The sequence below is a fragment of the Thalassophryne amazonica genome, chromosome 13, assembly GCF_902500255.1.
Source record: "Thalassophryne amazonica chromosome 13, fThaAma1.1, whole genome shotgun sequence".
Lineage (NCBI taxonomy): Eukaryota > Metazoa > Chordata > Actinopteri > Batrachoidiformes > Batrachoididae > Thalassophryne > Thalassophryne amazonica.
In genome coordinates, this window is record NC_047115.1 from 59,588,801 (window position 1) to 59,643,999 (window position 55,199).

The window sequence follows — 55,199 nt, forward strand, 5'->3', positions numbered from 1 at the left end:
ATCTGCAGTTTTTCCTTAATCCTGTTGACTTCCCTTTTCCATGGTTTACTATTGTTGTTGATTATTCTTTTCATTAGGTCTGATCCTACTGTATTTATCCTTTTTTGGAAGTTGACCTTGTTTTTTGTATTATATGGTCTATATCCCAGAGCCCTGTTTCCGCATACATGATTTCTCTCGGTGTTGTTGTTGGTAATATTAGGAGCCGTTTTAATATATTGTCCAAGATTTGGTTCCTCATTTTCCCCTCCTTTTTTGTTGTTACCACTGACTCTCCTGCATACACAATTATTGGGATTATGCATGATTCCACTAGTTGCCAGATAACTCTCATGTCTATTCCTATTAGGTCCGGGCTTCCTGCTATTTGTAGGATGGTTTGTAAGGCTCCTTCTGCTTTCTTTTTTGCTTCTTCTATTTGGTCAGCTTGGCTTGTTGTTATTGTTGATTATTTTCCCTAGGTATTTGTAATTTACACATTTTTCCAGTTTTTTGGGTCCTATGTAGAAATTTGTATCATCTTTTGGTTTCCCTATCGTCATAACTTTACTTTTTTCTTCCCCAAATTCTATGTGGTACCTATTTGCCAGATCATTTGTTATATGTAGCATTATTTGCATTTCCTTGGCCGTCTCTGCTATGAGGGCTATGTCGTCCATCCATAGTAGGCATCCTATTTTTTTTCCTGTACATGTCTCTACTCCAAGGTTGCTATTCAGGATCTCTTTGCCTATTTCGTCTATTAGTAGTGCGTACATTATGACTGACAGGACTCCTCCTTGTCTAATGCTGTCTTTGATCTGTATTTGTCTTGTAAGTCCATATCTGGTCATTATTGAGGCTTTCAGGTTTTCGTTGAGCTCCTTTATTTTTAGCCATATTTTATCTCTTAGTCCATTTTTGTAGAGCGTGTACATCAGAGCATCTGCCCAGGCTTTATCCTATGCGTTCTGCATGGTCTTGGTAACCGCAGCCGCAGAGCTCCGTGGCCATGACTTTGATGATGATTCTTTGCGGGTCCCGCATCCGTACCCCCGGAGGCAGTGAGCGAAGGGAGAGCACACACAGTGTTCTGTGTGCATTTATCATTTATAGGTATATGATAAAATCATTATCAAGTTGTTTTACCAATGAATATAACTTTTTACACCCTTCAGAAAACCATACACCCTGAGGCCGAATGCCGAAGGGTGTATGGTTTTCTTCAGGGTGTATAAAGCCATACTCATTGGTGAACAACTTGATAACTGATAATATCAATACCAACACTGGTATTGATATTATTGATATTTGGATCACCAATAGAGCACAGAGGAGCACGACTGAGAGAGAAATCAGACACAGATTTTTAAACAGCAAGGAATGAAAAACTGATAACGAGAACAAACCAGACCAAGTCAAAACATTTTTACATCATTTTGGGGAAAGCTGGACATATTTTGTTAAAGCTGAATGAGGATTTGTTGAGCCAAAATGATATGTTTTTCATTTGTTTGTCATTCCACTGTGTTGTTGAACAACTATTTCTTGGTGCAGAAACTCAGTTATCATGTTGTAAGCAAATTTATAATTGTTATTTTGTTCATGTCGTTGCGTAAAATGATTTAGTGAGTTAGGAGGAGCAGGGTTACATAAGGCTCTTAGGCCTTGTGGCAGAACATGAGTGTCGTCATCATTACGGTGCACTCTCTCTTAATATTGCTGCCATTACGGTGTGCGTCCTCACTTTAAGTGGAAACTGACCTGTATGTTGGTCCTTTACATGAAAACTAAATATCTGCACACTGCATTGTTGTATAACAGACCAGGTTTTATTTTGGGATGAAGTTCATGGTGTCTGCACATCCGAGCTTGCACTGGATCCCGCTTGTGAGCCACCCGTTGGAGCTTCACCACTGAAGAACTGTTTCTGTGAGGTCTTCCATACCAACGATCTAGGACAAGAACACTGTTTCCATTGTTCTGAACTGTGGTAGGATTAAAAAAAAAAATCTCTGATAATGTTTTGCTGCAATACACAGGAATCTCATGGATTTTTCCTTTTCATTCAAGGACCTGTAACCTTGGACTGGTGATACTTTGAGTGTGAAAGGAGTTGTCCTTTTATTTAATGAGGATACGGAACTGTTTTGACCTTTTTGAATTTGGGAGGTGATGGTCTAGTGGTTAAAGCATTCAAACCCCAGCCTGACCGGAAAAACACTATGGGCCCTTGGGCAAGGTCCGTAATCCACTAGTTGCTCCTTGTGTGTAGTGGGCGCCTTGCATGGCAGTAGCCTCACATTGGGGTGAATGTGAGGCATTGATGTGTAAAGCGCTTTGAGCGTCCAATGCAGATGGAAACGCACTATATAAATGCAGTCCATTTGCCTTGATTAACTGCGACTTTTATTATGTTGGTGTCGGCTGGGTAATCAAATCAAATCAAATCAGTTTTATTTATATAGCGCGAAATCACAACAAACAGTTGCCCCAAGGCGCTTTATATTGCAAGGCAAAGCCATACAAATAATTACGGAAAAACACCAACGGTCAAAACGACCCCCTGTGAGCAAGCACTTGGCGACAGTGGGAAGGAAAAACTCCCTTTTAACAGGAAGAAACCTCCAGCAGAACCAGGCTCAGGGAGGGGCAGTCTTCTGCTGGGACTGGTTGGGGCTGAGGGAGAGAACCAGGAAAAAGACATGCTGTGGAGGTAATGAAAACCCAAGTGTACTACTGATCACGGATCAAGGACTTCCTGTCTGATTGTTCTCAGAGGGTAAGAGTAGGCCCCAGCATCTCCTCAGCCCTAGCCTCAGCAATGTTCCCCTCACGACTTCACACCCGTTCACTCCAGCAACAGCATCATCAAGTTTGCTAATGACACTACTGCGGTGGGGCTAATCTCGGGAAGGGGAGAAAAGGTCTGCATACCAGGGCTAGGTGGAACATCTGTCTGGGCGGTGTACAGAAACCAACTTGCTTCTCAACACAACTAGGACCAAGGAGCTGGCCATCGACTCCAGGAGGTAAAAGACAGACATTCAGCCTCTTCTCATCAGCAGGGACTTGGTGGAGAGGGTCCTGGACATCCAATTTCTGGGCATCCACATTGAGGAGGACTTGATCTGGAGCACCAAGACCATTGCTCTCATTATGAAGGCAGAGCAAAGACTGCACCCCCTGAGAATATTCAGGAAGATCCGTCTCACAGTGAAAATGCTAGTGTCCTTTTACTGTTGCATCCTGACATGCTGCATCTGTGTATGGGTGCCAGCTGTACAGTTGCTGAGAGGAAGGCACCCCAGAGGATCATTAACACCACCTAGAAAATTATTGGTTGCCCTCTCCCCTCTTTGGAAGAGCTATACTTCTTGATGCATTTGAAGAGCCCACAACATTCTCCAAGATCCAACTCATCCTGGACACTCACCTTTTGAACTGTTGCCTTCGGGAAAATGGTTCAGGACAATAAAAACATGGACAAATGGATTAAAAATTAGTTTCTATTCAATTTATTTCATTTATGTTGCAACAAATCACAACAAAGTTGCCTCAAGGCACTTCACACAAGTAAGGTCTAACCTTACCAACCCCTAGAGCAAGCACACGGGTGACAGTGGTAAGGAAAAACTCCCTCTGATGATTTGAGGAAGAAACCTCAAGCAGACCAGATTGAAAGGGGTGACCCTCTGCTTGGGCCATGCTACCGACACACTTGACAGTACATGTATACAGGAAATTTTGGGAGTCTGTGCTGATGTCCAGGATGGGAGGCTGGCTGGGGAGGGGAAAGGGGCAGGGGGAGTTAGGTCCACAGATCCTGTCTATTTCATGACCATTACAGAAGTAGACACCCACTCCCACTTCTGGATGGAGCTGCACCTTGGACAGAGAGAAAAAAACAATATCAGGCAGCAGAAAGACTACAAATAAGGTATAATTTGTCAGTTTCTATCCCAAAGTATCTCAGAATATATTTGTTTTACTCTTTTACCATTTCACAGGGAATGCAAACTTTTGTACTCAACTATATAGTTTGCTTCAGGATTTTCCTGTATTTTCCTTGAGAAAGACTGATGTCCTGTCTGAATGGTAAATGTTATTTGGCTTCTTGTGTACAACAGCTTCATGTGGAAACAGCAGATTAAGGAGAGCTGGAGAGAATCACTGTAAACATGGTGAACTGTGTAGAGGCGAAGTGAAAGAACACTGGCACCTGGCGTGTGTCACGTACATAGTCTGTGGGATCCTCTGGGAGGGGTTACTAGAGAAAAATTAGTCATCTGTTCAAGAAAGGTTGGACAAAACAAACTAGAATAGCAGTGAATCATGTGCCCTAAACTGCAGACAAACTGGTTACGCAATAATGCTTTTGACTGGAAACAGATAGGGTGTGTACATGCAGACTAAACACTATAAGAAATGGCTTACCTGAAGGTGCATATGGTCGATTGCAGGGGTTCTCTGATTTACCTACTAGCAGTCAGGGTTGCTGTTGGTCCCTGACTGCCTGCTTCAGTGTTACATGCCTTAATTACACTGGGCAGTGTAGAAAACAGTTATTTGCACTCTCGCAACCCAACAACGAAGACTAGGGTAGAACTTAATGCAGAGGTCCACTTTGAAATCAGAAAAGTCTTCTTGGGCCCACTAAGAAGTCAGATAAATGAAGAATAACCTATGTCATAAAGACCCATGTCAACGAAAATGACTGGAAAATCACTAAGGGCCCTTGGGCAAGGTCTTTAATCCCCTATTGCTCCTGGTGTGTAGTGAGCGCTTTGTATGGCAGCACCCTCACACCAGGGTGAATGTGAGGCATTATTTGTAAATCGCTTTGAGCATCTGATGCAGATGGAAAAGTGCTATATAAATGCAGTCCATTTAGCTTTTGGCTTCTCCTGGGGGCTCAGGATCATGACTGCAGACCGAGTACAGATATGCATTAGCATTTGGCACAAGTTTTACATCAGCTGGCTTTCCTGATACAAATCCAGTGTTACATGGTGAAACACACACAGCCCTTGGTCTTTGCCTCATTGAATGGAACATTCCATCTTTCACCTCATGAAATATTCATGCCATTGCACTCATAAACATTCATTATTTGTATATCATAATGGCATAGCATCACATTCAAAATTGTACAAATTCAAATGAATAAAAGACAGTTAATATTTCAAAGTACTGGAGTGGTCTACCATTCTCCAGACCTGAACTCAATAGAAAGTCTTTGGAAGGAGCTGAGACTCAAAACCTGAAAGATCTGGAGAAGATCTGTATGGAGGAGTGGACCAAAATCCCTGCTACAGTGTGTGCAAAGTTGGTCCAGAACTACAGGAAATGTCTGATCTCTGTAATTGCAAACAAAGGATTCTGTACGAAATATGTGTTTTGCTGTTGTGCAAAAATGCAAATTAATTATTTAAAAATCATAGTGTGATTTTCTGAATTCTTATTTAGACTCTGTCCCTCACAGTTGAAGTGTGCCTACGATAAAAATTACAGACCTATCGATTCTTTGTAGGTGAGAAAACTTGCAAAATCGATAGTGGATCAAATACTTATTTGCCTCACTGTATGCGTGAATAATAAGCAAATGATCTGAACACTTCAATGACTACATCCTATCTAACAATAACTGATTAAAACAGATGTTAGGAGTGTGCTTATCTTGATGTAATAAACAGATGCACGACCGAGTCAATAAGCGAGCTCAGCATTACCAGTACACATGCGCAGTGCGCGCTTCCAGTCGGCGGCTATCGGTACAAAGTCATGTGCACAGCAGTGATGTACTGGGAAACATTTATTATGCTTACTTTTGATGAGAAATTCCATTTACTGCACACAGCAGTGAGCGATATTACGCGGCCACCGTCAAGCACGTGCATTTGTTTGTCTTCAAAAATAAGAAACGCCTCATTCTACCTTGTTACTACATCTCCCAAGATGCACTTTTCTTTCGCTTGTCACTTCTGCGCCAAAGCCCCTCGCTGAATAGGGTTCACGTGGAATGCCTGTTGGTAAAAGCCGTAGAAAGCCTTTTTCCTCCATGATACAGTATTTTGATTTTTTTTTCTTTAAGTTGCTACGAATTACAGCTAGTCATTTTTTTTAAGCGTGAGACACAGGTGTTTTCCTCATTGATGTCGATAATTCCTGGTGTTTATTTCAGGCGCCTTTTGGTTTTCGTGTCTGAATCTGTCTCTGAACAACCGCCTTAAAATAGTTAATTTTGTAAAAATAATAATAAACTGAATCGCGGAAGGCATGAGTAAGCGAGAAGGTGAGTCCAGCGTGTTTGGACTAATTTAGAAATAAGAGTTCTGGTGGCGCTGATGGCGGTCCGTCCGTCTTCTTCGGGTTTTCACTCAACCAGCTCATTTCACTGATTTGCACTTTTTCCGTACAGAAAGAAATCAATCAGTGCCATCGCCATCATGCTCGTAGCTTAAACATGTTTAGTTTTTTTTTTTTTAGATAATTCATACTTTATATTATTAGTAAGAAACAAATATGTGGCATGAATGAGTGAAAATCTACAGGCGCGGTGATATCAGCATGTATATTGCATAATACAGTCAGCAGGTGATTTAAATTGTCAGTTATACTAAACTTTTAGACCAAAAGGTTTATTATAATGTAATTTCCTTAACGGCTCCCATAGTTGTAATGCAGCACTTTTGCTTTTTGCTCCCATTATTCATGAGTTGATGCAAAAGATGTAATTTTTCTATGTGCACAAAAGGCTAAAATGTATTTGCATATTTGTTATGTGTGTTGGTGAGCACCTTAGTGTTGCCAACATAATTCATCCACCAGGCTAGTGTGGCACCATGATTAAACAGCATGATTATTGCACTGTGTCTTAAAAGGCCACGCTAACGTGGGGTTGTGCTTATATATATATATATATATATATATATATATATATATATATATATATATATATATATATATTATTCATTTATTTTCCATAACCGTTTAGTCCAGTCAAGGGTCACACTGATGACGGTTGGAGCCTATCCCAGCAATCATAGGGGGTAAAGCGTGGTACACTATGGATAGGATTATTTACGTGTGTGTGTGTGTGTGTGTGTAAAAGGTAGATGTGGTAGTCCTGGGCCTGTGTGGTTACACATGACCTGTGGTTGTGAGGTTGGATGGATGTCTTGCCAAATTATCAAAAATGATGTTGGATTTGGCTTATGGTTGTGAAATGATCATTCACTTCACATGCAACATTTCTGGAGGACATTCCTGCAGTCATTATGCCCATTGCACACTTCCTCAAATATTGACATTTCTGGCCTTATGTTGTTAGAAAACTGCAGATTTTACAGCAGGCTTAAGTTGTGACCAGTCCAGGGTATATCTGTGCAATTATCATGCATCTTGATATGACACACCAGCCAGGTGGATGGATTATTTTAGCTAAGGTGAAGTGCTCACAAACACAGATTGAACAAATTTGTGAACAATATTCGCTTAATTTGGCAGGGTGATTTCGCTGTCGTGAGTCTCATCTAGTGTTAACCCTGGTTCACACAGAAAGATTTTAAAATGATCTTTAGGTTTCCAAAACCTGAGAGACCACACGCATGGAGATACAAAATCATAGCTCTAACAGTTTTGGCCGTACAATGTGTGGTGTGCAGCCACATGGCAAGGACAACACCACCACATGAACAGGACACACACACGAACATTCTCAGGTCAGACAGGAAATCTCGCAAAATTTCTCGAGATTAAACGTGACTTCAGAGGAAACAAACGGAGATAGTTTGTGGTCTATTTACAACAGAGGGAAAAACGATACAAAATGAAAAAGAAAATGCATTCTTTAAAGGAGTGGAGACACCGTGACCACCAGACTTTGTGGTAAGTCAGAACAGCTGTTTTGATTTTATTTTCTGCTCCGTGTGTTTGTCATCTCAATTTCTGATTGGCTGCACGTCCCATTCAGCAGGCTGCATACTCATTTCTGGTCAGGGGACGCCACACACGCTGGGATATCGGGCCGAGACCATCCAACGTGTTGAATATCCCCGATTTGCAAGCGGAGCACTCCTTATGTCCTTCCGAGCAGATCAGAGCACTCTTAACACACCACACACGGCAGGAATATCTGATCCGGTTATCTTGAGTGTCAACACTCGGGCGTCCTTAAGATTGTCAGATGGGGAAGATCGGGTCCGATATTAGCCTAATTGTCTTGCTGTGTGAACCAGGCAGTACGTTTGAATGTGATTTTGAACACAAACCTTTGCTTGCTGCTCTGTTGGTCTGCATCATCAGCTGTTGCTCTTTTCTGCCTCAGCAGCTGAAGGATGCCCACAGAAAAATGTGATTGACCACGATGTGAGAGATCACCTGTCCTCACCTGTCATCAAAGCTTTCAAAGGTACCATTAGACCTAGCTTTTAAAAATACTTGTGTACTTTATATTTTGCTTTTTTGTGGAATGATAGCAAGTGTAACTTGTTGATCTCTTTCAAGTTTTCCAACAGGAACTTGACACCAAACACGACAAATATGAGCGTCTTGTCAAGATCAGCCGAGACATTACCATTGAAAGCAAGAGGACCATTTTTCTTTTACACAGAGTGACCAGGTAAGCCATATTCGAAGGAACAAGCACACAGTCTCCATTAACCCACAGCACCCTGGGCAAACGTTGATAAGAGCACCAATGAAAGTGATGCTTTTCTACAGAAGGCTTCTACAAAGTACATTTCACTCAATAGGCTTTTTGGGGTCACCATACCTAACACACACACACACACACACACAGTTCAGTGCCAATGGTGGAGGAAAAAAAAAGTTATTGCATTCACAAGATTTTTACACCCCAGTGACCTTAACTTTTGACTTTTTGACTCCAAAATCAATAGATAACAGGGGTAACTGTGTAATGCATATACCACGTTAGGTGACAGGGCAGTAACTGAAGTAATCTCCTTCACAAGTGAAATGTTGCATGGCTGAGTGACTCCCCTGCATATTAGTGACATCGAGCACATTGTGCTGCATTGTCCTTTTAATCAGTACAATGCATGAACATAGAAGCCTAACGCACTAGATTTAGCAGAGGAAGCACATTTTCATCTGAAGAGTCAGACAACTAAATACTAGTTAAATATGCCAAAAATATAAATTAACAACACAAAATGACAGGATGTTGTTATCTCACCACAGCAAAACTGTTTCAGAGAGGATTTTCACTTTAAGTTAGCAGTCATTGTGAAGTGGTTAATTAACGTGCATCACTAACTTAGACTGTGTCTGTTTTCTCTGGATCTAAGTGTTCCCGATGTAGAAGACGTTCTGAAGGAGGCAGATGGAAAACTAGACGGAGTCAGGCAGAAGATTGGTCAGATTGCTAATGAGCTGAGAGGAGAAGACCTCTACCAGTTTCACAGAGCGTTCACACCAGGTGGGGCTTTTTTTTATATAATACACCCATGTTGATAATCCGTTCAGCAATAATGAAGGTGAATTTCTCATGCAGATACAAATCCAGTGTTTGCCTGCGTTCACTGGCTTCCAGTAAATATCGCATCACATTTTAAGGATTTGCTAATACAGTAGTGTTCAGAATAATAGTAGTGCTATGTGACTAAAAAGATTAATCCAGGTTTTGAGTATATTTCTTATTGTTACATGGGAAACAAGGTACCAGTAGATTCAGTAGATTCTCACAAATCCAACAAGACCAAGCATTCATGATATGCACACTTCTAAGGCTATGAAATTGGGCTATTAGTAAAAAAAAAAAAAGTAGAAAAGGGGGTGTTCACAATAATAGTAGTGTGGCATTCAGTCAGTGAGTTCGTCAAATTTGTGGAACAAACAGGTGTGAATCAGGTGTCCCCTATTTAAGGATGAAGCCAGCACCTGTTGAACATGCTTTTCTCTTTGAAAGCCTGAGGAAAATGGGACGTTCAAGACATTGTTCAGAAGAACAGCGTAGTTTGATTAAAAAGTTGATTGGAGAGGGGAAAACTTATATGCAGGTGCAAAAAATTATAGGCTGTTCATCTACAATGATCTCCAATGCTTTAAAATGGACAAAAAAAAACCCAGAGACGCATGGAAGAAAACGGAAAACAACCATCAAAATGGATAGAAGAATAACCAGAATGACAAAGGCTCACCCATTGATCAGCTCCGGGATGATCAAAGACAGTCTGGAGTTACCTGTAAGTGCTGTGACAGTTAGAAGACGCCTGTGTGAAGCTAATTTATTTGCAAGAATCCCCCGCAAAGTCCCTCTGTTAAATAAAAGACATGTGCAGAAGAGGTTACAATTTGCCAAAGAACACATCAACTGGCCTAAATTATTACTATTAAATTAAATTATTATTATTAATTAATTCATTCATTCATTAATAATAATACTAATTATTATTATTATTATTATTATTATTTTAATACAATTATTAAATTATTAGTTATAAGTAATAATATTGTTCTCCTGGGGGATTTCAATGCCCACGTGGGCGACGACAGTGAGACCTGGAGGGGGGTGATCGGGAAGCACGGCCTCCCCGATCTGAACCCGAGTGGTGTTCAGTTGTTGGACTTCTGTGCTAGTCACAGTTTGTCCATCACGAACACCATGTTCGAGCACAAGGGTGTCTATAAGTGCATGTGGCACCAGGACACCCTGAGCTGGAGGTCGAGGATCGAGTTTGTAGTCGTATCATCTGACCTTTGGCCACGTGTCTTGGACACTCGAGTGAAGAGAGGGGCTGACCTGTTGACCGATCACCACCTGGTGGTGAGTTGGATCTGCTGAGAGGGGAGGAAGCCGGTCAGACCTGGCAGGCCCAAACGTATCGTGAGGGTCTGCTGGGAACGACTGGTGGAACCCTCTGTCAGCGAGGTCTTCAACTCCCACTTCCAGGAGAGCTTCTCCCAGATCCCGGGGGAGGTTGGAGACATGGAGTCCAAGTGGACCATGTTCTCCACCTCCATTGTTGATGCGGCCACTCGTAGCTGTGGTCACAAGGTCTCTGATGCCTGTCGTGGCGGCAATCCCCAAACCCGGTGGTGGATGCCGGAAGTAAGGGATGCCGTCAAGCTGAAGAAGGAGTCCTACTTATCTTTGTTGGTAGGTGGGACCCCGGAGGCAGCTGACAGGCAAACCGTCCGACGCCTCAGAAGGCGGAAGCAGCTCTCCACCAGCACTTTCTACGGTGCTGGTGGGGAGCTGTTCACCCTGACTGGGGATGTTCTCAGGCGGTGGAAGGAATACTTTGAGGATCTCCTCAATCCCATCATCACGTCTTCTGAAGAGGAAGCAGAGACGGGGGACTCAGAGGCAGACTCATCCATTACCCAGGCCGAAGTCACCAAGGTGGTTAGAAAGCCCCTCAGTGGCAAGGCTCCTGGGGTGGATGAAATCCGTCCTGAGTAACTTAAGTCTCTGGATGTTGTGGGACTGTCTTGGCTGACACGCCTCTGCAACATCGCGTGGCGGTCGGGGACAGTACCTCTGGATTGGCAGACCGGGGTGGTGGTCCCTCTGTTTAAGAAGGGGGACCGGAGGGTGTGTTCCAACTACAGGGGGATCACACTTCTCAGCCTCCCCGGTAAGGTCTACTCCAGAGTACTGGAGAGGAGAATTCGACCGATAGTTGAACCTCGGATTCAGGAGGAGCAGTGTGGTTTTCGTCCTGGTCGTGGCACACTGGACCAGCTCTACACATTCCATCGGGTGCTCGAGGGTTCATGGGAGTTTGCCCAACCCAGTCCACATGTGCTTTGTGGATCTGGAGAAGGCGTTCGACCGTGTCCCTCAGGGCACCCTGTGGGGGGTGCTCCGGGAGTACGGGGTTCGGGGTCCTTTGCTAAGGGCTATCCGGTCCCTGTACCACCGCAGCAGGAGCTTGGTTCACATTGCCGGTAGTAAGTTAAACCTGTTTCCAGTGCACATTGGCCTCCGCCAGGGCTGCCCTTTGTCACCGGTTCTGTTCATTATCTTTATGGACAGAATTTCTAGCCGCAGCCAGGGTGTAGAGGGGGTCTGGTTTGGGGACCACAGAATCTCGTCTCTGCTGTTTGCGGACGATGTGGTTCTGTTGGCTTCGTCAAATCAGGACCTTCAGCGTACACTGGGGCGGTTTGCAGCCGAGTGTGAAGCATCCGGGATGAAAATCAGCACTTCCAAATCCGAGGCCATGGTTCTCGACCGGAAAAAGGTGCTTTGCCCTCTTCAGGTCAGTGGAGTGTCCTTGCCTCAAGTGGAGGAGTTTAAGTATCTCGGGGTCTTGTTCACGAGTGAGGGACGGATGGAGCGTGAGATCGATAGACGGATCGGCGCAGCATCTGCAGTGATGCGGTCGCTGTGTCGGACCGTTGTGGTGAAGAGAGAGCTGAGTAGGGGGGCAAAGCTCTCGATTTACCGATTGATCTACATTCCGATCCTCACCTATGGTCATGAGATTTGGCTCATGACCGATAGAACGAGATCGCGAGTACAAGCGGCCGAGATGAGTTTCCTTCGCAGGGTGGCTGGGCCCTCCCTTAGAGATAGGGTGAGGAGCTCGGTCACTCGGGAGGAGCTCGGAGTCGAGCCTCTGCTCCTCCATGTCAAAAGGAGCCAGTTGAGGTGGCTCGGGCATCTTTTCCAGATGCCCCCTGGACGCCTCGCTGGAGACGTGTTCCGGGCACGTCCCATCGGGAGGAGGCCCCGGGGAAGACCCAGGACATGCTGGAGGGACTATGTCTCTTGGCTGGCTTGGGAACGCCTTGGGGTTGTGTGGATCGGAAGGTCTGGGCGGCTTTGCTTGAGCTGCTGCCCCCGCGACCCGACTCCGGATAAAGCAGAAGAAAATGGATGGATGGATGGATACAGTAATGTAACTAAGGTATATGTCACATATATTTTGTAGTACATTTTATATACAAATGAGGACAAATTTATTTGCCCCCCCATGAAATTTAACATGTTCAAATTTTTCCCAAGTACTTTTTAAACAGAGCAAGGAATTTTCAATATAGCATTTCTAAACATCCTAGTTTTATTTTGGATGCTTACATATTTTTGTTTCTGTGTGCAAAGTAAAATAATTTCACAAAAAATACAAGAACCACCAGTGTCAAAATTATTAACCACCCCGATGGTAATAGTTAACTGTGTGTCTTTTTGCTGGATAACAGCCTGCAGTCATTTGTTGTAGTTTTCAACAAGTCTCAGACATGTTCTCCTGAGAAATCCCAGCCTATCCTTCTCTGGTGACTCTCTCAAGCGCCACCAGATTTGATGGTCTTCTGGCATGGACCTTGGTCTTCAGTTCACTCTACAGATTTTCAATGGGATTCAAGTCAGGGCTTTGTTCAGGCCAGTCAGTAATGTTCAGTTTGGTTTTCTGGAGGTCGCTCTTCAACAGGAGTGACGTGTGTTTTGAGTCGTTGTCATGTTTTTTAATTTAACCTTTATTTAACCAGGTTAGTCCCATTGACATTGAGATCTCTTTTGCAAGGGAGACTTGGACAATTATAAACTTTCCAGTTCACCGAATCTGCATGTCTGTAAAATGTGGCTGGAAGCCAGAGTAAACCCACACATGGGGAGAACATGCAAACTCTACACAGAAAGGCTACAGGTGGGAAATGATCCCATGACCTTGCTGTGAGGCAACAGTGCTAACCACGAAGCCACCGTGCTGCCCGTGTGCAACACTGTGTGTTGGAAGACAAAGTAACTGCTTGAGGTTTTCTTTCAAAATCTTCACATATCTTCCTTTTTTCATGAAGACTTCATCCACCTTGAGGAGATTCCCGGTTTCAGACACGCTGTAGCATCCCCACAGCATAATACTCCCACCACTGGGTTTCGCTGTGGGGACGGTGTTCACCTCTAACTTCTTTCTCCCAACGAAAAGCAACGTCTCTGTGGCCAAAGAGCTACGTATAGATTTGTCTCCTCTGACCAAAGAACACGCTTCCAGTGTGCATAATCGTTCTCCAGGTTGTTTTTAGTATACTTCAGTCTGGCTTAAAGGTGTCTCCTGCAGAAGTGGAGTTTTTCTTGTCCAATTTTCCATTGGCAGGTTTTTTTAAACCATGACAACAAGGTGGTTTTAATAAGATCTTTTCTTTTTTTTTTTTTCTTTTTTTTTAAGATGCATTACCGAAAAACAAGGCCTTAAATTTTACTGAAATTTTTCAAGTTGTTGTGTCACATATTAAGTGTAGATGATTTGACTGGAAATTACACATATTCTTGGGACAATTTTGCATTTTTGTAGTATGAGTAAATACAGGTCAGTTTTTCTATAAATTTCAGAATACTACCTCAGAGAAACTGTCCTTTGAAAAGTGGACACAAATGTGACATATTTACTAAAAAAGTTTAGATATAACAATTTAGGCATATTACATGTGCTCATGTGATGATCAAAAAAATGACAGTTGGAGATGTGATCTCACAAGGACTTTTAGTTAAACGCTTAATAGCACACAGACTTTCTCCTAAATGTTATGCTGCACAGACACATAGTAGTTTGAGCTTTAAATGTATTGCAGAGTCACTGTATGAGACCTCTATGCTTGCCTGGCTGTAGTAGACCCGCCTTCTGATAAAGCTGGTTTCCTGCCACAAGTATCAGATTTGATTAACGTTGCCACATTGTCTGCCACGTTTGAGGGGAAACTTGACTGGGATTTGGGGTAAGCTGTTATCTGGCAGCTGGGGGAAGTTGTTTTTAGATTGTGGTCACTCGTGACGTGTGTGACGTGACTCGTAGCAGTTCCTACCACTTAGAAGTTTCATTTATTTTTTTATTTTTCTCATCTTTATTAGATTAGGGAACTTTCTCATTGCAGACTCTGTTTCCCCTGCAGATAATCTCGGCTGGACTCAAAGTCTCCGGGCATGTTTAATGGGTTTGCTTTTGATATAAGGACCATTAAGATATTGTGGGCTAAATCTGAACATAATTGTTGCTGATAACAGGGCAGTGCAGCCCCTTGATAAGATGTTTAGCGTGACCCAGCTAGCAAGTTTCAGACCATAGAAGCACAAGTGCAGGAGTGAATCACTCTCCAGACTTTACCTGTGACTGTGAGAACCGCTCTTTGCAGTGAGCTTTATTAATGTTTAAATCATGTATGGGCTCTCACACATGCTTGCAGAGTAGATGCAGTCTGTTTCACATGTATTGTTCTTTGTCCCAGTGCCTAACTGTGTTGGGATCATTACATAAACCTCCTACATAGCAACTAGCTAAACAAGCTCAGGTTTTCCAAGCACCATACCAATAAAATCTAATTTCTAGATTAGTCATTGTGTTGACTTTGTTTTTTTCTTTCTAGGAATTCAGGGACCAAAGGTTTTGCTGCTGCATCATTAATAGCTGCAACATTAATAGCTGTTGGCAGCTTGAATCAAAACCTGTGTGTGTCATACTCAGTCCACCTCTGAATGTGCTGTGTTTTTAAACAGCCACTAGCAGTATTTGGATATTTAGATGAATTTATGTTGATAAAGGTTGGGAACAATTTGCCAATATAACAGTGGTGGCTGCTTTACATTAAACTTTGGGAAAATAATGTGGAGCAGACGGTGGTGCAACTTAAAAACAATGAGTTTAATGATTTATGACAAACTAAAGGGCAAACAGTTAAAAGTCACAAGGACTGAACAGTTTGGATAAGCGAAGTTTGCACTTACATGGTCAACAAGTCAATTAAAGTCCCGTGAGTGTAGTTGTGATTCTCTTGTCTTGATGTTTTTTTTTCTTTCTAAAAATACTGCACAGTGGAGCAAAAGACCTCAAGAAAGGACATTTAAAAAGCTGTTTTATTTCAGTCTGAACATTAAATTTGGCAGCTTGTTTCCTTCCTCAGTTGTGTTAAATATAGCTGCTTGGTCTGTGGCATGGCTTTCAAAGTCAGAATACTTGCTGATACATAAAAATACAAAGTGGTGGCAGCAAAATGTGCAGATACGTCTATGCCACATACCTTGAGAGTAAACCCAAGTGCTTTAAACCACAGGGAAATGCGGTATGAAATTTGATGGTTTGCAAGAGTGAGAAATAACAATGTAACAAAAGAGGTGCACCTGCCTTTGCTCATTTGTTTTAGGCACAGAAAGGGACATTTTCAGGCACTGGAGCACTCATGATTTAATGAGTGACACGCTACACGCGTCACTCATTAGTCTGATGTTACTAATACCAAATTTAAACAAAAAGGCAATTGATTGACATTAATTTTGCAGTTTCTCTTGAACCTGCAATAGTAATTTCAAAATATGTATGAAAAAATGATGAACATTTAATCTATATTATAAAACCCAAGTGACCTCTGTGTGTGTATATGGGTGTGTGCATGTGTATTTTGGGTCAAGGATGAATGCTGTGAAAACAGAAAGTTGATAGGACTAATATTTTTGGAGAAATTAGCAACAGTGAACAATGGACATTGTGCTGCAATGCACCAAGGGAGTTTGGGGTTTTAAATGTTGTTATTGTGGTTTGTGTTAGTTTAACAGTATTGTTAGTGTTATTGATTTATTGTGTTTTGTAGTTCAATTGGTTTAGTCAGTTTAGTTAAGTGTCCTATTGCCATTACCATGAGTTTAAACGGTACTGCATTTAATGTCGTCCGCCACCGTCTCTGTTTGTGCCTGTGTAAAAATAGAAGCACCTGCTTGCAGTAGAATGCAGAAAAAACAAAAAGCTCTGCATGTGTGCTTGCAACTTCAATCACGGACAAACTGTGGAGAGCTGACATTTACTGTCTGGTATCCTTATGTATTTTGGGCCAAGGATGAATGCCGCCAAAACGGAACGTTGATAGGACTAATATTTTTGGAGAGACTGCAGATATTAGCTAGCAACACTGAACAATGGACATTACTAATTACATTCTGGACTCACACGCCATTCCAGCAGGGAGTGGTAAATCATCTTTATATTAAAAGCGTGAATGTGTAAGTGTGTGCATGATTTTATTTAATAAGTTCAATGTAAGGACATAATATAATTGTAAATATGTTAAAAATACATGGATGACACAAGAAAGTGAAAATGCTTATTTCCATTGTGGTCCATTTAAAAATCAAATAACTAATAATAATAATAGTGTGTATATGATAACAAGAATATAAACAATTTATAAATACATTAAGACAGTAAATTAACATAAAACAATATGTAATTAACAGGAAATAAAAGGGTTGAGTTCCTCTTCTAAAAATTGGTGAGGTCAAAGGTTCTAAAAACATTCTGGACTCACATACCATTCCAACTCATTATAGAAACATTGCATAATCTATTGCCACTCTTGAAAAATGTTAACTACCTATTTTATGAACGCTACCCAATTTCAAGCCCGTGGATCCCCACGGGCAATGTGCTAATAAATTGTAACTTTACAATTTCATGGACAGCTTTATATTATGAAGTTGTGTTGTGTGATAGATTTACCTCTAAGGCTTGACAGCCTTGGGGTAATTAACAGTACTGGCGGGAATTGACTGAAACACAGTGAAAGATAAAAGCTGGAGAAATAGCGATGAACCACAATCTGCTTTCATTTTTGCTCATACTGTGTTTAGCAACAGGGGAGATAGAAGGCCTTTTGAAGTTCAATTGCTGCGCCAAAAGTAAACTTCAGACACAAAGTCTTCCGTCCTGTGATTATATGATTGTTGTTTACACAGCAGCAGAAAACAAATGAGGGGTCATCTTAGCCTTCCACAAAAACTGGCCATTTGTTCAGTAAAAAGACTGCAACAGGAAACACGTTTTATTTGAATCCTTATCTACATCTCTAATCTACACCATGCAGATACCATGTAGTGTTTGTACACACTGTTGTTAGCTGTGCTTGTTTGAAACATGTTTGACCTTCTCTTTCATTGACCAACATGTTTTGTGGGTCATATGTTGAGAAACTGAGGGTGTCTACATCCTCTATGTCTATACTGTAAAGAGTCAACCAGTGAACAGTGAAACAGTTGGCTGTTCTAACCAGTGTCTTATGATAGTTTTTTTTTTCTTTTTTCTCACCTTGCATTAGGCATGCAGGAGTATGTGGAGGCCGTCTCTTTCCAACACTATATCCGCCATCGCAGCCTTATCAGCCTGGAGGAGATCAATGCCAGACTGGTGTTTATGAAAATGGAGAAGGCAGACTCAAAGGTAAATGGACAGAAAGAATGCAGTCTACTTAAGCATAACCACCCCACAGTTAGTTTATGCCAAAATTCTAATATATATGGAGCCCTGGAGTAATAGCAAGGAAAGAAAAAAAAAAATCAATTCTGTGTCTTGAGGCCTGCCCTGTGATAGACTGGTGGCCTGTCCAGGGTGCACCCTGTTGGAAAAGGGTCCAAAATCATAATACATGTGCATGAGATACAATTCGTTTTCATGTTGTGATTAATTTGTCCACCCAAGATAACTATATACAAAGAGCCAACAGATTAGCCTTTCTCCCCAAAGCATCAAGTGCCAGTAAGGTGAGTTGACTATTAACTAGTAAGTCCCTTCAGCATCTCCCTTGTTTTCACTTGGGGTCCTCACAGCAGATCAGAGGTATATCTGCATCTTGATTTGGCATGTTTTACCTGGTTGGGCAGTGGTGGGTTTGAAACGGGGACCTTCTGCACTGGAAACAAGTGCACTTAACCACTCGGCCACTATCCTTGGCCTAAGTTGACTATTAACTAACAAGGCAAAATTAGTAATTAATTAGTAAGTATAATTACACTAAATACCGGTCAGGTCTATAGGAGTAGGTGCTGATAGGTTCCGGTACTGCACCTTGCTTTGTTTCCCACACTATGGAACTGCCCTGGGTCCTGGTTTGCACTCAGCCAGGCAAACAACCAGTCCAGCTCCAACTCTCAAAAGTAGTCACCCAGCTGTAGCAGCCAGGTGATACATGAGTGTCCCCTTGGACTTCTCTTGTTGCAAGTGGACACCTCACCTGAGTCTCCCTTAGTAACTGTTCATTTGACAGAGTTATTCATTTGTTACCCAAGGATTTACTGCACAGGTTGCATACCAATGATATTTTGTCATCAGCGTAAGTCACTGGTTAACATCAAATTCTTACAATCAATCAATCAATCAATTTTTTTATATAGCGCCAAATCACAACAAACAGTTGCCCCAAGGCGCTTTATATTGTAAGGCAAGGCCATACAATAATTATGTAAAACCCCAACGGTCAAAACGACCCCCTGTGAGCAAGCACTTGGCTACAGTGGGAAGGAAAAACTCCCTTTAACAGGAAGAAACCTCCAGCAGAACCAGGCTCAGGGAGGGGCAGTCTTCTGCTGGGACTGGTTGGGGCTGAGGGAGAGAACCAGGAAAAAGACATGCTGTGGAGGGGAGCAGAGATCGATCACTAATGATTAAATGCAGAGTGGTGCATACAGAGCAAAAAGAGAAAGAAACAGTGCATCATGGGAACCCCCCAGCAGTCTACGTCTATAGCAGCATAACTAAGGGATGGTTCAGGGTCACCTGATCCAGCCCTAACTATAAGCTTTAGCAAAAAGGAAAGTTTTAAGCCTAATCTTAAAAGTAGAGAGGGTGTCTGTCTCCCTGATCTGAATTGGGAGCTGGTTCCACAGGAGAGGAGCCTGAAAGCTGAAGGCTCTGCCTCCCATTCTACTCTTACAAACCCTAGGAACTACAAGTAAGCCTGCAGTCTGAGAGCGAAGCGCTCTATTGGGGTGATATGGTACTACGAGGTCCCTAAGATAAGATGGGACCTGATTATTCAAAACCTTATAAGTAAGAAGAAGAATTTTAAATGCTATTCTAGAATTAACAGGAAGCCAATGAAGAGAGGCCAATATGGGTGAGATATGCTCTCTCCTTCTAGTCCCCGTCAGTACTCTAGCTGCAGCATTTTGAATTAACTGAAGGCTTTTTAGGGAACTTTTAGGACAACCTGATAATAATGAATTACAATAGTCCAGCCTAGAGGAAATAAATGCATGAATTAGTTTTTCAGCATCACTCTGAGACAAGACCTTTCTGATTTTAGAGATATTGCGTAAATGCAAAAAAGCAGTCCTACATATTTGTTTAATATGCGCTTTGAATGACATATCCTGATCAAAAATGACTCCAAGGTTTCTCACAGTATTACTAGAGGTCAGGGTAATGCCATCCAGAGTAAGGATCTGGTTAGACACCATGTTTCTAAGATTTGTGGGGCCAAGTACAATAACTTCAGTTTTATCTGAGTTTAAAAGCAGGAAATTAGAGGTCATCCATGTCTTTATGTCTGTAAGACAATCCTGCAGTTTAGCTAATTGGTGTGTGTCCTCTGGCTTCATGGATAGATAAAGCTGGGTATCATCTGCGTAACAATGAAAATTTAAGCAATACCGTCTAATAATACTGCCTAAGGGAAGCATGTATAAAGTGAATAAAATTGGTCCTAGCACAGAACCTTGTGGAACTCCATAATTAACTTTAGTCTGTGAAGAAGATTCCCCATTTACATGAACAAATTGTAATCTATTAGACAAATATGATTCAAACCACTGCAGCACAGTGCCTTTAATACCTATGGCATGCTCTAATCTCTGTAATAAAAGTTTATGGTCAACAGTATCAAAAGCAGCACTGAGGTCTAACAGAACAAGCACAGAGATGAGTCCACTGTCCGAGGCCATAAGAAGATCATTTGTAACCTTCACTAATGCTGTTTCTGTACTATGATGAATTCTAAAACCTGACTGAAACTCTTCAAATAGACCATTCCTCTGCAGATGATCAGTTAGCTGTTTTACAACTACCCTTTCAAGAATTTTTGAGAGAAAAGGAAGGTTGGAGATTGGCCTATAATTAGCTAAGATAGCTGGGTCAAGTGATGGCTTTTTAAGTAATGGTTTAATTACTGCCACCTTAAAAGCCTGTGGTACATAGCCAACTAACAAAGATAGATTGATCATATTTAAGATCAAAGCATTAAATAATGGTAGGGCTTCCTTGAGCAGCCTGGTAGGAATGTGGTCTAATAAACATGTTGATGGTTTGGATGAAGTAACTAATGAAAATAACTCAGACAGAACAATTGGAGAGAAAGAGTCTAACCAAATACCGGCATCACTGAAAGCAGCCAAAGATAACGATACGTCTTTGGGATGGTTATGAGTAATTTTTTCTCTAATAGTTAAAATTTTGTTAGCAAAGAAAGTCATGAAGTCATTACTAGTTAAAGTTAATGGAATACTCAGCTCAATAGAGCTCTGACTCTTTGTCAGCCTGGCTACAGTGCTGAAAAGAAACCTGGGGTTGTTCTTATTTTCTTCAATTAGTGATGAATAGAAAGATGTCCTAGCTTTACGGAGGGCTTTTTTATAGAGCAACAGACTCTTTTTCCAGGCTAAGTGAAGATCTTCTAAATTAGTGAGACGCCATTTCCTCTCCAACTTATGGGTTATCTGCTTTAAGCTACGAGTTTGTGAGTTATACCACGGAGTCAGGCACTTCTGATTTAAAGCTCTCTTTTTTAGAGGAGCTACAGCATCCAAAGTTGTCTTCAATGAGGATGTAAAACTATTGACGAGATACTCTATCTCACTTACAGAGTTTAGGTAGCTACTCTGCACTGTGTTGGTATATGGCATTAGAGAACATAAAGAAGGAATCATATCCTTAAACCTTGTTACAGCGCTTTCTGAAAGACTTCTAGTGTAATGAAACTTATTCCCCACTGCTGGGTAGTCCATCAGAGTAAATGTAAATGTTATTAAGAAATGATCAGACAGAAGGGAGTTTTCAGGGAATACTGTTAAGTCTTCTATTTCCATACCATGAGTCAGAACAAGATCTAAGATATGATTAAAGTGGTGGGTGGACTCATTACTTTTTGAGCAAAGCCAATAGAGTCTAATAATAGATTAAATGCAGTGTTGAGGCTGTCATTCTCAGCATCTGTGTGGATGTTAAAATCGCCCACTATAATTATCTTATCTGAGCTAAGCACTAAGTCAGACAAAAGGTCTGAAAATTCACAGAGAAACTCACAGTAACGACCAGGTGGACGATAGATAATAACAAATAAAACTGGTTTTTGGGACTTCCAATTTGGATGGACAAGACTAAGAGTCAAGCTTTCAAATGAATTAAAGCTCTGTCTGGGTTTTTGATTAATTAATAAGCTGGAATGGAAGATTGCTGCTAATCCTCCGCCCCGGCCCGTGCTACGAGCATTCTGACAGTTAGTGTGACTCGGGGGTGTTGACTCATTTAAACTAACATATTCATCCTGCTGTAACCAGGTTTCTGTAAGGCAGAATAATCAATATGTTGATCAATTATTATATCATTTACCAACAGGGACTTAGAAGAGAGAGACCTAATGTTTAATAGACCACATTTAACTGTTTTAGTCTGTGGTGCAGTTGAAGGTGCTATATTATTTTTTCTTTTTGAATTTTTATGCTTAAATAGATTTTTGCTGGTTATTGGTAGTCTGGGAGCAGGCACCGTCTCTACGGGGATGGGGTAATGAGGGGATGGCAGGGGGAGAGAAGCTGCAGAGAGGTGTGTAAGACTACAACTCTGCTTCCTGGTCCCAACCCTGGATAGTCACGGTTTGGAGGATTTAAGAAAATTGGCCAGATTTCTAGAAATGAGAGCTGCTCCATCCAAAGTGGGATGGATGCCGTCTCTCCTAACAAGACCAGGTTTTCCCCCAGAAGCTTTGCCAATTATCTATGAAGCCCACCTCATTTTTTGGACACCACTCAGACAGCCAGCAATTCAAGGAGAACATGCGGCTAAACATGTCACTCCCGGTCTGATTGGGGAGGGGCCCAGAGAAAATTACAGAGTCCGACATTGTTTTTGCAAAGTTACACACCGATTTAATGTTAATTTTAGTGACCTCCGATTGGCGTAACCGGGTGTCATTACTGCCGACGTGAATTACAATCTTACCAAATTTACGCTTAGCCTTAGCCAGCAGTTTCAAATTTCCTTCAGTGTTGCCTGCTCTGGCCCCCGGAAGACAATTGACTATGGTTGCTGGTGTCGCTAACTTCACATTTCGCAAAACAGAGTCGCCAATAACCAGAGTTTGATCCTCGGCGGGTGTGTCGTCGAGTGGGGAAAAACGGTTAGAGATGTGAACGGGTTGGCGGTGTACACGGGGCTTCTGTTTAGGGCTACGCTTCCTCCTCACAGTCACCCAGTCAGCCTGCTTTCCCGGCTGCTCGGGATCTGCCAGGGGGTAACTAACGGCGGCTAAGCTACCTTGGTCCGCACCGACTACAGGGGCCTGGCTAGCTGTAGAATTTTCCACGGTGCGGAGCAGAGTCTCCAATTCGCCCAGCCTGGCCTCCAAAGCTACGAATAAGCTACACTTATTACAAGTACCGTTACTGCTAAAGGAGGCCGAGGAATAACTAAACATTTCACACCCAGAGCAGAAAAGTGCGGGAGAGACAGGAGAAGCCGCCATGCTAAATCGGCTAAGAGCTAGTAGCTACGCTAAGCTAGCGGATTCCTAAAAACACGCAAAGTGAATAATGTGTAAATAATTTAGAGGTGATTCAGCAGAAGGAGTGCTTTAGTTAAGGCACGTAAAGATTACACTGGGAAACAAATCGTAATCTAGATAACTAGATCAATCTAACTGCGCAGATTAAACAGCTAACAGATACAGAAAAACACCGCTGTGCTCCGGAACAGGAAGTGATACAATACTGCAGTGAGAGCCAACCACCAGTGATACAGGGAGTACCAGGGCCCTAAAGAGTTGGACCTTCCTTCTCTTGCAAAGGTATCTGCATTGCCAAACACACCTGTCCGTGTACCTCATAACCCTATAAGCAAAAGACTGAGATATTAACATCACTTGCAAGATAAGTGAATTGCCCTAAAGTTTGACACTTTCAAGATATATGGAAACACTTTTTGATAACTGAGTCCAGGAACTTGCTGAAAGCTTAGGTCTTAGAGTTGATCCAGAACAAATATAAACCTACTCACTCAAACCCCTTACTTAGCTTCTCAAGTGCTGCAATCTGCAAAGGTCACAGTATCATCCAAGAAGTCGTAGTCAGTAAAACCTTCCTCGCTGACAAAAGCACCTAAGCTAGTTATTTACGTAGGCCTATGCAACACAGATGCCATGCAGGCCTTGAACTGACTAGGGGCCAGAACACATCCCCTGATGAAAGCCATATGTAATTCAGTCGGTCTTCCTCCAGTTTGCACAGCACGCAGAGAATAGAAGTTAATATGAGTACTAGAGTCCGCGCTCCCAATGTTGCCTACTAAATGTGAATGTCCCTTCATGGACAGCAACATGACACCTGCTAACCGGGCAAAATATTGACCAAATGCCTGGATGTTTATGCATTTTCAATGTGGATACGTGAGTGAACACAGAAAAAGCTCACAAAATACATGTCAAAATGCCATTCTGACCTGGATATCGAGCCAGTAAAATGAATTTATATTAAATTTTGTAAGGAAAGTATTAAACTTACTCTGACACCCAAATGATCCACACAATCCAGACGGGCACACAGAGTGCATTAATTAATTCCACATGGTCCGCATTATTTAAATCCATTTTTGTATAGTACTGAATAAATTCACCTTTGAATAAAATTCCATTCAAGGTGGTTTAAATCCTCAGATTTCATACACAGGCATGATGCTTTACACCAGTTTATTACCCAAAAGTCATGGAAAAAGTAACAAGAATAACCGAAACTGCTTAGTTATCGAAGGAAATGTCTCCCTTCTTCCTCTGTGGCTTTGTCAACATACACAGCTTTCCAGCATTTTCCACTTGTTTCTTGACGAGACTCTGAGTGTCAGTGTGCGCTGGCCACTGTGTTGCCCTGATCAAAAATGGTGACCACGCCTTCTTGCCGGGTCACGACTCAGTGCAACTGCGGACTCTAGTACTTATATTAACCTCTGTGACTCAGAGTAACTGTGCCAGTTATGATGCTCAGCAAATTATTGGGGAACCTGCAGATTTTCAGGTTGTCCCAGAGAGCAATCCAGTCAGCTCAATCAAATGCTGTGAAAATAACCTAGACTGCAAAGAAGTAACTGCTGATATTCATGCTTGCTTTCGCTAAGTACTTGCAGAGCTCGGGTGTGGTCAGTTGTCGACTTCTTGGGTGTGTCGACAGACTGCTCTGGTCTCTGAGTTGCAAGTAACTATGACTGAATCCTGTTCAGAATAATCCATGTAATCACTTATACTGACACAGAGAGCAATACCCCTGTAGTTTTTGCAGTCCAAGCGATCACCTTCTCCTTAGGATGCCATGTCCTTTTTTCGATTCCCTAGGAATGATACCAGTCTCCCATATTGAAACAAACATCATTTGTTATTCCAGAAGAACAGCATCTCGACCCGCCTGGAAAAGTTCTGCTTTATTACTACAGACACCTCATGCTTTCCCAGCCCTTGAGGACCTGCACTACTTTTGTGATCTCATGAAAAGTTGGTGGATCGCAGTAGACTGTAAGATCAGCCACAAGAACCCTGGCACTGGTGATATCTAACATCACAACAAGAAGATCAGTCTTATACAGCTTCTCAAAGGAGTGGACCAATGGGACAGTGACAGAGGCATCTGTCAGGACTAAAGTGTCACCCACTATGACTGTGATAGGACAAGGTGCATGTTTGGAGGGATGAAGTTCTTTGATCCCTCTGTAATGTGACCACAGATGGTGATTCAACTGATCACAGATTCCTCTAACAAATGCCTGCTTGTCAGGGCCATCACAGCCTGTTTTCTCAGCTCCCTATACAGCCTAGAATATCCATCAAGCCGTGCACTATGACTCATCTGGATGATATTCCAAACACCCTTTGATATGAAGCACCTCCTAATGTACCTGCTGGGGACATTTATGACTCCCAAGCAGTCCCCAGCAGCTATCAGGGTCTGTTTCTGGAACAACTTCTACATTCCATTTGTCACCAATTGTGTCCATATCTGCAAGTCCTTCAGTTAGAATGCTTGCAAACTCCCACAAAACAGTCCAATCTTGAAGTTTGGCAAGATTTAATCTCAGACACTTTGCAGCTTGCAGTCTGTACAACTTCAGCTGCAGCCTTAGGGAAGCTACAACAAGTCTGACAAACTGGGCACTTCTGTAGACCCGACAGTCTTCCCTTATTTATGCACATGGTCACTCTCCATAGTAGTATCTCCAGCAACAGAATACTGTGTATAGCTGTGCTGCTCTAGACATTTTTTTTACAAAGTTAATGGGCATTGAGCCATTTTCACCACAGTTACTAGATCTGTAAGTAGTGATACAGTCCCCATAACCAGCCACAAAGTCACCCATGAGCAGTGAAGTGTTACCTCTGGGGCAGTTGTCAATCACCAAATGAAGCTATTCATAAAAAGTCCTCCTTAAGGCCCTCTCACACATTGACGATTTAGCCTGCGTATGCCGGCCATATTAAAAACGCTGGCAATTGCTGTCGTACGTCTAATAAATTAATGCAGCTGTCACACCTTGACGATTAACCAGCGTATGCTGACAGCCCTATTTCCACCCAATGGTTCGGGTTGGTACTGCACCGTGTGGTTCGAGTCAGAAACAGAGTAATTTAACATTATTTTATTTTTTTATTTTCATTTTTTATCTTGCTGGACTATTTCATTGTGTACAGAATGCTGATGAGTTGAATGGCTGTGGAAAACACTGCCGTGAATGAATGAAGTGCTGTCTCTTTAAGCGCTGGCTGCTTCCTGATCAGCGGACATCAGGTCCACTGATCAGGTCATCACAGACCTGAATAATGAAACATGTGATTATTTAAACATTTAAAGTGACAGTCGACCATGATCAGGTGTTATCAGACCTGAATGAAGAGCTGTGTGATCTGTCGATGTGGTGATCACTGACAGTGACGGCGCTTTAAATATTTAAATAGCGTATTAATCAGGTGTGATCACCCTGATTGATTGATCAGGTCGTCTGATGATCACATCGACAGCAACAACACTTTAAAAGTTTAAATCATCACAGCACTTCTGTGTGATCACGGCACAACACCGGCATTCTCTCAGAAATGGACCTGCAGCAGAAAAAACACAGAGGAACTTGCTTTAAAACGCTGTTTCCAGCCACGAATTACAGCATTTTCAGATGTCATTTTCAAAAATCAAGAGCTTTATGTGGATTCATGTCCATCTGTGATGGTGAATTGGACTGAAATGAACAGATCAGATTTGTGTGTGAATGAAGCAGTCATTCTGCATGAGGACCGCAGCTTTCAGCCAGTCAGTGGACAGCATTAATGGATGGATTTAGACTTACGAGTAAATTACAAGAAAGTTGTGCCAACAATCACATAACTTACCTACAACTTATGTCCCTCATGTGCGAGATGTATGAGTCACACTGGCATGCTTTGAAAATTTTCAGCATGCCCAAAATTTTTTGAGGAGCTCAGCGTATTAGGACGTACGAGGTCTGTGAGAAAAGTAACGGACCTTTTTATTTTTTTCAAAAACTATATGGATTTGATTCATATGTTTTTACGTCAGCCAAGCTTGAACCTTCGTGCGCATGTATGAGTTTTTCCACGCCTGTCGGTTGCGTCATTCGCCTGTGGGCAGGCTTTGAGTGAGCACTGGTCCACCCCTCTCATCGTTGTTTCATTGCGAGGAAGTGGCGGAATGACTTGGGCTTTTTTTCCATCAGAATTTTTTCAGAAACTGTTAGAGACAGGCAGCTGGAAACCATTCGAAAAATTTATCTGGCTTTCGGTGAAAATTTTACGGGCTTCACAGAGAATAAGGAGTGTTACTACAGCTACTACAAGGACAGCCCACAATGGCGCACGGCGCGGCGCGCTCCGAGCCGCCATCGAGAGGCAGAAACCACCGCATCATTTCTAAACGGATGGCTGTGTGGAGCCGGGACCGTCGTATGCAATTTCTCTGGTTATCACAAGAGCTGGACATCAGCCATTTCCTGGCAGATTTCACTTTTAACAAGAGATTTTGTCATGGAAAGCCGCGCGGACGCTTTGCGCGTCACGACCGATTCGCTGATGAAGCGAGACAAAGGAACACCTCTGTTTCGGAGTGCCAGAGGACAAGTTGGGACGTCTATCTCGGCTTTCAGTGCTTACCAGTCGAGTGAGTATAAGAGAAATTGTGGAGAGCTGGGCTTGTCCCAGCTTGTCCTCTGGCACTCCGAAACAAAGGTGTTCCTTTGTCTCGAAATCATTCCGCCATTTCCTCGCAATGAAACAACGACGAGAGGGGTGGACCAGTGCTCACTCAAAGCCTGCCCACAGGCGAATGACGCAACCGACAGGCGTGGAAAAACTCACGCATGCGCACGAAGGTTCAAGTTTGGCTGACATAAAAACATATGAATCAAATCCATATAGTTTTAGAAAAAAATAAAAAGGTACAATACTTTTCTCACAGACCTCGTACATCAGCGAGCTTCAGCGTGTTTCAACGTGTTAGTATTTGTTTAATACAGCCCCTCAAAACTCAAACGTGTAGACAAGGTGGTTCTGTGACTTATGAGTTGGACTTCCAAGCTCTTGACTATACACCTCATTTTCATCATCCCAGTCCACCCAGGTGCATATGAGTACCGGCTTGGCTGGGGAAGTAACCTTCGATGGGCTGGCATCCCACCCAGAGAGTCATAAGCTCTCATCCACTTCATTCTACAGTTTCTGGGGATAAGAACTGGCCTGGTTGGTCTCAGGGCCTGCATGGTTGTCTCTCTCTCTCTCTCTCTCTCTCTCTGTCTCTCTCTCTCTCTCTCTCTCTCTCTCTCTCTGTCTCACTCTTGTGGATGTAATAATGTCCCATATAAATAGTGTTACACTCTACATATGGAAATCCAGTAATTCTCAGAAAACTTTTGTCAGTATTGTTAAATCCTTCTTTTGTTCTTCTGTTTTCAGGACTCACTTGAAGCTCTCCCACTGGGTGCTCAGGTCGTGACCTTCCAGGTGATGCCTTCAGACTACCTGCTCGGTGTGGCCGACTTGACAGGAGAGCTGATGCGGTTGTGCATTAGCAGCGTGGGGAATGGTGACATTGACACACCCTTCCAGCTAAGTCAGTTCCTGCGGCAGATCCATGACGGGTTTTCCTACATTGGGAACACAGGCCCTTATGAGGTATCTAAGAAGTTGCACACGCTGCGGCAGAGCTTGGGCAAAGTGGAGGATGCCTGCTACACCCTGCGAGTTCGCGGCTCAGAAATCCCCAAACACATGCTGGCTGATGTTTTCTCCAGCAGAACTGCACTCATTGACCCAGAAGAAGGTGTGGTTTAAGTCACAAATGCCTTCAGTTTGTGCAGTCATCTTGCATCCTTTAACCATTTCAGTGGCGGTGAAATGACACTGTGGTTGTAGTGTAAACCTTTAGCTTCAATTCAGTGGAGTAAGTCCTAAACTGGCCCTAAGGCTCATCGAGCTGGACACCCTCACATGAAGCAGATGAGATTCTACGACTCCTCTATAGATGGGATGCCAATCCATCCCAGGTTATGTCTTCAGCCAAGGTTTGTACCCATATACAACTGGGCAGACTGGGTCTCTTGTCAAAGGACTAAATCGGGTAGCCTGATGTGCACACACCTGCATAAATATTGGTAGCTTAACTCCTATCACACAGAGCCACTAGTGCAGCAGATAAGAAAATATTTACAGAGGAATCCTTCAGATGGTGATGCAAGCACCAAATTTGGCACAAATACACCTTTGACATCACTCTATTGAAAAAACACTGTCCACTTGAATGTTCATTAGGCGGACAGGTAGGGGTCACTTGAAGAATTACGCAGGGGTCAAAATTTTAATGCTACAGTCATATTGAAAGATATTCCATATTATTTGTCTGATCATAAAGATTTCAAAAGGGTATAGTTTAGACCATCTATGACTGAATTCTATGGAGTTATGGGGTGAAAATAGCAAAAATGGTGAGAAAGGTCAATTTCAGTTTGTACAGGGGTCAAAAATTAAAGTTGCTCCAGTTTTGGTAAAAAGTGATGCAAATTATTGATTGAGCAAATAGTTGTTAAAAAAATAGTTTAGACCATCTGTTATGTTTAGTTATCACACTACAGGGTAACATGTTAAATGCCATTGAATCCAGTGGATGTCAACATTGTTTGACCGTTACTGTGGAGACCAAACATTCAACATGGTCAGAACTATTCCATTTATTAATCCTATTAGCTCAACCAGTAATTTGCATCACTTTTTACCAAAATTGGAGTAACTTTGACTTTTGACCCTTGTACAAATTGAAATTGAGCTTTGTTGCCATTTTTGCTATTTTTGCCCCATAACTCCATAGAATTCAGTCATAGATTGTCCAGACTATACCTTTTTGGAATCTTTATGATCAGACAAACAATGTGGTTTACTTTTTAATATGATTGAAGCATTTCTAAATTTTGACCCCTGTGTAATTCTTCAATTGACCCCTACCTGGCTGCCTATTGGAAAATCAAGCAAATTTGGTGCTTGCGTCACCATTCAAAGTATTTTTCAGTTATCCGCTCCACAACACCTACTCTGAACAAACCAGGACCATTCTGAAGGAGTAACAGGCTGCTGTGGCTGTGAATGGAGAAATTATGCACCACGCAGAAGTCGATGTTAAGCCTCCAAGTCTCACAGGCAGGCAGAAAACAGTAGATGTACTGTAGCACAGCTAACTCAGTGGGATAAGATGTACCAATATGTAGATCTGGCATCAGTACCAGCCATGCTACCTGTCTGTGTCCTTGGCCAAGACACATCATCTGCATTGTGTCAGTCCACCGAGCTGTAAATGGGTACTGGCCTTGCCTGGTGAAGTAACCTGCACCAGACTGGTTTCCTGTCTAGGGAAGTCGTAGACGCTCATCTGCTTCATGCTGTGAAATCCGGGGATAAACAGTGGCACTAGTGTGGCTCAGGACCTATGTAGGAGTTTGAATTAAAGCTGAAAGTCTGCACTTCAGTCGCATCTGTTTCACTTCAGCATCAGTGCAGTCGGGCACAGAAGTAAAATAAAAATAGCCACTGTCCAAATACTTATTGACAAGACTGTACTAACTCGTTCATGGTCTCATGAGTGTGTTTGTGTCTTTGATTTGTTCCAGTTTGGCATTTCTGTGGGGTTGTGTATGATGTACTGATTTTGAGGTTTCATGTCATAAATTTGTTTTTAATTCATACAAATAAACAGTTCTTCTATACACAGTAAATTTTTTATTCTAAACCCTTTGTGTATTGTAAAAAAAAATCTGGTGTGTCTGGTTTCTTTTGCATGAATAGAACTCCTGTGACAGTTGCATTTTTCCAGTTCTGTGTTTATTGGAGCTTTTTGTTGTTGTTTTGGTTTCTTTGCTTATCTGCTTTTCTATCATATACTGATAAGCTGAAAGCACTTGTTGTATTCTGTGCATGGAACAGTTTACCTTTGTGCACTGCACATGCCATTTCTCTGTTCTGCAACATAAACACAACCTTTGCTTCCTCATTCTGTTCTGTTTAAAAAAAGCTTTGTTATGCAGGATTTAAATGCAGAGAAAGTCTAAAAATACACAGAACAATGATTTTTAGCAGACATTTGATTTTTACTCACTATCTGATTGCATTATTTACATTTCTACATTTGTAAAGCTTTTTTTAATGCAGTGACAAACAAAAAAACAAGTCAGGGGAGAAATACAAAACTCATTCTTGGAATGAAGGTTGAAATTCACGATTACCGTGATGACGAATTCTCGATTAGAAGTAATGGACAATTTGAATGTTTGTGTTTGTAGGAAAAATCATTTTTCTCATACAAGGGAAAGTGTTGCAGATACTCAGCTTTGAACCCAAATTGTGCCTGTTCTCTCTTGCTTGGATTTTTGCATTTACCAGAATAATATGAAGATTTAGTCTCATCTTCCTGTCTCGTTAATTCAGCATTTGTTTTTTATTTTTTTTAGGGTTCTGCATTATTTAAATCATTTTAAAGTTTCTTTCAAATGCTGAAAAGATTCAGTTCTTTGAGAGTTGTATCAGTGCGCCACCTTGTGGCCACCTTAGCACTACACAAAGATTTCTGTGATAAACATGGATTTGGAGAGATAATGTAATGACAAGGAATAAAAAAGACATTTCCAACATATGAAAGTGCAGCATGAACAGATATTAAAACCTGTCAATCATGTCTGCATTCTATGTCTTAATTGTGTATTTTCGCTCACAGTTTCCTTTTAAATCCTTTCATGTCTAGTTGCTTACATATAGTGCATCCGGGAAGTATTCAAAGCACTTCAATTTTTCCACATTTTGTCATGTCAAAGCCTTATAACAAAATGGGTTAAATTTATTTTCCCTCAAAATTCTACTCACGACACCCCATAATGAGAACATGAAACAAATTTTTTTTTAATTATTGCAAATTTATTAAAAATTATTAAAAATGATTAATCTCCTGTATTAATATTTGGGTTTTAATACCTACTCCTGTATATTATATAGTACCATATTTATCGTATATGTTGTTTATTACCCTTAATACAAGAGTGGGATCATCTGTACACTGGCAGTGTTAATTTAACACTGGTGATTTTACTGTGTACCTGGTTTCCTCCAAACATGATGCCTGGCATTCACACCAGAGAGTTCAATCTTTGTCTCATCAGATCAGAGAATTTTGTTTCTCATCCTTCAGGTGTCTTTTGGCAAACTCCAGGTGGGCTGCTATGTGCCTTTTACTAAGGAGTGGCTTCCATCTGTCCACTCTACCATACAGGCCTGATTGGTGGATTGCTGCAGAGATAGTTGTCCTTCTGGGAGGTTCTCCTCTCTCCATGCTAGAGTTGTGACACAGTGACCGTCAGGTTCTTGGTCACCTCCTCAACTACGGCCCTTCAACCCCGATTGCTCAGTTTAGATAGGCGGCCATCTCTAGGAAGAGTCCTGGTGGATCCACACTTCTAACATTTGCAATGATGGAGGCCACTGTGCTCACTGGGATCTTCAAAGCAGCAGAAATGTTTCTGTACCCTTTCAATTCTTTTGACTTCATGCTTGGTTTGTGCTCTGACATGCACTGTCAGCTGTGGGACCTTATATGTAAACAGGTGTGTGTCTTTCCAAATCATGTCCAATCAGCTGAATTTACCTCAGGTGGACTCCAATTAAGATGGAGAAACATCTCAAGGATGATCAGTGGAAACCGGATTCACTTGAGCTCAATTTTGAGCTTCACAGCAAAAGCTGTAAATACTTAAGTACGAGATTTCTAAGTTGTTTTTTTAATAAAAAAGAAATATTAAAAAAAAAAAAATACTGTTTTTCACATTGTCATTATGGGAAATGGTGAGTCGAATTTTGACAAAAAAAAAATTTTCAACCATTTTTGGAATAAGTGTAACAAAAAATGTGGGGAAAGTGAAGCGCTGTGAATACTTTCTGCACGCACTGCATATTAGAGACTGTTGACCTGATTTAAAAAAATGCAAATGCAACAAGGGCAAACTAAAACTTTTAGGGTTTATTGTAAATTTGTGTCCTTTTATTTAGTTGTGAACATAATTTCTTTATAAGGGTTACAACAAGTTACATTCGAACTTTTTGACTCTGGCTTTTGACTGGCTGTGACTTGTTTGGGTTTATTCCTGAGTTGAAAAAAAATTCACACGATAGAACACTACATATATATTTTGAATTTTCATACTGTGACAAAATATGTGTGGTTATTAGTTTTTCCTTATTTGAAACCATTCTGTGTCACCATGGCTGTTCTGGAAAAAAACTTTTGTTTTTTTACCCCTCCACACGGTGGGAGTGTATATGGCGATATGTTCAGTCTTATTTTGATTTGATTTGAAAACAACCTGATCCGAGCAGAAACCTCTTTTTGTGTTGTGAGTACTTCTGTTGTGTTGTGGCTATTTGTATCTCATTTGTGTTTTTGTGTGTTTTGTGTGAATTTGCATCAGGCATATAAAATTACTGCATGTGCTATAAGATGTATTTGTTTGTTTGCAAGCATTTTCTCAATTGGAAAGACTTGGTGCAAGTGTTGTGTGTTTGTGTTTGCAAGTGTTGAGTGTTGTAATCTCTCTCTCTCCCACCGTACCCTTCGTTATATTTCTTCAATCATTTTTGGGATGTTTCATCTTTTTGCCCAAATGTTCATGATCCAGACTTAAGACGCACTTATTTTCCCTTTCGTATGGCTAGCATACTGGCATAGTATGTTAATATGCTTTTTACTCTTTTAACTCATTTTATTAGGAAACGGAGTGGGCCGCGGCCTCAACTTGATCTAAATTCGGGGTCTTTTACTGAAGCTTAGGGCTAGTGGCCGGTGATCACCTTAGTATTTCTTTTGTTTTTCTTGTTGCTTAATGCTGACAAATTATACTGTATTTGTTGTCTTTCTGATGCCTGATTCTGTTTTTTTCTTTTCTCTGTTTGAGGTGCGGCTCCATCCAGACATGGGTGTGGTATCTGTTTCTGAAACCTTCCTGTCCCGTGCAACAGCAACATTTCCTGTATATTCGTTTTGTGAATTGTTTTGTAATTTGGGTCACCCCTTTGAGTCTGGTCTGCTTGAGGTTTCTTCCTCAAATCATCAGAGGGAGTTTTTCCTTATCACTGTCGCCTGTGTGCTTACTCTGGGGGTTGTTAAGGTTAGACCTTACTTGTGTGAAGCCCTTTGAGGGAACTTTGTTGTGATTTGGTGCCATATAAATGAAAATAAATTGAAACTGAGTTGAAATTGAAAAAATGATCCATAATTCAATCAACTCAACACACTTAAACAGTAATCACACAGAAAACGTTTTAAAGCTGTATAAAGTCAAGATCATCTTGTCCTCTAATCTCAATGTGTTCATTCCCCTCTTTGATCATCCTACATGCATTCAGTATATTTTATATATATATATATATATATATATATATATATATATATATATATATATATATATATATATATATATATATATATATATATATATTCATCTGGATATAAAACATTGAATCATTTAGACCATAAAGTGCACAGTAGGTCATATCATATGAGTTAATGTAACACAAATAAAGCAAATTAATTTTACAACCCCAATTCCAATGAAGTTGGGACGTTGTGTAAAATGTAAATAAAACAGAATACAATGCTTTGGAAATCCTCTTCAGCCTATATTCAGTTGAATACACCACAAAGACAAGATATTTAATGTTCAAACTGATAAACTTGATTGTTTTTGTGCAAATATTTGCTCATTTTCAAATGGATGCCTGCAACACGTTTCAACAAAGCTGGGACAGTGATATGTTTACCACTGTGTTACGTCACCTTTCCTTCTAACAACACTCAATAAGCGTTTGGGAACTGAGGACACTAAAGCTGAATCTCAATTCTACCCCTTGGCCCTTCCCCTCCATTTTGCGCGGGCACGAGAGACAGAGTGTCTCAGTTCTCTTTTTGGAGCGAGGTGGAGGGGGAGGCGAAGGGCTACAAACTCCTCCGTTTGGAGTGAATCTGGATACGCACTCCATTTCAAGGGGTAGGAGGATTTTACCGCTGTCTCCACAGAAAAAAACATGGTGCCGAAAGAGCCGCACAAAATAAGCGGCTTTCATTACAAAGTACGCTGTTTAGAAAGTTATAACTTGCCAAAAAACTTTACAGGCAATTGCCTATGACAGCAACATGTATGCTGCTGGATGCATGTTGCGTATATTGTCGTTCTGAGGAATATCGTAATTTCGCTCGTGTGCTGAGGCGTTATAATGCATATACACACGAACACTATGATAAGACACTTTTATATCTCACAATGGAGAAAATCATGATAAAGGATAAGCACGTTAATTTGTATGTTCATAAATCTTTGGATAATATCGATTCCTGGTGTTGGATTTCAAGGTCTGTAACGTGTGTATATTTAGTAAACAAACAGGGAGCCCTGAGCACACTCGTCTCCTAATAAGCCGAAAATGAGGAGAAGTTTCACCAATGGGAATAACTTGGAAAATATATACACACACATGTATATGTGTAACACATAACCTGACGTCCGAACATACTGCTATTATTTGTCAGGGAAATTTCTAATGGAAATAGGACTGGATGCAAAAAAAATGGGAGAATTTGAAAAAGAAATATAAGGTTAACAGAACTAGATGCAGCCCATAACATACATACAGGTGCTGGTCATATGATTAGAATATCATGAAAATGTTGATTTATTTCAGTAATTCCATTCAAAAAGTGAAACTTGTATACATTCATTGCACATAGACTGATATATTTCAAGTGTTTATTTAAATTACTAATTAATTACTTATCAATTAATGATTAATCAAACAATATTAATTATTACTATTACTGATTAATTATTATTACTATTATTAACGTTAATTAATTACTAATTCATTCATTATTAATACTATTAATTATTATTAGAATTATTATAAATTACAAATTAATTACATTAATTAACATGACATGATTGCAATGCGTCGAAGAAATCTGCGACTTCTATTTCTTTGCATTTACACAGAAAGGCAAGAAAATAAAAAGAGCAAACAGGCTACTGCAACAAGTTGCATTTCGGTTGCCATGTTAACAAACAGTGAAGACGGCAGTTTGACATGGGCAGTTTTTTTTTTCTCCTAAGGCGGAGGGGTGTCTCAATTCATAGGGCTAGAGGCATACCCCTTCACCTTACCCCTTGTTTTAAAGAGGTAGGCGTAGGGGTAGGGGTAGGGCCAAGGGGAAGGGGAAGGGGTACAAAAGAGAATTGAGATTGGGGTAATTGTTGAAGCTTTGTAGGCGGAATTCTTTCCCATTCTTGCCTGATGTACGACTTCAGTTGTTCAATAGTCTGGGGTCTCCGTTGTCGTATTTTGTGCTTCATAATGCGCCACACATTTTCAATGGGCAACAGGTCTGGACTGCAGGCAGCCCAGTCTAGTACCCGCACTCTTTTACTACAAAGCCATGCTGTTGTAACACGTGCAGAATGTGGCTTGGCATTGTCTTGCTAAAATAAGCAGGGACGTCCCTGAAAAAGATGTTGCTTGGATGGCAGCATGTGTTGCTGCAAAACCTCGATGTACCTTTCAGCATTGATGGTGCCATCACAGATGTGTAAGTTGCCCATGCCCTGGGCAACTAACACACCCCCATACCATCACAGATGCTGGCTTTTGAACTTTGCGCTGGTAACAATCTGGATGGTGTTTTTTCCTCTTTTGTCCAGAGGACACGACGTCCATGATTTCCAAAAACAATTTGAAATGTGGACTCATCAGACCACAGCACACTTTTCCACTTTGCGTCTGTCCATTTCAAGAGAAGGCGACGGCGTTTCTCGATGTTGTTGATGTATGACTTTTGCTTTGCATGGTAGAGTTTTAACTTGCACTTGTAGATGTAGCGACAAACTGTTAACTGACAATGGTTTTCTGAAGTGTTCCTGAGCCCACACGGTAAGATCCTTTACACAATGATGTCGGTTTTTAATGCAGTGCCATCTGAGGGATCATAGGTCACGGGCATTCAATGTTGGTTTTCGGCCTTGCTGCTTACATATAGAAAGTTCTCCAGATTCTCTGAATCTTCTGATTATATTATGGACTGTGGATGATGGAATCCCTAAATTCCTTGCAACTGAACGTTGAGAAACATTGTTCTTAAACTGTTGGACTATTTTTTCACACAGTTGTTCACAAAGTGGTGATCCTCGCCCCATCTTTGCTTGTGAACGGCTGAGCATTTTGGGGATGCTCTTATTATACACAATCATTACACTCACAATTAGTGTCCTCCGTTCCCAAATGCTTATTGAGTGTTGTTAGAAGGAAAGGTGATGTAACACAGTGGTAAACATACCACGGTCCCAGCTTTTTTGAAATGTGTTGCAGGCATCCATTTCAAAATGAGCACATATTTGCACAAAAACATTAAAGTTTATCAGTTTGAACATTAAATATGTTGTCTTTGTGGTGTATTCAATTGAATATAGGTTGAAGAGGATTTGGAAATCATTGTATTCTGTTTTTATTTACATTTCACACAACATCCCAACTTCACTGGAATTGGAGTTGTACAATATTTAGATTATTTTTAATGCTTGAATTATTTGAGTTAATTAAACTTAATTGATTTAAATCAGGCAGCGGCTTCATGGTTAGCGCTGTTGTCTCAAGTAAGAAGGCCGTGGGATCACTTCCCACTTGGTCCTTTCTGCGAGGAGTTTGCTGTTCTCCTTGTGTCTGTGTGGATTCTCTCTGGGTGCTCTGGTTTCCTCCCACTTCCAAAAGACATGCAGGTTCGGTGAATTAGAAATATTAAATTCACCATATGTGTGCGTGCAGGTGTGAATGTATTTGTTTGTCTATATGTGACCTTGCGACAGTCTGGCATCCTGTCCAGGGTGTACCCTGCCTCACGTTCTGTGACTGCTGGGATAGGCTCCAGCCCCCCTGTGACTCTTAATTAAGTAAGTGACCCTTAATTAAGTAAGCAGATATAGAAGATGGATGGATGGACGGATGGATGGATGGATGGATGGATGGTTTAAATCAATTGGGTTTTCTCAAGTCATTTGAGTAGAACAAACATACCAGGTTATACAGTCATAAATAGCATTTATTCTTTTCAACAGGGAATGGGGAGCATGTAAATAGAAACAAAGAATAATAATTCATATTTAGAATTAGCTGATTACCCGGGTGGGTTTGATTTTGTCAGGTTGTGAGGTTCTGCCTAGTTGTGTTTTCATGCTTTTGCTATGTTTGCCTCGCTGTAGTCTTATTCTCTTGTCTGGGTTTTTCCTTGCTTGGGTTTTTCTGTCCCTGTCTCTCTTGGTTGTATCTCATGTCTCTTGGTGGTGGGTGTTTCCCTTTCCCTGGCCACACCCGCATTCTGGTGAGTTCCACGCACACTTGCTCCCAGTCTACACTTCATCACTTGGGTGTATTTAAGATCTTCTTTTTGTTCTGTTACCTCGCCAGATTGATGCGCTCTATGCCTTCTCTCCAGCCTTCTTTGTCTTGTTCTCGACCTGCTTGCTTCTCGTGTGCTTTGACCTCTTGCTTGTATTTTCGACCACGCACCTGCCTGATGTATTTGCTCTTGTTCGCTGTGTTGGATTGCCTGCCCATGTACCAGATCCTGCTTTTTGCCCAAGTAAACTGTTTTTACCTACCAAGCCTTGAGTTCGAGTCCAGCATTTGCATCCTGTCACACCCGTTTTCCAGTCTTGATAGATCAATCTGGCCAACAATGGATGCAGCGGACTCGGCTCCATTCCAAAATGCCGTATGCCACCAGAGTAGGCAACTTGCTGAGCAAGAAGACCGGCTCACTGCTCTCAGTGCCGGTTTTAGTGAGCTTGCACAGAGACAAGAGACCTTCATGACATCCGTAAGTTCCCAAATGGAACTTCTCATATCTAAGCTCGACATTCAGGCCAGCCCCGCCCCGGCGAGATCCAGCCAGCCGCCACCTGATCCACCGGCTGCCCTACAGGCTTCCATAGCTGAGTCTGCTCTTTGCACCCAGCTCTCCCGTCTGGAGCGATTCTCCGGGGAGAAAGGTGATGTTATGCCGTTCATAACCCAATGTGAGCTGCATTTTGAACTAATGTCCACCATGTTCCCGTCAGACAGGTCCAAGATAGCCTACATGATCTCGCATTTATCCGGCCGGGCTGCAGCGTGGACTACAGCAAAGTGGAGCCATCAGGTGCCATCTTGCTCCTCCCTCCAAGCATTCACTACAGCCTTGAAGCAGGTCTTCCAGCACACGTCTCCGGGATGCGAGGCGGCGCGCTCCCTTCTGCGGCTGAAGCAGGGCACTCGCCGGGTGGCAGACTACACTGTTGACTTCCGGGTCCTCGCTACCAAGAGTGAGTGGAATCCTGCCGCCCTCCTCGACGCCTTCTGCCAGGGGCTGGCTCCCGACGTCCAGGATCAGCTTATTTCCGTCGATCTGCCCCAGGAATTGGATGATCTGATCGCCCTCGCCACCCGGATTGACCAACGCTTATCCGAGTGCTCGCACCGCGAGCCTCGTTATGCTCCTTGATGCTCCGTAACGCCTCATCCTGGACCACCAAGCACCCACCGCACAGACGACGAACTCGGCTGTCGCTGGAGGAACGGCGCCGCAGACGGGACGAAGGACTTTGTTTTTATTGTGGACAATCGGGGCATGTGGTTACTAGTTGTCCAGTCAGGGGTGCTGCAATGAGATCTCAGGCATCAGTACGGGTGAGTCACAGTTCAGTTTCTTCCTCATTTTCTCAGAATGTTATTACTGCTACATTGGAATCTGATTATTGTCCCGAGGTTGTGCATGTCTTTGTGGATTCTGGCTCAGACGCCAATTTAATGCTATCCTCTCTTGCCAGGTCCCTGCACCTTAAGTTGTTTCACGTTGGTTGCCCTCTGGTGGTCAGGGCAGTGGACGGCCACGACTTAGGACACATTACCCATAAAACCCAGCCTGTCCGACTCATAATAAACAGCAACCATGTTGAAACCATTAGCTTCCATGTGTTTGATCAAATGACTCACTCGGTGATCTTAGGGCATCCCTGGCTGCAACAGATGATTGGTCTAAGGGCATGATCAAGGAATGGGGTTCCTCCTGTTCTGAGAAATGTTTAATTAAATGTGAATCCCAGCCACAACCTGTTTTTTTGGACCTCCAGGAGGGTCCTCTCTGCTATCATGATCTAGCGCCCGTGTTTAGCAAAGCTAGAGCTAAATCTCTCCCGCCTCACCGTCCTTATGATTGTGCTATAGACTTATTGCCCGGAACCAGTCCACCTCATGGTAAATTGTATTCACTGTCCGTCCCAGAACGTGCCGCCATGCGGGAGTATATCCAGGAATCACTCAACGCCGGCCTGATATGACCGTCTTCCTCAGCAGCTGGGGCAGGATTCTTCTTTGTTGAAAAGAAGGACAAGACCCTACATCTGTGTATCGATTATCGGGTTTGAATGAAATAACAGTTAAGAATCGCTACCCACTGCCACTGATGTCATCCGCCTTTGAATCGTTAGAGGGGTCCAAAATTTTTACCAAGCTAGATATACGAAACACCTACCATTTAGTCAGGATTAAACAAGGGGATGAGTGGAAGACTGCCTTCAATACCCCCACCGGCCACTATGAGTATCTCGTGATGCCTTTTGGGCTTACAAATGCGCCAGCAGTGTTCCAGACCCTTGTTAATGATGTATTGCGCGAATACCTTAACAGGCTTGTTTTTGTTTATTTGGACAATATTCTGATTTTCTCGCCAGACCTTGAAACCCTCACTTGACACGTGCGAACCGTATTACAGACCCTCCTACAAAATGATCTTTATGTCAAGGCGGAGAAATGCGAATTTCATAAATCAACAATTTCCTTCCTTGGCTTTGTTATTTCCGAGGGAAGGATTCAGATGGACCCCAACAAGGTGGCAGCAGTGCGGAATTGGGCGGTGGCCAGCAGCCGGAAAGAGGTTCAGAGGTTTTTAGGATTTGCGAACTTCTACTGTAAATTCATTCGTAACTTTAGCTCGGTTGCCGCACCCCTTTACAATGTGACCTCCTCTCTCCGGGCATTTAAATGGACCCCGGAGTGCGATGAGGCCTTCAGGGTTCTAAAGCAGCGGTTCACAGCCGCCCCCATATTACTCCTTCCTGACCCCACGCGGCAGTTTGTGGTGGAGGTCGATGCTTCTGATATTGGTGTGGGTGCCATCTTGTCACAAATGAGTCCCACAGACAGTCGGCTGCATCCGTGTGCCTATCTGTCCCGTAAGTTGTCTCCGGCGGAGTGCATTACAGCATCGGCGACCGCAAATTGCTGGCGGTCTAAGTGGCCTTGGAGGAGTGGCGACACTGGCTCAAGGGGGCACAAGTACCATTTCTCGTGTATACCGACCACAAGAACCTGGCCTATTTACACACGGCAAAACGCCTGAACACTCGTCAAGCTCGGTGGGCAATTTTCTTTAGTAGGTTCAATTTCGTCCTTACTTATCGACCCGGGACTAAGAACGGCAAACCGGATGCGTTATCCAGACAATTCGATGGTCCTGACCTTCCTGCAGAACCTGGTTGTATCCTCCCGGCTTCTTGTTTTGTTTCAGCCCTCACATGGGACATCGAGTCATGGGTTAGAAACGCTCACGGTAATGATGTTACTCCGGCGGATTGTCCGGCAGGGAAGCTTTTCGTTCCGGTCGCGGTAAGAGGGGAGGTTATTGAATGGGGTCACAGTTGTTATGTGCCGACGCGGGTTGAGGAGTGGACCTGCGTCTGACTGAACCCAGCGCTAAATAACCAGAAAGCGGTTCCAAAAAAACAAAACATTTATTTCCCTTTCCGTGCAATAATTGTGTACAACATAATATATAGCTTGTCTGGCGGAGTGAAGGATGGCGCGCTCTCCAGCGCCCAAAGGGATCGAAGCCTGGCGCTTCTGGACTCAAATTCACCGCCAAACACCCCCCAGGTGGACACGACAAACTGACTCTGTGAAGGACAGAAGAGGTGAGGTAAGTCAACAGCTACAACTAATACCCTTCAAAGGCACACACTATCAGCAACACATTCAGGTCTGACTTTAAGCTTTATGTAAATGAGCAGCCTCTCACAACAGGTGGAGGATCATCAGTCCGCACGCCACGGCCGTGAGAAGCGAGCTGCACAATTCTCAATGTTCAAATATACTGCGTAACAAAATACCAAATTACTATTAACACTTATTCAGACAATCAATCACCTCTGATGTGTGCTGACAGCATGTGTCCCTCACCCGTCCTCCTTCACAGGCATGATGTGTCAAACCCAGGCGCGGTCCTCAGCGTCTCACAAACGAACGTCACAAGGTCGAGTTCCCGGCAATTCTGCTTGAACCACTCATGGCTTAAATGCAGAACGCCATCTAATTATCTGCTTCAGCTGAAAGTCCTTAAGTCTGCACGTGAGCATCATCCACAGGTGCTGCGAGTCATTAGGCCTGCACGTGGACATCCTCCACAAGTGCAGCCAATAATGTTGATGAGGGTGAAGGATTCTTCTGCCAGCACCGTCTCCACAGACAAAAACCAGTTTGCATACCACCTGGAGAGCAAAGAAAAAAAACAACACAAAAACATCCAGCCAAACCCCCCAACACACAACAACAGTAGCCGGTTTTCCTGCCACCCTGGTATAAAGAAGATCTTGTATGTAGTGCAACAGCGATTTTGGTGGCCACAGATGGTTGCAGACATTACCGAGTTTGTTAACGCCTGTCACGTATGTGCCATGAATAAGACCTCCACTCGTCCTCCCGCTGGTTCATTATATCCACTGTCTATTCCTCGGCAACCCTGGACTCATATCTCGCTAGATTTTGTCACCGGACTTCCGCCCTCAAAGGATCATACTGTGATTTTAACTGTTGTAGACCACCTCTCGAAGATGTGTCATTTTGTGCCTTTGTTGAAACTGCCCACAGCTAAAGAACTTGCTGTCTTTCGTCTCCATGGCTTTCCACAGGATATTGTCTCTGACCGGGGTCCGCAGTTTATTTCTGGATTTTGGAGGGAGTTCTGCCGTCTCCTCGGGGCCGCCTTCAGCCTTACTTCCGGGTACCATCCCCAGGCAAAAGGTCAGTCTGAACAGTTTAATCAAGAGTTGAAAAAGGGTCTCAGAATTCTATGTTCTCAGCATCTGTCTACCTCACAGATTTCTTGGATAGAATTTGCCCACAACAGTTTACCGTCGGCGTCTTCCGGGTTTTCTCCTTTTCATGTGGTTTACGGTCATCAACCTTCTCTCTTCTATTCCTCTATCCTTTGTTCCTCCATTCCGTCTGCCCTTAGTCTAATTGTCAGGTGCCGACGGACCTGGGAGCGGGCTCGTCGGGCCCTGGGTCGCTCTTCGGCCCTTTATAAGGTGGCTGCTGACCGTAAACGGTCGGTTGCCCCGACCTACTCGGTGGGACAGAAGGTTTGGTTGTCCACACATCACTTGCCACTCCGTGGGGTCACGCACAAGCTGGATCCCAGGTTCATGGTCCCTTTCCCATTTCAAGGATCATAAATCCTGTTTCTCTCCATCTTAGGTTGCCTCCGTCTATGCGTGTTCATCCCACGTTTCATGTTAGTCACGTCAAGCCGGTGAAGTCTAGCTGTCTGTGTCCTCTGGCCGTTCCCCCGCCTGCCCCCTGGTTTGTGGGCGGGGGGCCGGTGTTTTCTGTGCAGCGGCTTCTGGCTTCGCATTGCCGGGGTCGGGGTTTTCAGTATCTGGTTGATTGGGAGGGGTATGGTCCCGAGGAGCGGTCGTGGATCCCTTCCCATTTTATCCTGGACCCCAGTCTCATCCGGGATTTTCACGTTGCCCATCCTGCTGCTCCGGGGCCGTCTGGGGCCGGCCTTTGTGGGGGGGGGTACTGTCAGGATGTGAGGTTCTGCCTGGTTGTGTTTTCATGCTTTTGCTATGTTTGCCTCGCTGTAGTCTTATTCTCTTGTCTGGGTTTTTCCTTGCTTGGGTTTTTCTGTCCCTGTCTCTCTTGGTTGTATCTCCTGTCTCTTGATGCTGGGTGTTTCCCTCTCCCTGGCCACACCCGCATTCTGGTGAGTTCCATGCACACTTGCTCCCATTCTACACTTCATCACTTGGGTGTATTTAAGATCCTCTTTTTGTTCTGTTACCTCGCCAGATTGATGCGCTCTATGCCTTCTCTCCAGCCTTCTTTGTCTTGTTCTCGACCTGCTTGCTTCCCATGTGCTTTGACCTCTTGCTTGTATTTTCGACCACGCACCTGCCTGATGTATTTGTTCTTGTTCACTTTGTTGGATTGCCTGCCCGTGTACCAGACCCTGCTTTTTGCCCAAGTAAACTGTTTTTGCCTACCAAGCCTTGAGTTCGAGTCCAGCATTTGCATCCTGTCACACCTGGTTTCCAGTCTTGATAGATTTAGAGGCTGAAATGAAAACTTCATCTTCACCAACAAATCACCTCCCACCTATCCTGGATGCCAGAGAACTATTAGGGTGTGACTAACTGTCTCACGAAGAGACAGCTGCCACTACTACTACTACTACTACTACTACTACTACTACTACTGCTACTACTACTACTGCTGCTGCTGCTTGCAGAAATGAAGAGGTAAAAAGTTCAAAGGAAAAAGAAGAGAATAGAAAAGTATGACACCAACCTTTGATGATGCAGCACAAAAGTGTCTCTCCCCTTAACTACTACAACAACAACTACTAAAGTGCTCAATAGCCTATGTCACTCCCCGTGTGACCATGAATACAGTAGTGTTCAGAATAATAGTAGTGCTATGTGACTAAAAAGATTAATCCAGATTTTGAATAGATTTCTTATTGTTACATGGGAACCAAGGTACCAGTAGATTCAGTAGATTCTCACAAATCTAACAAGACCAAGCATTCATGATATGCACACTCTTAAGGCTATGAAACTGCGCGATCAGTAAACAAAAAGTAGAAAAGGGGGTGTTCACAATAACAGTAGTGTGGCATTCGGTCAGTGAGTTCGTCAATTTTTTTGGAACAAACAGGTGTGAATCAGGTGTCCCCTATTTAAGGATGAAGCCAGCACCTGTTGAACATGCTTTTCTCTTTGAAAGCCTGAGGAAAATGGGACGTTCAAGACATTGCTCAGAAGAACAGCGTAGTTTGATTAAAAAGTTGATTGAAGAAGGGAAAACTTATACGCAGGTGCAAAAAATTATAGGCTGTTCATCTACAATGATCTCCAATGCTTTAAAATGAACAAAAAAAACAACCAAACAAACAAAAAAAAAACAGACGTGTGGAAGAAAACGGAAAACAACCATCAAAATGGATATAAGAATAACCAGAATGGCTAAGGCTCACCGATTGATCAGTTCCAGGATGATCAAAGACAGATTGGAGTTACCTGTAAGTGCTGTGACAGTTAGAAGACGCCTGTGTGAAGCTAATTTATTTGCAAGAATCCCCTGCAGAGTCCCTCTGTTAAATAAAAGACATGCAGAAGAGGTTACAATTTGCCAAAGAACACATCAACTGGCCTAAAGAGAAATGGAGGAATATTTTGTGGACTGATGAGAGTAAAACTGTTCTTTTTGGGTCCAAGGGCCACAGACAGTTTGTGAGACGACCCCCAAACTCTGAATTCAAGCCACAGTTCACAGTGAAGACAGTGAAGCATGGTGTTGCAAGCATCATGATATGGGCATGTTTCTCCTACTATGGTGTTGGGCCTATATATCGCATACCAGGTATCATGGATCACTTTGGATATGTCAGAATACTTGAAGAGGTCATGTTGCCTTATGCTGAAGAGGACGTGCCCTTGAAATGGGTGTTTCAACAAGACAATGACCCCAAGCACACTAGTAAATGAGCAAAATCTTGGTTCAGAACCAACAAAATTAATGCCTCGCAGCTGTGAATAAATCATGAAAAACTGTGGTTATACAACTAAATACTAGTTTAGTGATTCACAGGATTGGACCAGGACCAGGAGGCAGAGCTGTGGTCTTATACACCTCTCTGCAGCTTCTCTCCCCCTGCCATCCCCTCATTACCCCATCCCCGTAGAGACGGTGCCTGCTCCCAGACCACCAATAACTAGCAAAAATCTATTTAAGCATAAAAATTCAAAAAGAAAAAATAATATAGCACCTTCAATTGCACCACAGACTAAAACAGTTAAATGTGGTCTATTAAACATTAGGTCTCTTTCTTCTAAGTCCCTGTTGTTAAATGATATAATAATTGATCAACGTATTGATTTATTCTGCCTAACAGAAACTTGGTTACAGCAGGATGAATATGTTAGTTTAAATGAGTCAACACCCCCGAGTCACACTAACTGTCAGAATGCTCGTAGCACGGGCCGGGGCGGAGGATTAGCAGCAATCTTCCATTCCAGCTTATTAATTAATCAAAAACCTAGACAGAGCTTTAATTCATTTGAAAGCTTGTCTCTTAGTCTTGTCCATCCAAATTGGAAGTCCCAAAAAACAGTTTTATTTGTTATTATCTATCGTCCACCTGGTCGTTACTGTGAGTTTCTCTGTGAATTTTCAGACCTTTTGTCTGACTTAGTGCTTAGCTCAGATAAGATAATTATAGTGGGCGATTTTAACATCCACACAGATGCTGAGAATGACAGCCTCAACACTGCATTTAATCTATTATTAGACTCTATCGGCTTTGCTCAAAAAGTAAATGAGTCCACCCACCACTTTAATCATATTTTAGATCTTGTTCTGACTTATGGTATGGAAATAGAAGACTTAACAGTATTCCCTGAAAACTCCCTTCTGTCTGATCATTTTTTAATAACATTTACATTTACCCTGATGGACTACCCTGCAGTGGGGAATAAGTTTCATTACACTAGAAGTCTTTCAGAAAGCGCTGTAACTAGGTTTAAGGATATGATTCCTTCTTTATGTTCTCTAATGTCATATACCAACACAGAGCAGAGTAGCTACCTAAACTCTGTAAGGGAGCTAGAGTATCTCGTCAATAGTTTTACATCCTCATTGAAGACAACTTTGGATGCTGTAGCTCCTCTGAAAAAGAGAGCTTTAAATCAGAAGTGTCTGACTCCGTGGTATAACTCACAAACTCGTAGCTTAAAGCAGATAACCCGTAAGTTGGAGAGGAAATGGCGTCTCACTAATTTAGAAGATCTTCACTTAGCCTGGAAAAAGAGTTTGTTGCTCTATAAGAAAGCCCTCCGTGAAGCTAGGACATCTTTCTACTCATCACTAATTGAAGAAAATAAGAACAACCCCAGGTTTCTTTTCAGCACTGTAGCCAGGCTGACAAAGAGTCAGAGCTCTATTGAGCTGAGTATTCCTTTAACTTTAACTAGTGATGACTTCATGACTTTCTTTGCTAACAAAATTTTGACTATTAGAGAAAAAATTACTCATAACCATCCCAAAGATGTATCATTATCTTTGGCTGCTTTCAGTGATGCCGGTATTTGGTTAGACTCTTTCTCTCCGATTGTTCTGTCTGAGTTATTTTCATTAGTTACTTCATCCAAACCATCAACATGCTTATTAGACCCCATTCCTGCCAGGCTGCTCAAGGAAGTCCTACCATTATTTAATGCTTCAATCTTAAATATGATCAATCTATCTTTGTTAGTTGGTTATGTACCACAGGCCTTTAAGGTGGCAGTAATTAAACCATTACTTAAAAAGCCATCACTTGACCCAGCTATCTTAGCTAATTATAGGCCAATCTCCAACCTTCCTTTTCTCTCAAAGATTCTTGAGAGGGTAGTTGTAAAACAGCTAACTGATCACCTGCAGAGGAATGGTCTATTTGAAGAGTTTCAGTCAGGTTTTAGAATTCATCATAGTACAGAAACAGCATTAGTGAAGGTTACAAATGATCTTCTTATGGCTTCGGACAGTGGACTTATCTCTGTGCTTGTTCTGTTGGACCTCAGTGCTGCTTTTGATACTGTTGACCATAAAATTTTATTACAGAGATTAGAGCATGTCATAGGTATTAAAGGCACTGCGCTGCGGTGGTTTGAATCATATTTGTCTAATAGATTACAGTTTGTTCATGTAAATGGGGAATCTTCTTCACAGACTAAAGTTAATTATGGAGTTCCACAAGGTTCTGTGCTAGGACCAATTTTATTCACTTTATACATGCTTCCCTTGGGCAGTATTATTAGACGGTATTGCTTAAATTTTCATTGTTACGCAGATGATACCCAGCTTTATCTATCCATGAAGCCAGAGGATACACACCAATTAGCTAAACTGCAGGATTGTCTTACAGACATAAAGACATGGATGACCTCTAATTTCCTGCTTTTAAACTCAGATAAAACTGAAGTTATTGTACTTGGCCCCACAAATCTTAGAAGCATGGTGTCTAACCAGATCGTTACTCTGGATGGCATTTCCCTGATCTCTGGTAATACTGTGAGAAATCTTGGAGTTATTTTTGATCAGGATATGTCATTCAAAGCGCATATTAAACAAATATGTAGGACTGCCTTTTTTCATTTACGCAATATCTCTAAAATCAGAAAGGTCTTGTCTCAGAGTGATGCTGAAAAACTAATTCATGCATTTATTTCCTCTAGGCTGGACTATTGTAATTCATTATTATCAGGTTGTCCTAAAAGTTCCCTAAAAAGCCTTCAGTTGGTTCAGAATGCTGCAGCTAGAGTACTGACGGGGACTAGCAGGAGAGAGCATATCTCACCCGTGTTGGCCTCTCTTCATTGGCTTCCTGTTAATTCTAGAATAGAATTTAAAATTCTTCTTCTTACTTATAAGGTTTTGAATAATCAGGTCCCATCTTATCTTAGGGACCTCGTAGTACCATATTACCCCATTAGAGCGCTTCGCTCTCAGACTGCAGGCTTACTTGTAGTTCCTAGGGTGTGTAAGAGTAGAATGGGAGGCAGAGCCTTCAGCTTTCAGGCTCCTCTCCGGTGGAACCAGCTCCCAATTCAGATCAGGGAGACAGATACCCTCTCTACTTTTAAGATTAGGCTTAAAACTTTCCTTTTCGCTAAGGCTTATAGTTAGGGCTGGATCGGGTGACCCTGGACCATCCCTTGGTTATGTTGCTTTAGACGTAGACTGTGGGGGGGTTCCCATGATGCACTGTTTCTTTCTTTTTTTGCTCCGTATGCATCACTCTGCATTTAATCATTAGTGATCGATCTCTGCCCCCCTTCTCGGCATGTCTTTTTCCTGGTTCTTTCCCTCAGCCCCAACCAGTCTCAGCAGAAGACTGCCCCTCCCTGAGCCTGGTTCTGCTGGAGGTTTCTTCCTGTTAAAAGGGAGTTTTTCCTTCCCACTGTGGCCAAGTGCTTGCTCATAGGGGGTCGTTTTGACCGTTGGGGTTTTTCATGGTTATTGTATGGCCTTGCCTTGCAATATGGAACGCCTTGGGGCAACTGTTTGTTGTGATTTGGCGCTATATAAGAAAAAAGTTGATTGATTGATTGATTGATTGATTGCTAAAAAAGCAGTTTGAACATAATAGTTTTGAGTTTGTAGCATCAACAGCAGATGCTACTATTATTGTGAACACCCCCTTTTCTACTTTTTTTTACTAATAGCCCAATTTCATAGCCTTAAGAGTGTGCATATCATGAATGCTTGGTCTTGTTGGATTTGTGAGAATCTACTGAATCTACTGGTACCTTGTTTCCCATGTAACAATAAGAAACATACTCAAAACCTGGATTAATCTTTTTAGTCACATAGCACTAGTATTATTCTGAACACTACTGTATGTGCGCCACGTTTGACTCAATTCCAAGGTGCAGTTTGGACAGGAGACACACACTCACACACACACACACACACAGAGAGAGAGAGAGTTGTCTCTTAACATTCAGTGTCAGGTGTATATCTTTCCACTACATCCTGATGTGTCTGCTTAGATGATACACAAAAGAAAAACTTCTTCCTTGTTATCCAGTGAGCCGACAGTCAGCTGAATAGTTTGATAAAACAAATTAAGTGCTTCTATTCTGGTCATCTGACTTCACTGTATATACAATGCAGTGCATGTCGCCATTCAACTCCTTATCCACCACAATGTAACGACTAACAATGTGCTCCGCTGTGTGAGGAGAATGGAGCTTTTCATCACAGAGTCCATCATTCTGCAGTGCAGCCAAGCCCAATAAAAGAAGCATTTGGATGTGTGGGAATAACCATGAAAAGACTTCCCCCTTTGTGAATTCCTTTATTGTAGAGACAAAGAGCAGGTTCGACAGATACTGGGATATGCTCAGTGATCTGCAAGAGTAGTCAAAATCTTGTGCACGATTTTTGCATGTTCACTGCAAAAATACGTGACAATAAAATTAACATTCGTCATGCCCCTGGACCTTTAGGTGTTTATTGTAACACAACAAATCAAAATTAAAATCAAATTAAATTAAAATATCATCCATTCATCCATTTTCTATACCCGCTTACTCCAGTGAAGGGTCACAGGGGGCCTATCCCAGCAGTCATAGGGTGTGAGGCAGCCAGGGTGCTTCCTGGACAGGACACCAGTCTATTTTTTAAATGCAATATGTTTTGAAAAGTGCTGTTTAATCATGAAGTGAAAACACATCTCTAGAACACAACATTATTTTCAATAAATAAATGGGAGACATTATTGTTTGCATAAGTATGCACTCATGTTAACAAAAACATATACAAAATCAGTTTTTACCTACAGTACATTTACAGTGAAATACAATTGTGGTTTTATGTTGAACATCGTCAAAGTCCCACATTACTATGCACTTGCAGAAACAACAAATTTTGGCCTGAAACAAACATAACTCAAGATTTTCTTGGCTTATGTCCTAGAAATCATGAGTAGATTTTTAGTTGCTCTTTGAGACACGCCCACTGAGCTCATCTGCACACTGTGACACTCGCTTAATTTGATGACTAATTAGATGAATTCAGTTCAATTTTATTCATGATTTCTATACAATAAATATACTGTATGTGGCCCCAACTCACACAAAGTACATCTGTGCAGTATAATTTAATTTAATTGTTTTGGGGCTACATATTGGGTGGAAACCCTGCTGAAAACTGAAGAGTTCATTCAATGAGTTATTTATTTTTCAGTGTAGGAAAGCAATGATGGGTGGTATGGTGTCTTAGTGGTTAGCACTGTTGCCTTACAGCAAGAAGGTTGTGGGATCGCTTCCCACCTGGGGCCTTTCTGTGTGGAGTTTGCATGTATTCCCGTGTGAGCGTTTAGTTTTCTCCAGGTGCTTTGGCCTCCTGCCACTTCCAACGATATGCAGGTTTGGTGCATTGGAAACTTTACATTGGCTGTAGGTGTGATAATGTGGTTGTCTGCCTGTATGTGGCCCTACAATAGTCTGGCGTCCTGTCCAGGGTGTCTCATGTCCTATGACAGGTCAGAGCAACCACCACAATGTCATCAAGAGGGATGGAGGAAATGTTGTTCGTTGTGTTTTCACAGTTGTTTTGAGTTATTATGACAATATCCAAAAATTATGTAAATCATAATTGAATTCTCGAATTTTGGAATCTCTGCACCCATCAGTCATAATTGTGGCCCAGATTGTGTAAATTGTGACACGGGTTCAAGAAGACAGCAGAGAAATTCTTCAGGATGCCCTACAATAGTCTGGCATCCTGTCCAGGGTGTCTCATGGCCTATGACAGCAGGGATAAGCTCCACCCCCACCCCCGACCCTTGATTAGAGTAAGCAGGTATAGCAAATGGATGGAGCTTATTTTTAAATTTATGGAATAATGAGCAACAAAGGCCAAAGTTTAATCTTCAGTGGCACTTTACAGTCTGAGTACCATTGGGGCACGTAAGACCAATGTGCCAGTTATGAGCTTAGACAGTGTTTGGGGTAGAATATCTACAACATGCCTTGGTTTGTTTCCCAGTATGTCCCTTATCAACTTAATCAGGGGTGCCCTGTGTGCCTGCACCCTTCTAATACACGAGGGCCCCGGCCTCCAAGGGTGAAGCATGGCTGCTGACATGGTACTACTCTATGGGTCCCATTGCACTGAAAGGTGCAGTTGATGTATGGATTTGAATCACGTGTGATTACATCAGACATGCTTGAACGCTTGTGGGCATGCGAGAGTTTTTTCACGCCTGTCAGTTACGTCATTCACCTGTGGTCAGTCTTTGAGTGAGGAGTCGCCCACCCTCTCGTCGTTTTTTTCATTGTTGTTGATTGTTGAATGATCGTTAATAGTAATTTGGTATTTTGTTACGCAGTGTATTTTAACATTGATGAGAATTGTGCAGTTTGCTTCTCACTGCTGTGGCGTACGGACTGATGATCCTCCACCTGTTGTGAGAAGCTGCTCATTTACATAAAGCTTAAATTCAGACCTGAATGTGTTGCTGATAGTGTGTGCCTCTGAGGGATATTTGCTGTAGCTCTGTTGACTTACCTCACCTTTTCCATCCTTCACAGAGTCAGTTTGTCGTGTCCACCTGGGGGGTGTTTGGCGGTGAATCTGAGTCCAGAAGCACAGAGGCTTCGATCCTTTTGGGCGCTGGAGAGCGCGCCGTCCTTCACTCCACCAGACAAACCACATATTTATGTTGTGCACTAATTATTGCACTAGAGGGGGAAATAAAATCGTTTTGTTTGTGGAACCGTTTTCTGGTTATTTAGTGCTGGGTTCGGTCAGACGTTGGTCCGCTCCTCAACCTGCGTCTGCACATAACAGTAGTTCCCGGCCATTCCAAAATGGACCCAGCGGCAGAAGCGGTTCCGTTTGCCGAAAGAGTTCAAGAACACTTGGAGAAAATATGGGAGCAATTACAGCATCTCGCAAACCAAATTAAACAAACAGATGCCCGCGTTACAGAGCTTGCAGCGCAAGCCGTTCCGCTTCCTGCTGCTCCAGCTGCGGCACCATCGATACCGGTGCAGATAACTCTGTCACCCAGAGATTCGGCTTCCGAACCAATCATTTGTCATCCGGAGCCTTATGCGGGAAACGTTGAAGCCTGTGCTCCGTTTTTGATGCAATGTTCTCTGGTTTTTGCTCAGCGACCGGCTTCCTTCTCTTCTGATGGTAGTCATGTCTCATATGTGACAAATTTGCTCCGAGGTGACGCTTTAGCTTGGGTCACTGCGTTGTGGAGTAATAACTCTCCATTGTTAGGATCCTTTAAGGATTTCTCTCGGGAGTTCCGCTTGGTTTTTGACCATCTGGTGAAAACAAATACCGTTGCCCAACGGTTGCTGAATCTCAGGCAGGGGAGGCGGAGTGCGGCGGATTATTCCGTGGATTTCTGAATTTTTTCTGCTCAGTCCGGTTGGAATGCCGCAGCTTTAAGAGGAGTGTTTGTAGATGATTTGAACGATCCATTAAAAGACGAGCTAGCAGTCCGTGACGAACCAAAAGATTTAGATGAACTAATATCTTTGGTTATTTGTCTAGATGATCGGATAAAGGAGCGTGGACGAGAGAGAGGACGGACATCAGAACGGGTTTTTTCGTCTCGGGGCTTTCCCCGACACAGATCTGGGCTGCCTCTTCTTGGCCCCACTGAGACTCCTCCGACGGGACCACTGGCTCCTCTTGCGGATGAGCTCATGCAGCTCGGACGAGCTGAAGGCGCCATTTTGCCCCGGTCACATAAGCATCAAGAAAGGTAGTGATGACGTATCTCCAGGTGTTCTGGGACAGGCATAAAAATGGACACACACACACACAAAAAAACCCTTTGGTTGTTTAGTTATTTGGGCTATTTTTGTTTTTTTTGTAAGGGGTTATAAATTCTTTGGGGATTTAGAGGCGGTTCTGGTGGAGTGAACGACTGGCAGTTCGGAGCTCGGCTGGACTCAGGTAATCGTTTGTTTTCATTATTTGAACTTAGGTATTTTCTGTTTGAGGATTGGGTCATTTTGTTTTGTTGTTTTTTATTTTTTTTATTTTCCCTGCTTCCCTAACCCCAACCTCACATTGCTCTGAGACCGTTTTGTCTTTTGGGTTGTGGGGTGGTGCAGGTTGGTCACGCTGAGCATTTCTCAGAAGACCTCTGCACCTAGGGGGGGGGGGGGGGGGGGTTGTCAGGGGCGTTTTTTTGGGTTTGGTTAGGGCCTGGTTCCTCTCCAGCCCCGGTGGGCCTTTGACCGTTCGTCATTGGTGTTACCGGGGTGTGGTGCAGCGGGAACATACCTCAGTCGGAGTGGTGGGCCGATCTTTTGCCGTTCGCCATTTTGGTAGTTCCACCCCTCCCGATAGGCTGGTGGTATGGTCGAGTTGGGGCACCGGACGTCTTTCCGGTTTTCCGCTGCGCTTCGGGGATGGGACCGGGTTACTTTTTCCTGTTTCCTTCCCCAGCTTAGTAGTTTTGTGCTGTTCGCCAAAACTGGGCTAACGATAGGCTCTGGGAGTGATCTGGGGTCTTTCGGGGTGCTGGGGGGGGTAACAGGGTTTGACAGTTGTTTTGTTTTGCCCCCGGGGTGTTTTAATGAAGTCCGCCGGGGGTTGGATTTTTGTGTTATGCTTCCTTCCAGGTTCCACCTCCAGGGTCGATGGGACGGTCCTCTGGGGGGGAATTGATTGTGGGGCCGATTAACCAAGTGTGGCCGGGTCTGGGGTTCCTGGGTTGTGGGGAGGGTACCTCCTGGGGTTGATGGTGCGGTCCTCTGGGGGGGCGCTGTTCCTCCGTGTAAACCTGG

General features: G+C 42.6%; 1 protein-coding gene across 3 annotated transcripts; it reads left to right on the forward strand.

The window, feature by feature from the left end:
* Positions 1 to 4,388: 4,388 nt before the first annotated feature.
* Positions 4,389 to 30,227, forward strand: tsnax (translin-associated factor X). 3 transcript variants are annotated; one of them, XR_004564593.1, is made up of 8 exons: positions 4,389 to 4,403; positions 6,205 to 6,274; positions 8,309 to 8,392; positions 8,488 to 8,602; positions 9,294 to 9,424; positions 18,028 to 18,149; positions 28,912 to 29,393; positions 30,199 to 30,227. XR_004564593.1 is itself a non-coding variant. In XM_034185341.1 (7 exons), the coding sequence occupies exons 2-7, from the start codon at positions 6,259 to 6,261 to the stop codon at positions 29,287 to 29,289; spliced, it is 846 nt and encodes a 281-aa protein (XP_034041232.1). In that variant the 5' UTR covers positions 4,389 to 4,403; positions 6,205 to 6,258; the 3' UTR covers positions 29,290 to 29,825. The 3 variants fall into 3 exon arrangements, 2 of the variants coding, with proteins under 2 accessions (XP_034041232.1, XP_034041233.1); XM_034185341.1 differs by lacking the exon at positions 30,199 to 30,227 and having other exon boundaries at positions 28,912 to 29,825; XM_034185342.1 differs by lacking the exons at positions 4,389 to 4,403; positions 30,199 to 30,227 and having other exon boundaries at positions 8,312 to 8,392; positions 28,912 to 29,828.
* The last annotated feature ends 24,972 nt before the right edge of the window (positions 30,228 to 55,199 follow it).

What these genes read in the sequence shown, in the direction of transcription:
- tsnax (XM_034185341.1), top strand. An exon ending in CTTTTACACAGAGTGACCAG is followed by an intron (nt 8,603 to 9,293) that starts GTAAGCCATATT and finishes TCTGGATCTAAG; the next exon opens with TGTTCCCGATGTAGAAGACG. An exon ending in TCACAGAGCGTTCACACCAG is followed by an intron (nt 9,425 to 18,027) that starts GTGGGGCTTTTT and finishes ACCTTGCATTAG; the next exon opens with GCATGCAGGAGTATGTGGAG.